At 39.4% G+C, this 72,089-nt stretch overlaps 2 protein-coding genes and 2 long non-coding RNA genes across 5 annotated transcripts; all 4 read right to left on the bottom strand.

The window, feature by feature from the left end:
• Positions 1–34,222: 34,222 nt before the first annotated feature.
• On the bottom strand, positions 34,223–39,566 carry LOC141631862 (uncharacterized). 2 transcript variants are annotated; one of them, XR_012537714.1, is made up of 4 exons: positions 39,458–39,566; positions 37,429–37,638; positions 35,526–35,658; positions 34,223–34,654 (listed from the first exon to the last, which is right to left on the bottom strand). It is a non-coding gene; the product is annotated as an uncharacterized LOC141631862 (long non-coding RNA). The 2 variants fall into 2 exon arrangements; XR_012537713.1 differs by lacking the exons at positions 37,429–37,638; positions 39,458–39,566 and having other exon boundaries at positions 35,526–37,422.
• A 166-nt stretch (positions 39,567–39,732) lies between these two features.
• Positions 39,733–42,758, bottom strand: LOC141633916 (uncharacterized). The gene is made up of 4 exons (XR_012538666.1): positions 42,340–42,758; positions 41,838–41,898; positions 41,274–41,396; positions 39,733–39,871 (listed from the first exon to the last, which is right to left on the bottom strand). It is a non-coding gene; the product is annotated as an uncharacterized LOC141633916 (long non-coding RNA).
• Positions 42,759–61,745: 18,987 nt separating this feature from the next.
• LOC141630116 (uncharacterized) lies at positions 61,746–62,285 on the bottom strand. Its single transcript, XM_074442990.1, has one exon. The coding sequence runs from the start codon at positions 62,283–62,285 to the stop codon at positions 61,746–61,748; it is 540 nt and encodes a 179-aa protein (XP_074299091.1).
• A 361-nt stretch (positions 62,286–62,646) lies between these two features.
• LOC141630115 (uncharacterized) lies at positions 62,647–64,029 on the bottom strand. The gene is made up of 2 exons (XM_074442989.1): positions 63,289–64,029; positions 62,647–63,174 (listed from the first exon to the last, which is right to left on the bottom strand). Exons 1-2 carry the CDS (start codon positions 64,027–64,029, stop codon positions 62,647–62,649), a joined length of 1,269 nt encoding a protein of 422 aa, XP_074299090.1.
• Positions 64,030–72,089: the final 8,060 nt, after the last annotated feature.

Genomic DNA, 72,089 nt, shown 5'->3' with positions numbered 1-72,089 from the left:
CCACCTCGTCACTCATTGCTTACACAGACGCCGACTGGGGGGGATGCCCTGACTCTCGCCGTTCCACTTCCGGGTATTGTGTCTACCTCGGTAATAATTTGATCTCATGGTCCTCCAAAAGACAACCCACTGTTTCTCGGTCTAGTGCGGAGGCCGAATACCGCGGTGTTGCAAACGTTGTCGCTGAATCATGTTGGCTCCGAAACTTATTACTCGAACTTCACTGCCCTATCCAACGTGCAACTATTGTCTATTGTGATAACGTTTCAGCCATCTACCTCTCGGGCAACCCCGTCAATCATCAACGTACTAAACATATTGAGCTCGATATCCACTTTGTCCGAGAAAAGGTTGCGTTAAATCAAGTCCAAGTCCGTCATGTCCCTTCACGCTATCAGTTTGCCGATCTCTTTACGAAGGGCCTGCCCAAAATTTTATTTGACGACTTCCGTTCCAGTCTCAACGTACGACCGCCTCCCGCTTCGACTGCGGGCGAATATTAGAATATATTAATATCTTTATATTAATTATTCATATTGTGTAAATCATTGTAAATATAGTTAGCTAATATTATGGGATCATATCCTCTAATTTAGGTTAGTCAATATTAGTCCTCCTAGAATCATGGAATGATTGGAGCTAAATTAGGAATTGATGTAACTATATATTGCAATGTCGTGTAACCTTTGTATTCAGGGGAATATACAACTTTCAGTAAAAAAATTTTAAGAGTCTTTGTAAATAAAAAAACGTATTTACTTTATTAAACCTTCAGAATTATTCACCTGTCTTAGACACAACGATAAACCTATTTTGGCCAGTAATTAGTTATCATACTACCTTATGTTTTACAAACAAACCAACTAAAAATTAATTCTAATATAAACCAAGTTATTGACATGATTCGGGAGACTTATTCCCTTTTCTTACCCATCTCTATTTAATAAACTATAGAACCCCGGAAAAATTACTTATTGCCCTAGATTTTGTGCCCGTGCGTTGCACCGTTTCTAAATAATGTTTTATTTTTAACTGAAGTGGTAGAATATGTAAGTTCTTGAATGTGAGAACGGTAAAATTTGCTATCGTAAAGTAATTAATGACTTTGAAAATAAGTAAAGTCGACGTTGTGAATTAATTTCAGTTAGTCTCTCTAATTTCAATTAGTCTTTTGTACGATTGTGTTATATACTGCTCCATATTACAAGGTCTTCATTGGCATATTATGAAATCTTGATTGTCATCTTAAATATGTATGATCGTGTTTGTCAGTATGTGGCTTTAATTTATATAGGTTGTGCCCTAATTATAATCAGCACGTCTCAATTGTGACAATGTTTTGTCTTAACTTAACACATAACCCGTCGCAAGTTTGTGATGGATATACCTGTTATAAATGAGAATATGTGAATTACAATATGATAAGGATTCCTATATGTCAAACTTTACCCGTGTAAAAAAATGCAATTAGTGAAAAACTTATACAATTATCTGGCATTGAGGATAAAAATAAAATAAAACGTAAAGAGAGCATATTATATAAAAAAAAATCGACCAATATAAAATCAAAGATTTGATTATATTGACAGGTATTTGTATGTTTTTGTGTAAATTGGGTAAATTTGTTATTGTAAAGTAATTAATGACTTTGACTTTAAACTCTTCATACAGTATCTATGTAATCTCACATTTTTCATTAGCATGCAATCTCATTTAAATATAAAATTCTAAAATTTTAGCAGTTCAAAAAAGTTACACACTAAATTGAATTTTTTCTCGTAAAAACCAATTTTAAGGACAATATGGTTCTACCTAGCCGACTAAATATATTTTAACAGGAATATCGCTAATATATGGAGTACTATTCCTGTAATCCTACGCCCGCTAAAAGTCTTCCCGTGTGTATACATGTGTTTGAAGTACTCATGAGATTAGTGTCGATTGGGGTCTAAACCTGATACGTGCATTTTATATAGTCTTATTAGCCTACTTTATGCACGTATTTCTATGCTTTTATCGTGGTTTTATGCTACGAAATGCCCCGAATATGCTACTTTGGTTTGTTTTGTCTTATTTGCAGGAATGAACCCAAAAGTAGTGAAATCAAGCCTTTTACCATCCTTTTAGCATGCATTTGGAGGAAGAGTGAATTTGGAGCGGGAATGAAGCTATTTTGAGATGCGCATTGGAGTAAGGAAGTTAGGCGAGCTAAGAGAGTGCTTCAATTTGCTAGTTCCTGCTTGTAAGAGCCATATCTCGAGTTCTACAACTGATATTCAGGTGATTCCAATTGGAGATGAAAGTTTGTCCTTTTAGCTTTCCAATGCCACCGGAATCACCCTGTTTGACCAAGTAACGAAGAAATGGCAGCCGTTTGAAGTTCAGTGCGCGAAGCAGGAATTACGCGCTGAGAAGTGCTCGATCGAGAACTACTTCTATTCGATCGAGAGCTACCTATTCTTGATCGAGTGATTTAAGGAAAAGAAGTCCTCGATCGAGAGGAATTGTGCTCGATCGAGAGGAATGCTAAGGAATATCACTCGATCGAGAGCCTTAAGTGCTCGATCGAGTGGATTTTGCTACTGGGCCGGGCTTTTTAGGTTTAATTCCGTCATTAGGTTTAATAAACCTTATTTTCTTATAAATAAGGAGTCAGTTTGTCATTGTAAACTCTCTTCTCTTCTCTTCTTCTTTTTCTCTCACACTTTTGCTACATTGCTGATTACTGTTACTCTGTTCTTATTTCCGGATCCTTAATTTCAGTAATTTCTTCTCTCTTTTCTCCCTTTTTATTTAATGGTTATTATTCCCTCTCCCTCTTTATTTATTGTTCTTATTAATTCCATGTCTAGCTAAATTCCCGTAGTATGTTAGGATTAGGGAAGCCGTGGTAGCGATGCTTTAATTGTATTAAATAGATTAGTCTTGCGATAAGAATTGTATTAGGCAATTTAACTGTTATCCGGTCGAATGAATGCATGCAGGAGACCATAAATTTAGTTAACCCCGACCTAGATCGAAAGATTGGAAGGGAAGGCTTGCTTAATTACAATAGGGTATTGCAGTGAGGGCGAAAGTTAAGCTGTTTACGCTCTAGGGCGGTTTAAGGACCGAAAGGTGACGACCATAACTCTTCTTATCAATAGTTTAATCGCCTTAATATTATCGATAGTATAAGATCTGATAGCTGCCACGGTAGACCGACTCCTAGCATACTACCCTTTTCCTTTTGTTAATTTCTTCATTCATTTCTCTCGCTTTAATCTCTAGTTTAGTTAAAATCAATTCAACCCCCATCGTGACATTAGACAGATAAATAGACAAATAGATAGTACACCGCCTCCCTGTGGAGATCGACCCTACTTGCCGCTGACTTCTGTTAGCAGTAATCTAGGTATTTTATTTTTGGTACGAAACGACAGTATCAAATTTTGGCGCCGTTGCCGGGGAGGCAATCTAGTTATTTATTTGTTTAAATTTTATTCTTTTTTTAGCCTCGGGGATTTTTCCTTGAGGCCGTTTTTAATCTTTTGTTTAGTGTCTTTGTTTTGATAGGCCTTACAGGTACTACCTAGACAGTTCTAGGTGAAAGACAGTCAAAGGGAAGGCTTGAGTACCTTTGACCCATCACCGATGTCCCATTATATGGAACAGCCGGTGATCTGCTACGGGAGATGTGGTTCTGCTGAGCACAATGCAGCTGTAGTTGTGCCGCCACATCCGCCCTATCAATGGCCACCGCAACAAGATTCCCCTGATATACAAGGAGAAGACATTGCGGAGCTGAAATCCTTGATGGAGGCACTTGCATTCCAAGTGCAAGAATATGTCTCGCGATTTGATGAGCTCGAGTCTGCAGCTTGCTCAATTAGCGGTGAGATGGAAGAGAAGAGATCGCAGAGTCGACATATTTAATGAGAATGCTTGTATCACAAATGCAAGAGAGTGATAGATATATGGACGCTCGAATCCCCGAACTGAGTCACAAATAGCTCGGTTAGCAGTGAGATGCAAGAAGAAGAGGTTTACCTTGCTGAGAGCGGTTTTTCTCCTGAGGAAACCATGTTGCCCAATGATGAGGATGACTTCTATGACTCGGACGACGAGTTCCTTTCATATTTCACTGCCCCACGTGAAAATTTCAGCTCTATGCAGGAAGAATCACTCGATCGAGTGACTTATAATGGTCGATCGAGTGAATTTCCGAAGACGATCCTCGATCGAGTAATATCCCTTCTCGATCGAGTGACATGCAGGAGGTTAGTTCTCGATCGAGTGATGTTGTTACTCGATCGAGTGAGATGCGGGAGGAAGTTGGCCGATCGAGTGATTATTCTGCTCGATCGACTGAAATGGCCATTGGGAGCTTTGGTTCGTCATTTTGGTTTGATTTGGATGACGAGTTTGACGATGATGAAGGTTACGGTAAACCTCCCCTATTCACAGCCGAGTCGGATACACTTGAAGCTGCGATTTACGGGATGGATTCCACTGAGGAGGTTGATGAAGAAGCAGTTGAGACGGTAATTGCTCCTAGCACGGAAGAGGTAATAAACTCTTTTACCTATGATTCCGTGGTCAAGAGCAACCAATCTGAGGTAGTAAACGATAATTTTATTATTGTTTGTCCTAATAGTATTTTGCCTCGTTTGACTCACTTTGTTTCTTTCGAGCTATACCCCCTCATATGTGGACGCACAAATTAACGATTTTTCACCGTCCTTATCATTATAAAATTGTTAATCTGAATTGGAGCCCTATATTATCGTCAATTGCTCCCGCGCTCCTATATTTTGTGGATAAATTTAGGAGCGCCCATAGGAAATTTGTTAGACTTAAATGTTTACATATCTTTATTTCCTACTTTGCTATTCCACTATGGTGCTACTTATCTTTGTTGTGTAGCACATGCGCGACTATTTGACAAAGTCTTTGCGCGCTTTGAAATGTTTTGATTGTGATTAATTAGAGGAGCTTGAAGAAAAGAAGGTCGAGCTGGGACCTGACTGAAGCTAGCGCTATCCGGGAGGCAACCCGGCGATTTTATTTTGCTTTTTTATTTATTTACTTTCAGTTGTAATAAATGGTTTTTATACCATAGACTATCTCGGTATGCTTGTTTACACGATTCATGGGTCTGTTTTTCATTGCATTTTGCAGAATACGCGAGGATCACTCGATCGAGTACTTGTTGTACTCGATCGAGCACTTTTGCTGCCAAATCCATTCGATCGAGCATTTCCTCTACTCGATCGACCACCTGCGAAAGGAGAACCACTCGATCGACCTAGTTACCTTTCGATCGAGCAGTTTTTGAATGCCCAGTTCACTCGATCAGCTACTATTCCTCTTGGTCGAGTGCTATTGACTTGGATTAGCTTCCTGAGACGGTTTTCCGGACCTTAGCAACCTCCCATTTCATGGTCGGTTTGGGGAGGTCCCCTTATTCGCGCATTTTGTGAGTTTTTCCGCTTTTACTCTCTTCCTCCTTTAGTTTGCATTTTCCTTTCCATGTTTTGGTACAATGGGGGCATTGTACGGTTTGGTTTGGGGAGGTTATGCATCCATATTTGTGTCTGCATGTTGTTTATTGCATTTCAGTAATCACGTTTAATTTTATGCTTGCATTGTTGTTTATCTTCATAAAAATTCAAAAATTCAATAAAAATCAGAAAATTGTTAAAAATTCAAAAAAATTTCACGTTTACTTTTGCATATAGGTTGAGTCGGAACGGTAGATTTCCGTGATGAAATTGCACTGCATTTGTCTTTTTGCTTAAGCCTTGCATTGAACTATTATTCTTTTAGCATTGTCTTATCGCATAATCTACGAGTTTATGTTTAAATTTAGCTGAACATATAGACTTGACCTGAAATTTTGGCAACCTACTTATAATTTCTAAGGAATTAGAGCCTTATAAACTGGTGTCATTTATGACCAGTTTCATGTAGGATTGTGAGTAGTTACTCCTTGCATAACATGTATCATCAATTTGCATGTATATGAAATTCAATTGCTTTTTGCCTACATACATTCGGGTTAGTGGTTGGTGTCACATGCAGGGAGGTGCTTACAAATTTCCCTTTCTTTCATTTTTACCCATTTAACTCCACATTAGCCAAATTTGCCTGTTGACCCTTAGCTACATTCCAAATTTAGCCTGCCCTGTCAAGCTAGTTTAGATTGTTCTGCGGTATATTGTCTATTGTATCGAGTTTGGCTTGCATCTATTGATTCGGAGTTGGTAATTTATGAAGAAAGGGAGGATGATGAAAAATGACGTGAAAAAGAAAAAAAAAAGTGAAAAAAAAAGAAGTTGAAAAAAAAAGGGAATTCGAAAATGAAAAAGAAAAAATTCGAAAAAGAAGAAAAAAGAAACCGAAGAAATGAAAAAAAATAGAAAAAGAAAAAGATGTTGTTTGTTAGTCGGTTTCTGCTCCTATGTTCTATCTTACATTATTTGAGGAGTATGTTGGTTTGGTTTGGTGAGATTTTATGCCAAATGAAGGGCATTGTGTTTATTTCATAATTGAGTTGGAATCGGATGTTGATATATGGTTTTGTTTAGGTACTAGCTTGATCACCTATACCTCCACATTCCCATAAATGTTTTGCCTTTTCTTACCCATTGCCTCACTTTACCATATTTTTGTAAGCCCTCGGGATGACAGACCTTGTTGGTTGGAATGTGTGTACGGTAGCTAGAATTGGCTATCATATTAGTTGCATGCATGTTTATGTGGGTTGTAGTCTAGGTGAGCGACTATTTTTCTTTCTCTCTTACATATATTTGTTCACCCTTTGCTTCATGAGAGAAGAGTGACCCGTGAGAGTCCATTGTTAAAGGTCTTGCAAGGTCGACGATTCGGCTTTATTACAAACATCTTATAACTCGTTTGCATTTGACTGTCTGCTATAAGTGTTAGTTTGCTTGCATTAAATTGGCTTAAGTGGGCATTTATAGCTAGCTCTGAGTTATCTTTTCCGTTCCTTTAGTTGCATTTTAGTTTACTCGGGGACGAGTAAAGGTTTGGTTTGGGGAGATTTTGATACGTGCATTTTATATAGTCTTATTAGCCTACTTTATGCACGTATTTCTATGCTTTTATCGTGGTTTTATGCTACGAAATGCCCCGAATATGCTACTTTGGTTTGTTTTGTCTTATTTGCAGGAATGAACCCAAAAGTAGTGAAATCAAGCCTTTTACCATCCTTTTAGCATGCATTTGGAGGAAGAGTGAATTTGGAGCGGGAATGAAGCTATTTTGAGATGCGCATTGGAGTAAGGAAGTTAGGCGAGCTAAGAGAGTGCTTCAATTTGGTAGTTCCTGCTTGTAAGAGCCATATCTCGAGTTCTACAACTGATATTCAGGTGATTCAAATTGGAGATGAAAGTTTGTCCTTTTAGCTTTCCAATGCCACCGGAATCACCCTGTTTGACCAAGTAACGAAGAAATGGCAGCCGTTTGAAGTTCAGTGCGCGAAGCAGGAATTACGCGCTGAGAAGTGCTCGATCGAGAACTACTTCTATTCGATCGAGAGCTACCTATTCTTGATCGAGTGATTTAAGGAAAAGAAGTCCTCGATCGAGAGGAATTGTGCTCGATCGAGAGGAATGCTAAGGAATATCACTCGATCGAGAGCCTTAAGTGCTCGATCGAGTGGATTTTGCTACGGGCTGGGCTTTTTAGGTTTAATTCCGTCATTAGGTTTAATAAACCTTATTTTCTTATAAATAAGGAGTCAGTTTGTCATTGTAAACTCTCTTCTCTTCTCTTCTTCTTTTTCTCTCACACTTTAGCTACATTGCTGATTACTGTTACTCTGTTCTTATTTCCGGATCCTTAATTTCAGTAATTTCTTCTCTCTTTTCTCCCTTTTTATTTAATGGTTATTATTCCCTCTCCCTCTTTATTTATTGTTCTTATTAATTCTATGTCTAGCTAAATTCCCCGTAGTATGTTAGGATTAAGGAAGCCGTGGTAGCGATGCTTTAATTGTATTAAATAGATTAGTCTTGCGATAAGAATTGTATTAGGCAATTTAACATATCCTGGCCGAATGAATGCATGCAGGAGACCATAAATTTAGTTAACCCCGACCTAGATCGAAAGATTGGAAGGGAAGGCTTGCTTAATTACAATAGGGTATTGCGGTGAGGGCGAAAGTTAAGTCATTTTACGCTCTAGGGCGGTTTAAGGACCGAAAGGTGACGACCATAGCTCTTCTTATCAATAGTTTAATCGCCTTAATATTCTCGATAGTATAAGATCTGATAGCTGCCACGGTAGACCGACTCCTAGCATACTACCCTTTTCCTTTTGTTAATTTCTTCATTCATTTCTCTCGCTTTAATCTCTAGTTTAGTTAAAATCAATTCAACCCCCATCGTGACATTAGACAGATAAATAGACAAATAGATAGTACACCGCCTCCCTGTGGAGATCGACCCTACTTGCCGCTGACTTCTGTTAGCAGTAATCTAGGTATTTTATTTTTGGTACGAAACGACAGTATCAAATTTTCAAAATTAGACACGTCTGTCGCGTACCTGTCAAAAATAACCAACTGGCCAACTAACTAATATAGCTAGGGAAGTCGGGTCGAATCCACAGAGAGGTAGGAATTTGTCGGCTGAACTCAAGTTCGTCTAAGTAACCAAATTGGGGTTTATAATTTGTGATTTCTAAACTAAAGAGAGCAAAGCAAAGAGAAATAAAGGAAAAAGGGATTTAACAAATAAAAGGGAATAGCTAAGACAAGCGGTTCACCACAATCGTCCGGTCGAGTAATCTAGGTCCCAGGTTAATGCAATACAGTCCAAGGGGTAGCGAACGTCACCTTTCGGTCCTTAATTCACCCTAAAGTGTAAACAGTTTAACTTTCGTCCTCGCTGCAATACTCTATTGCTCGCTACTAGTCTCCCCCTTCCAACCTTTCGGTCCAGGTCAAGGTCCACTAAGAATAAGGGTCTAATTGCGTCGACTCAATTAGGCAATTACAATTATATGTAGCATTTTAACAACATGGACGATACTAGCATTAACCCGGTAATTCGATTACTCTCCCTTCAAATCATGGGTCCCCTATAGTCTTAGCATGGGAAATTAGCTACTCATAATTATGGGGGTAACAATCATAATAACCAAACAATCAAAACTAAACATGATGACAAATATGGAAAGATGATTGAACGACTATAAATCAAGAGAAGAAAAGGAATTGAGAACAAATAAAAATGATTAAGAATTAAATGGATTGATAATACCGAAATTCGAGTAGCAAAGTAGTGAACAAAGATCCCAAGAACTGTCAAAAGTAACAAAAGGAAATCAAGCGTAGTGAAGGAGATAGGAGTAACGTAGTGTTCTCCTCGATCTTATACTTGTAAAAACATCTTAAACCTAACCCATGGACTGATTTTGAAAGGCCCATAAAAGATTAGGCGAAATTAAACTAGAAACACACGAGAAACCCCTCGATCGAGTAGAGAGACTACTCGATCGAACACCAAGTCACTCGATCGAGCTAGTGCATCCACTCGATCGAGCACTGCTGTGTGAACTTCCTCGATCGACTCCTCCAACCAGTCGATCGACCAGCATGGGTGCATGAAGCATTCGATCGAGCAGAGAGGCCACTCGATCGAGCTATATAAGTGCGTCAGGACTTGTGTTTCTCCCTTGCTCCGCTCATGCGCACTCTAGGTGTGAAATTCCTAAGCTCCGGCTCCCTATTTCCCATGAATGCATACAAATGGGACAATTAAGGCTCGTTTTAGCTTCTCTTCGGTCAATTCCTGCAAAATACAATAAACGGACCAAAGTAGAATATTCGGGGTATTTGTAGCCGATGCTGCTACATAAAAAGCACAAAAATGCGTGTAAAAATGAGGTAAAAACCTTATATAAAAGACACGCATCAAATCTCCCCAAACCAAACCTTTGCTTGTCCCCAAGCAAATATGAATGCGACTAAGGGTGAACAATAGAACGGGACCAACGCATCAGCTACAAATCATCCATCAGAACCAATTTAATGCAACAAAATGACAAAGTAGCAGCCGAAAAGTGCAACCGAGTTAAATTAATATTTCAAGCTTACTGAACCGTCGACCTCGCGAGATTCAAAGATGTCGGACTCTCACGGGTCACTCGTCACTCAAAATCAGGTACAGGGTGAGTATAAATGTGAAAGATAGGAAGAAGCAAGACACTCACCTAACTCGACCTATAAGAACATGCATGCAATTAACATGAATAGAGCCTCTACAACCGTACATAAGCATTCCAACCATACTAATGACCAAGACACGTGCCGAGGACTTACATTTGGGTTAGTGAGGTAATGGGTAGGAAAGGGCAAAAAGGAATTTGGATATGTGGGGTTAATAGCTAGGCTAGCAACAACGGATCCAAATATAGACTGCATCCCAACTTCGTACCCATTACAACAAGATGAAACGGTGCAAAACTATGCACTAAACTTCACAAATACCAAAAATCGTCAACTCCCCATAGGATATAAATAAGTCATGGGAGTGTGAAACAATGCACAATTCTCATTTTTTTTCTTTCAATTGAATTTTTCTTCTTTTCTTTCGAATTTTCTGTTTCTTTTTCCGCTTTCTTTTCTTTCTTTTCCGTTTCATTTTTTTTCACAATTCAACACATTTTTCTTTCTTTCCCCTTGATTCTTCCGCCAACTTCAAATCGATGAAATAACCATATTGCAATAACACATTCCAAGAACTACTCGTTACTAGCTTAGCTAGGGTAGGAAATATTATAGAAAGTAGTTGATAGGACAAAAAGGCAATTTGGCTATGTGAGGCTCATGGGCAAAATGAAATAAGGGGAACCGCCTCTCCTAACACGTGTCACCATCCACAGACCGAATGCATACAGGTATTAAGAAGACTAGACTCATGCTTATGCAAATTGATGTTACATGTCTTAAAGAGAGTACTACTCACATCCTAAATGAAACCGGTCATGAAAGTCACCAGTTTAATAAGCTCTAACCTCAGAATGTAGTGTAGCTTGCCGACATCAAGAATCAAGTCTATTCGTTCAGATAAGAGAGAAACAAAAACTCGTAGATTATGCACATAAACACGCCAGCTAAATGTCAAGAAAATGCAAGGCTCAAAATAAGGATTCAATATAGCGTCAATGTTCAAACGTTCCGACTTAATTTAAACATGAAAATTTTGAAAATTTTTTTTTAAAATTTTATGATTTTTGGAATTAATTAAACAACAATGCATGCGGAAATAAATAAACGTGCAAGCAAAAATGCAAGAAACATGCAGACACAGATATGGATGCATACCTCCCCAAACCAAACCGTACAATGCCCTCATTGTACCAAAAATAGGGAAAGAAATGCAAACTAGAAGGGAAAGGAGAAGTGGAGTCGGGAAACTTACAAGACGTCATATAGCGGGACCTCCCCAAACCGACCATGAACATGGGAGGTCAAAGAAAGTCAACGGCGGCCTTGCAGACGTAAAAACAGCGGCTGGAAGTCATAACTGCTCGATCGACCTCCTGGAACAGCTCGATCGAGTGAACCGTGTATGGGAAGGGTTCGATCGAATGACAAGCCACTCGATCGAGTAAGCCTTGTTATGGATCTGGTCGATCGAGGACAACATCCCTCGATCGAGTGGCAGGCACGTCGAAGCGCTCGATCGAGCTCAAAACCCTTCGATCGACCACTTTTAGCTTCGCAAAGGACGCATGGAAGCAAGGAAAATACAGAAATTGTTCCAAGCAGCGTCTAAATGTTAACTTAAAGTTTAAAGGGAAGCAATTAACGGAAAAACAAATAGTTCAGCAAAAACACAAATAAAACTGTCCGGGCTGCCTCCCGGAGAGCGCTGGTTTAAGAGGTCCCGCACGACCTTTCTGGTATCAAGTTACTGGCGCGTCGAGCTCGTCGAAGTGCAAAACTTCAACAGGCTTGTCCGCTTCACTCGCCTCATAGTAATGCTTCACATATTGGCCATTCACCTTGAATCTATGGCCCTCTGAATCTTCAAGCTCTACGGATCCAAATTTGGTAACACCCGTCACCGTGTATGGACCAGTCCACCTGGACTTCAGCTTGCCAGGAAATAGTCTCAACCGGGCATTGAACAGCAACACCTTTTGCCCCACATGGAACTCCCGAGGTAAGATTCTCTTGTCGTGCCATCTCTTCGTCTTTTCCTTGTAGATGCGCGAACTGTCATAGGCATTGAGCCTAAATTCTTCTAATTCATCTAGCTGCAAAAGACGATTCTGACCACACAGTTTAGGATCATAATTAAGCTCACGAATTGCCCACCAGGCCTTACATTCCAGCTCAACAGGTAAGTGACACGATTTTCCATAAACTAACCTATAAGGTGATGCACCAATTGGTGTCTTAAAGGCAGTTCTATAGGCCCATAACGTGTCATCTAGCTTAAGACTCCGATCTTTCCGTGACTTAGAAACTACTTTAGACAAGATCTCTTTCAGTTCACGATTAGAGACCTCTACCTGACCACTAGTTTGGGGATGATACCCCAAACCACGCCGGTGTTGGACACCAACTCTAGACAGTATGGAAGTGAGTTTCTTTTCTTTAAAATGCATTCCTCCGTCACTAATGACGACCCTAGGGACACCAAAACGGGGAAATATGATCTTTTTGAACATTTTAATCACGGTCTTACTGTCATGAATGAGGTGAAGCAATCGCTTCAACCCACTTTGACACATAGTCTACAGCTACTAAGATGTACCTGTTACCTTTACTGGATGGGAACGGTCCTTGGAAATCAATGCCCCAGACATCGAAAACCTCAACCTCTAGGATGCCGTTTTGTGGCATCTCATGTCTCTTCGAAATGTTCCCTGATCGTTGGCAAGCATCACAAGCTGAAACAAAAGACTTGGCGTCGGAAACAAAGAAGGCCAAAAAGCCGACCGAAGTACCTTAGCCACGGTGCGCGATGGACCGTGGTGACCACCATATGAAGAGGAGTGACAGCCTTCCAGGACTATTTTGGTCTCCCACTGCGGAATACACCGTCTGTAGAGACCGTCTGCACATTCCTTAAACAAGTAAGGGTCGTCCCGTATATCGCTTAGCGTTATAAAGAAAACGCTTCTTTTCTTGATGAGAAAGGTCAGGCGGCAGCTTGCCACTGACAACGAAGTTAGCTATATCTGCATACCAAGGTTCCTGGTCAACAATAGACGACACAAAAGCAATTAGACTATCGTCAGGAAAAGAATCATCAATGGGTAAAGAGTCTTCCCCTTCTTGTCGCATCAGCCGCGACAAGTGATCAGCTACAACGTTCTCAGCTCCTTTCTTATCTTTGATCTGCAAATCAAACTCCTGGAGGAGGAGTATCCACCTCAGTAGCCGTGGTTTTGCCTCCTTCTTAGCTAGGAGGTGCCTCGGAGCCGCATGGTCAAGAAAAAAAGAACTTCCGACCCAACTAAATAAGTACGAAACTTTTCTAAGGCATAAACTACAACCTAACAGCTCTCCTTCTCAGTGGTAGTGTACTTCACTTGAGCCTCATCCAGAGTTCGGCTCGCATAGTAAATAGCACTCAAGGCCTTGTCTTTCCTCTGGCCAAGCACCGCTCCTAGTGCGTAGTCACTCGCGTCACACATGATCTCGAACGGCAAGTCCCGGTTGGGGGCAGATGATCGGCGCGGAGACTAAGGCCTCGCTTTAACTTTGTTAAAAGCGAAAGACAAGCATCGATGAACACAAAAGGGGCATCTTTAAGCAACAGCTGTGTAAGTGGTTTAGCAATTTTGGAGAAATCCTTGATGAACCGGCGATAAAAACCGGCGTGACCAAGGAAGCTCCTCACCCCCTTAACATTAACAGGAGGCGGTAATTGCTGAATCACTTCCACCTTTGCTTTGTCAACTTCTATTCCCCTATCAGAAACCAAGTGCCCTAGGACAACTCCCTCGTTGACCATGAAGTGGCACTTCTCCCAGTTCAGCACAAGGTTAACCTCAATACAGCGCTGCAACACTTTCTCAAGGTTAGACAGACAATCAGAAAAATCACTTCCATATACACTGAAGTCATCCATAAAAACTTCCATGATAGACTCAATATACTCTGAAAATATCCCCATCATACACCTTTGGAAGGTGGCAGGGGCATTACACAAACCAAAAGGCATTCGGCGATACGCAAAAACGCCCTTAGGACAAGTAAATGTAGTCTTGGCCTGATCATCTGGGTGGATAGGGATCTGAAAGAACCCTGAATACCCGTCTAAATAGCAGAAAAATTTGTGGGAAGCTAACCTTTCTACCATTTGATCAATAAAAGGAAGGGGAAAGTGATCTTTCTTGGTGGCGGCATTTAGTCGTTCGTAATCTATGCACATCCGCCAACCGTTACTATTCGAGTAGGTATTAATTCATTCTTCTCATTCTTAACTACATTGTCCCTCCTTTTTTCGGGACCACCATCTGGACTTACCCATTTAGAATTACCGACGAATAAATAATACCCGCATCCAACAGCTTCATTACCTCACCGTCACGACATCCTCCATCTTCCGGGTTCACCAGCGCGACCCCGTCTGCAAGGTTTGTGATCCTCCTCCAACTCTATCCTGTGCATACAAATATCGGGACTAATACCCGTGATATCATCCAAGAATAGCCCATTGCTTTCCTGTTTTTCCTAAGTACAACTAACAAAGAAGTCACTGCTCATCACTAAGCTTAGCACTAACAATGACAGATACTCGCTTCTGTGTCATCTAGAAAAGCATATTTAAGATGAGAAGGAAGAGGCTTACGTTCCGGTACCTTTACCTCAATGGAGCAAAGAGTGCTGATCATTTGTTCCACTTGCTCTCCCTCACGCTCATCTAAATCATCAACAAGCAAATCCAATGCAGCGTCATCGTCCTCTGGGCTATCGTACTGTTGCTCGATCCTCGCGTCCTTTAGACGACTCGGAAAAGGTACCCTGGTAGCGATGAGTGGTCCTGCGACCTTTCCTTTACCCTTATCAATTCGTGACGTCTCCACAGCAGGGGAAGATGACACGGTGGCGGTATTAATAAATAAATTAGGATTCCCGCCACTTACAGTACTGGATCGAACGTCTTCACTGGTCGATCGACCAGCTTCTTCCTCAATTTCATTCGATCGACCCATCCTGGCACTCGATCGAGTACTTCCTTCAGCCTCTTTACTCGATCGACCAACCTGGGCTCTGTACTTCTCGATCGATCGTCAATGTCACTCGATCGAGTGATCTGGTGATTAGAACCACTCGATCGAGTGGATATGCTTTGCTCGATCGAGTTGTTATTGCACACGCAGAAGCATTTCCCGAAACTCCTCTAAATCGTCCTCTTCATCACCGTCAACACCTCATTTTCTTCGTGAGTAAAGTCACTTTGGAAATTCATCGCTACGACGGAATCGCAAATTGGAGGAGTTTTGGCTTGGTCCGCCGCGAGTGTTAATCGCGCGACTTGCTCTCTCAACTCTGATATAACGGAATCCGATTGCAACATGATGGATTTCAGTTCGGCAATTGCTTCTCTTGAAGAAGGAGAACCCGGCTGTGATATCGGCGTAGAAGGGGTTGAAACGCTCTTTATCTCCTCATACAACTGGGAGAAAGGAACTCCCTGCTTGAACTTCTTGTATGCAATGGCACGCTCTACACCTGCCGTGCACTCATAAAGGTCATGCCCTTCCTCGCCGCATCTACCACATGGCTCGTATGTTCTGTAATCGTAGGCATCTTGACAAATAGACTCATATCCCGCAAAACTAATCAAAGCTTCGCGAAAATGAGATCAGTCTCAAGGAATGAATCCCTTGAGACGAAAGACAAACTTAATTAAAGCAACAAATATGAGCCACCTCCCCGAGAACGGCGCCAAAATTTGACACGTCTGTCGCGACTGTCAAAAATAACCAACTCGGCCAACTAACTAATATAGCTAGGGAAGTCGGGTCGAATCCACGAGAGGTAGGAATTTGTCACCGAACTCAAGTTCGTCTAAGTAACCAAATTGGGGTTTATAATTTGTGATTTCTAAACTAAAGAGAGCAAAGCAAAGAGAAATAAAGGAAAAAGGGATTTAACAAATAAAAGGGAATAGCTAAGACAAGCGGTTCACCACAATCGTCCGGTCGAGTAATCTAGGTCTCAGGTCAATGCAAATACGGTCTAAGGGGTAGCGAACGTCACCTTTCGGTCCTTAATTCACCCTAAAGTGTAAACAGTTTAACTTTCGTCCTCGCTGCAATACTCTATTGCTCGCTACTAGTCTCCCCCTTCCAACCTTTCGGTCCAGGTCAAGGTCCACTAAGAATAAGGGTCTAATTGCGTCGACTCAATTAGGCAATTACAATTATATGTAGCATTTTAACAACATGGACGATACTAGCATTAACCCGGTAATTCGATTACTCTCCCTTCAAATCATGGGTCCCCTATAGTCTTAGCATGGGAAATTAGCTACTCATAATTATGGGGGTAACAATCATAATAACCAAACAATCAAAACTAAACATGATGACAAATATGGAAAGATGATTGAACGACTATAAATCAAGAGAAGAAAAGGAATTGAGAACAAATAAAAATGATTAAGAATTAAATGGATTGATAATACCGAAATTCGAGTAGCAAAGTAGTGAACAAAGATCCCAAGAACTGTCAAAAGTAACAGTGGAAATCTGCGTAGTGAAGGAGATAGGAGTAACGTAGTGTTCTCCTCAGTCTTATACTGTAAAAACATCTTAAACCTAACCCATGGACTGATTTTGAAAGGCCCATAAAAGATTAGGCGACTTAAACTAGAAACACACGAGAAACCCCTCGATCGAGTAGAGAGACTACTCGATCGAACACCAAGTCACTCGATCGAGCTAGTGCATCCACTCGATCGAGCACTGCCAGTGAACTTCCTCGATCGACTCCTCCAACCAGTCGATCGACCAGCATGGGTGCATGAAGCATTCGATCGAGCAGAGAGGCCACTCGATCGAGCTATATAAGTGCGTCAGGACTTGTGTTTCTCCCTTGCTCCGCTCATGCGCACTCTAGGTGTGAAATTCCTAAGCTCCGGCTCCCTATTTCCCATGAATGCATACAAATGGGACAATTAAAGCTCGTTTTAGCTTCTCTTCGGTCAATTCCTGCAAAATACAATAAACGGACCAAAGTAGAATATTCGGGGGTATTTGTAGCCAGATGCTACATAAAAAGCACAGAAATGCGTGTAAAAATGAGGTAAAAACCTTATATAAAAGACACGCATCAAAACCCCTCATTCATACCAAAAAAAAAAAAAAATAAAAGATTAGTGTTGATTAGTGTATTTTTGCCTCCCAGTTATTGCCTTGATATAAATTGTATTCCCTTCTATTTTCAATAACTCTCCCTATTTATAAAGGACACAATAATTAAGGGAGGGAGTATTATATGGTAAAGTATTGTAGGTGGCGATAGGAGACTGGAGAGAGGGAAAGTATTGTGTGATATTATTGTGGGGTGAGGTGATTAAAATAAGTATTATTGTGGGGTAAGGTGGTTAAAATAAGATAAAGTATGAGTATTGTAGGGTATTATTGCACAAATATTATCCTACAACCAGTTGTATAATAGCATTATACAACCGCCTCAAAGTTGTTGAGCTCTTACACAAAGTTGTTGAGCTATTTTACAAGTTATTGAGCTATTTTGCGAAGTTATTGAGCTTAATAATTATTTTGTTAAGCTCAATAACTTTGTACCATAGCTCGATAATTTTGTTAATAGAGCTCGACAACTTTGTAACAACGCTCAATTACATTGACTAAGTTGTATATACAACCAGTTGTATAATACATTAACTGGTATTATTGTGGGGTGAGGTGATTAAAATAAGTATAAAAGTTTGTCAAATAAGGAATTAGGGAGAATATTATGATCGAATAGATAAAAAAGGAAATAGGGAGAGTTATTGAGAATAGGAGGGAGTATTCATTAAGAATTTTTCTACTACCTATTCCTCTTAGGGTGTCTCATTAATTTATTTACCTTTTCATATTAGATAAATTTTTATATGTTACTCCATATTACGTTAGGAAGAGTATATGAGGACGGCTACGTTGTTCTTAAATTATGCATAAAATGCTAGCTTTAAGCGCATAATATGCATCCGAGCTAATTATAAGTAGTAGTTTAGTCAAATACAAATGTTGGTTATATGATTTCTATTCAACTCAAGCATAGCCATTAGCCGTTGATGAATTTGTGGGTATAGAATTCTAGCATCAAGCAACAATTAGCTTTGATAATAAGATAATTATTTTAAAATAAAACTAATTATAAAATAAATAAATGTAATGTTGTACGAAACCGCTCAAGTTTCAAGTCTCACTGGTGAAAACTCGTTTCAAACAATCAATTAAGATAACAAATAGATTACGACTTATTAACAATCATTTGCACGCTACACTTTTGCTTTTAATCTGATTCCGGCGTGACGCTTTGCTTCCGCTTTTTGGGATGGAGCTTTTACACATTCAAAGTAATAAAAGGGTACATATAACAAAGGTATATAAAAAATGATCTCTTAATAAATTAATTATATACTAAAAAGATCGTCTTTCCTATTTTGTTGGTTTCTAATAAAAAATATATGCCTGTTAGATACTCCCTCTGGCTTTTAATTTTCTTCCCGTTTCTCTAATATATGTGAGGAGTATTATAATGAAATGGGAAGAAAACAGCAAGCCGGAGGGAGTATGTTGTTACTAACCTTGTATTTTACACCAATGAAATTTGCAACCAAGCAATAATTCATAGGAAGCATATGATTAGGTTTGCTCACATACAGAAAATATTCTCATATTTATAATGCATATAAAAATAATAAAGGTGAAAAACAGGAAATATTGCAAGTTGTACATATAAAAGAAGTCACTATTTTAAATTTTGTATTCTAGCTCTCCATGACTATGAATATAGGGTTCTTCATGATAATAAATCCCAAAAGAATTGCAATGAAATTATGCTCCCGTGAAACAAAAATATAAAAGGAGTCAATCAACCTTAACCAAAGTTGCAAAGTTGCAATAATGAAAAATAATTAAACGATAGATCCTCCAACATATTAATTAGTAAACACACATCAACAACAACAACAACAACAACAACAACAACAGAGCCTTAATCTCAAAATGATTTGGGGTCGGCTGACATGAATCATCCTTTCGAACCGTCCATGGGTGAACGCACGCCTCAAAATGCGAATAAAAAAGGGGAAGATAAAAAACAAAAGGGAGAACGAAAATGTAATGGAAAGTCAAGGTGAACTTAGGGGTTTTAAAATCGAATTCCGTCTTTCTTTTATAAAAACTTAAAATTTAAATCGAGAGAAAAGATTAAAACGATTTTTAAAAACCGAAATAGAGTTAAGGATCCGGAATGAACCAGGTAAAATCTATAAGAAAGTGGTTGTTGAAAAAGTGTGTAATAAAGGAGAGAAAAATAAATAAATTAATTTCTTTAAATTAAATAAATAAATAAAAACACTAAATCTATCAAAAAAACATCAAATACTAAAAATCCACATGTATCCTTTCCCTCCATTGTGCCCTCTCCGTCACCATACTCTCCTCAAGTCCCCGAACTCTCATATCGTGCTCTATCACTCTCAACCATGTCCTGTCTCGGTCTTCCTCTGCCTCTAGGGACCTTTTCTGTTCTCCAAGTCTCCAGCCTCCTAACTGGTGCGTCCATAGGTCTCCTTCTCACATGGCCAAACCATCTTAGTCGGTTTTCCATCATCTTGTCCTCTATTGGCGCCACTTTAACCTTTTCCCTAATCACCTCATTCCTTAACCGATCTTTCCTTGTATGTCCGCACATCCACCTCAACATGCGCATCTCCGCCACACTCATCTTTTGAATGTGACAATGTTTCACGCCCAACACTCGAGCGTAAAGTAGGGCAAGCCTAATTGCCGTGCGATAAAATTTTCCCTTTAATCTTTGGGGCATATCTTTATCGCATAGAAACCCTGAAGCACTCTTCCATTTCAACCATCCCGCTTTAATTCTGTGAGCCACATCTCCGTCTAACTCCCCATCTTTTTGAATAATAGATCATAGATATCTGAAGAAATCCGAACCCTCAACAACATTCCCATCGAAAATAACACTCCCCGCCTCTGTCGATCTCAACCCCGCCACCTTAGTGAATCGACACCTCAAATACTCGGTCTTACTCCCGCTCACCAACCCACGAGTCTCTAAAGTCCGCCTCCACAATTCCAACTTTCTCTCCACCCCCTCTTTTGTCTCATCAATCAACACAATATCATCAGCAAACATCATACACCAAGGGATGTCGTCCTGAATATCCCTTGTCAACTCATCCATAACTATAGCAAAGAGAAAAGGACTAAGTGCGGAACCTTGATGCACCCCGATGGTAATAGGAAATTCTTCCGTTCTCCCAACATTAGTGCGAACACTTGCACTAGCCCCCTCATACATGTCCTTTATGAGGTCAATATATTTTCGCGACACACCCTTTCTCGCCAAAGCCCACCAAAGTACTTCTCTTGGTACCCTATCATATGCCTTTTCCAAGTCAATAAAAACCATATGCAAATCCTTCTTCTTGTCCCGATGGTATTCCATCAACTGTCTCATGATAAAAATCGCATCCATAGTCGATCTCCCGGGCATAAATCCAAATTGGTTTTCCGAGATGTCTACATATCTCCTAAGCCTTTGCTCGATTACCCACTCCCATAACTTCATTGTATGACCCATAATTAGTAAACACACATGCAAATAGAAAATTAATCAATGTTGAGATATGAATGAATCAAAATAATTATAACGATAAGGATATGAAAAGTAAAATTTAGAGCTATTGAGTTAATAGGTTTCTTAAAACTGAACTGATCCACTTTATATAGGTGGTAAAAAGATGCATGTATTTATCTTTATTTTATCTTTTAAGGTTAAGATTTATTTTTGGTATTTATTAATATGGTACTTATCTTTTTAGATTACGATTAATATTTACAAATTCTGTTTTTTTTTTCTAAGACTAATATTATTATTTTAATTATAGTGTTTCAAAAACCTTGGAGTCTCTAGAATTGCCTGAAAAAGGCCTCTTTTATATATATACTAGATTTAATGCACGTGCGATGCACGGGTGACGAATTGTGTGAGTGAAAGCTTGTGTCTTTTTGTCTTAATAACTTAATTCCTCCTTTGAATGAAAATTTGTTGGTGGTCTTGTTGCTTGTTTTGAAATAGTTCTTGCTCAACGAAAGTTGGTAACCGCCTCTAGGACGAACCCTCACCCAAGACTCAAAACTTATCAACTAATCATGCCCACTAATCCTATTAGGCTCCCCTTAAACCCTAGAAGGGTAACTACTCACTCATGTTGGAGTTAATCATGCTAATAAGAGGAGAAGAACAAATAACAACGGGCCTACTTGTAATGTTCTATCGTGTATAGTATTGTAATTATAAAAAGTTAAAATGTATTACAAAATTTATGTAAACAATTACTTCACCTATATTAAGTGAAATTGCTACCTTTTTTCAAATTTCTTATTATATTCTGAGAGTGTAAACATTTGACAGTTTTTAATACCCTTGAAAAAGTTTCAAATGATCACTAACCTATTAGTTCCTCCGTCTCGTCAGTCATTTGTTTGCCTATTCCATTTTTAAGTGTCTTAGTTAATTGTTTAATTTTCTATTTTAAGAGTGCTTTTGATTGGCTATTGGATCATCCCCACTCAATTCTAGTATGAAAATAGAGCTTGGATTACTATTGTATCATTTGTATGAAGTTGTTACCCTTTTGTTTACCACTTGAATTCTGGTGGTTCGAAAAATGATCTTATTATGAGATTTTTTTGTCTTTTCTTTAGTCTTTTCATTATCTTCTTATAACTAGTCGTTGCGCCGCGCCCGTTAGGTGCCCCAATTTGATTTCTCATGTAGACAATCCCATAGTAGGTACCGTAGTTAAACTTGTTATTGCGAGTAACATTTGGTACGATTTTTTTAAGTAAACGGAATGGAAACTTCGAAACTAATAGCATTGTAGAAGGTGAACAATGCCACGTAGATTAGTAAAAACACGTCATGAGTATTGTAGTACAAACATCCTTCCCTTTCCCGTTCCTCCTCCCATATATCTTCTATGTCTCATCCTTTTCTTCTATACCCATCATTCCTCCTCTATCACTTTCTCTAATATTACTCCTCCCTTACGTTTCCTCGTACTACTCTAATCCTCTTATGAGCCAGACCTTTAATAAGAGAAACATAATTTGTACTCCAAACAATTGCTAGAATATGACCTCCGTCAAACCACATTAGTATATCCCCTAATTTTCAGAAATTATTTGCTGTTAATATTTGTTAAATTACTGTTGAATTTCATATGATTTAAATTGCCTGCAAACAATTATTATACAATATTCAGGCTAATTTAATCAAAATGAAATATCGTTAAATTTTGATAAACTATACAAATAATAATAAAGTTTAGATCCCGTGCATATATAGAGTTTTACCATTTTAGTGTATTATTTTTGAAATTTAAATTAACTATTCTTTTTTATTTTTACGTTTCTCATCGTTATATTTTGATTTGAAAATTAAAAATCAAAATCGTATCAAGCATGAAATGATTATTTCAATGAACGTTTTTCTTTTACCAAGAGATTAATAGTGTAATTTTATAAAATTTTACCGATAATATATTTTCAGCCGCAACTTTTTATCATAAGAAATCAATGAATTTTATCGTATGATTCTTTAAAAAAAAAATGAATTCGTTAATGACTGCAGATAAATTTGTATAAAATGTTAAATACTAAATGACATAAATATATAAATCAAAGATTATATGTATTATATCTCACCATACTTATAGAATATGCTAAAAAAAACGAAACCTTATTTTAGGAAATATTTTTAGGCGGAAAAATTTAAAGTTTCACCTATTCATTTAGTAAATAGGGGATGATAATGGTTCTGGATATAATATAGAAAGAAAGATTTGATAGAATATGACCATAGTCAAACCACGTTAGACACATTCTTAAGATATTAGCTTACATAGCAGTAGGTTTTATGTCGCAACTTGTCTATTGCGTCCAACCTACCCCACCCCCGTACTATTTGTCTAGTAGTCGTACATCCCTTTACTTCATTGCTCGTCTCCCTCATTTGCAATGACAGTGATACCCGTCGTTGTGAGTACCAAAGATAAAATTTATAATCTCCTATTAAGACTAACCTAGGCTAGTGGTAACAGGGTCGAACCACAAGGAGGCAGTTGTAAAGTTTAGTTGATTTATGTTCAGTCTGAGGTAACTATTGTGGGGGTTGAATTGAATTGGTCTACAGCTAAGAGTGAACAAAGATAATAAACTAAATAAACGAATTAAACAGATAAAAGAAGGGTACTAGGATGGTCGGTTCTTTATAGCTTCGGCGGCAGCAAACTAAGTCGGTCTGAATCAAACACAGGTAAGGCGGGAAATAAAGAGGTCCTCTCGGTCCACTCTTAACAAATAGCATCTTTCGATCTCGCTATAGGTCCCTAATATCACTAATACTGACTTTCGTCCTGAAAAGTGACTAACGGTCTAAACTATACCTATCTTTCGATCTTAGCACAGTTTAGTCGATTTAATTGATGGTCAAATAACTTTCCCTATCTTTCGATCTAACGGGTCGGTCACAAAATAGGTATCTAACTGGTCGCATGCATTCGATTCGTTAAACACAAGATTAAATTCAATTAAAACGAGGGAAAACCCAACGAGGTCGGTCGATCGACCGACAATGTCGGTCGATCGACCAACACGCGAGATACCGTATAAAATCTATTGCCGCCTATGCCATAAATCGCCTACATCCTAGCACTATAGAATTAGCTACTCATGATGAAAGTGATAACAACAATAAAACTAATAACGATTATCAATTCATGCTTAAAGTAAATAACAAACAAATGATAATACGATAATTGGCTTTCGGGATACTAACTATCAAATCTATACTAATGATGAAAGTAAAACAATAAACTGAATTAGGCGGAAGGAATACCGAGATTTCGGAGGAAAGATTAAGAACAAGAACAGAATTCCAATGCTAAAACGATGTTCCAAACCCTAATTACTCGAATGAATAAAGCTGAAAGTTCTTGTATGAAACTTAGATAAAAACTTCGATCCAAACTTCGATGATAAATCGAATGTTTTATGTTACGTTATATAGCAAATAACGTAACATCTTATTTCCTAAACCTAGCATCATGGGCTTGCGCTTTCTCGGTCTTCAAATTCTCGTCTGGAATAGCAATCTGGTCGATCGACTGATAAGGCTGGTCGATCGATCGCTCCTCAAGAAACAGTAGCTTCGAACCAACATTGGTCGATCGATTGAGGGTGATGGTCGATCGACTAATGGAGCTGCTACTTGACTTCTCAAAACATGTGGACTTGTCTTTTGGGCCTTGAATTGCGCACCAAGCTCGTTCCTTAAGTAATTCCTTTACGTCATTTGCAATGCAAATTACTCGGGGACGGATTTGGCTTGATTTCCTGTTGAATTCTCCATATTTCTGCAATAATGTACAAAATACGGAAGTAGACGGAAATAGGGAGAAATGTAGCAGAAACTACAAGAATGAGCTACAAATGCGTGTAAAATGGGATGTAAAACATCATATAAATAACACGCATCAAACTTCCCCAAACCAAACCCTTACTTGTCCCCAAGCAAGAACTAGACTCGATCTAATGACCTAATGGAACGAGTTCAATCTCGTGAGCGAAATGCAAACCGTTAAGCCTAAACCAATTTCTTCGCACAACCAACAATCAATTAGTAATGTGAATCATGCAAAAACGAGTTATGAGGTCGTTAAAGATCGCCGAGCCATCAACCGTAGAGACTTATCAAATTGGACTCTCACGGGTCGCTCAAATCACTCAATAAGCACAGGTGATATATATGTAAGATAGAAAGAATTAATTTTTGTAAAGACTCTCACCTAACTACGACCTATGAAAACATGCCAGCAATAAAATATGAAAATGACCTCTACGACCGTGCATACGCATTCCAACCAAACAGATGACCAATGACACATGCCGAGGTATATATGGGATATGTGAGGTATGGGTAAGAAGAGGCAAAACATTTTATGGTAAAGTGGAGGTACAGGTGATCAAGCTAGTACCAAAACGGAACCAAGTGGCAACATCCAGCTTCTTGCTCATAATCAAGCGAAACGGTGCTATAGCAAGCACAAAACTCACAATCTCCAAACTATCAAATCAATAAACTCCCCATAGGATATCAATGAAACATGGGAGCAAAAATCGCCAAAAGATAAGGATTACATTATGCGAATTGACTTCTTCCTCGAATCTCAGTCGATCGACCATATTTGGCAGTCGATCGACTGCATAAACAGTACAGAACCTCTTTTTTCATTTCTTTTTCGAATCCCTTTTTTTTCATTTTTTCTTTCTTTTCTTTTGTTTCTTTCTTTCCTTTTTTCATTTTCCAATCATCATCTCAACAGAGCAAAAGCCACCAAAACGAGTAACAATCCCAAGAACACAGACTACTAGCTTGACGAGGACAAAGCTAAATGTAGGATGTAGTAATGGGACAAAAAGGCTATTTTTGGCAGTGTGGAGCTTATGGGTAAAATGAGAAAAGGCAACCTCTACCACATGTGTCAACAAACCACAAACCGAATGCATACAGGTATTAAGTAGATCAAATTCATATTCATGCAAATTAAGGAAACATGTCTCATAAGGAGTACTACTCACATTCCTAAATAAACCGGTCATGAATGACACCAGTTATGGGCTCTAAATATTAGAAAGTATAAGTAGTTTGCCAATTATTAAAGTCAAGTCTCAAGTTCAGCAAATAATTTTAACGAAAACTCGTAGATATGCATTTACGATTCTACTAATAACATGTTAATCTAGCAAGGCTCAGGCAAAACTGGTGCAAATGCAAAATCATCATAGAAATACTACCGTTCCGACTCGACCTATATGCTAAAATAAACGTGCATTTTATGGAATTTTTTTTTTTTGAAATTTTTGAAATTTTTTTTTTTTTTTTGAATTTTTGTATATGACATGAAAAAGCAATGCAAAACAGAATGTAAATGTGAATGCAAGCAAATATGCGACGCAAAACCCTTCCCCAAACCAAATCGCACAATGTCCCCATTGTGCAAAATCATATAGTGAAGAAAAGAGAAATGGGAATTTGCGAGAAAATAAAAAAGCAAGACACAAAGGAAAGATATGGAACTCACAAGACTTTAAGCGCGCAGAGAGAAACCTCCCCAAACCAGCGTGAGCTAGAGGTTTCAAAGAGCTAGCATGCTACCAATAAGTACCGTAAGATGAAAATACCACGCATAAGGCTGAGAAAACAATTTGGAAGCGGTAAAATTGTGCGTAAATGAGAGAACAGAAGAAATAAGTAATATGACGGAAAGTAAAGAGGAGTAGAAAACTCCCTTAAGTCCGCATATCGACCAAACATAGCAGGAGAGAGGTCATGAACAAATACAAAGAAGAAGAATGGTCGATCGACCACCGAGATCGCCGATCGACCAAGTGAGTGTGAACCGTAGCTCCTGTAAACATGCGGATCGCCCGATCGACCATAAAGACCGGTCGATCGATCGAAAACACCGCCGCAACGTCTTATTTCTTCGTATTTGCTCAATGATTTGAGCTAACAAGCTCTAAATACCCGCAAGTACACAATAATACGCGCCAAAATTGCGCAAAATCCAGAAAAAGTCTAAAGTACTTGAAAATCCTAAGCAAACAAAATAAAAGCGAAGTTTTCGCGCACACAAAAAAAAAATAATAAAAGTGTCTTAACAAAGCAAATAAAATGAAGTTTATAACGAGATCGATCAACTAATAGTTGATCAAGAAGGACCACGGTATGGCCCACTTCGTCGGCTTCTCGCCTCTGGAGGTGGCCTCAATGGTGCTCATCTCATCACCGCACCCTTCTTAGCTTCGACAATGGAGGGCTCAACGGATCAACTTTGTCGCCTCCCAATCAAGGATTTCCTTGGGTTCAACGGAATCCAAGTCAGACCGTCTCACCTTGGTTGGCTCATCTGCCGCTTCCTCATCGGTCCCATAGCTTAGGCATCCAAGGCCTCCTCTTTGAATGATAGGCTTCTTTACTACTGCACAACTTGTAGCGCCTCCTTCCCCAAACCAGCTCTCCCGCATTATTTAAAACAACAGATTCTTCCTCCTTCTTGCTCCCAACTGGGGGCGGAGGGGTTAACACAAGAGAGTGATAGGGACAGCAATTCAGAAGCACAAAGTACGATTTCTTTTCAGAAACCGTGTTACAAGTAACAGGCCACATGGGATCCTTCTTTTTAGCAGGTTGGGCAAAGATGATAGAATGTTTCCCAACTTTGAAGGTCAAAGTTCCAGAGCCTACGTCAATAACGCACCAAAGAGGTGTACGTAAACGACCTTCCTAGGATGATCGGTATATGGGCATCCTCAGGCATGTCAAGGACAACAAAGTCAACAGGGAAGAAAAACTTCCCTATTTGGACGGGTATGTCCTCTAGGACTCCTATAGGCTCGACCGCAGATCGGTCAGCCATTTGAACTGTCATGTCTGTGATAGCAAACCGGGTCAACTTAAGCCTCCTAGCTAAACTCAAGGGCATGACGCTTATACTAGCCCCTAGGTCACACAATGCCTTCTCAATTGAGAAGGTACCTATTTTGCAAGGAACAGAAAAGCTACCCGGATCCTCTAACTTATGGGGCGCAGTTTGAGACAGATAGGAGCAAGACTCCTTGGTGAGTGCGACAAAGTGTGCACTCGTTTCAAGTGATCGCTTTTTGGACAACAACTGTTTCATAAATTTAGTATAAGCGGGCACTTGGTTAACTAACTCAAGGAAGGGGACTTGTACATTCAGACTACGGATAACTTTCTCAAACTTAGTGAAAGATACCTGTTCCTTCGTCGGCACGAGTCTCTCCTGATATGGGGCCGTGAGGAGTGCCTTAGCCCTCTCCTCCAATTCACGCGCACCAGCATCCTTGGACTTAGGCCGAAAGTCCGTCACCTTCTCTTTGTTGAAGCTAGACCCCTCCTCAGACCGTCTCAAATGAGAACCATTAACCGTCATTGGGTCGAACTTCGGACCGGATCGACCCATCAAAGACTCGGGTCTTGTCCTAAAATCTTCGGGACCGTGGTACCCCAAAACAAGTGGTCTCGTAGGTTATTTGGCATTAAAGGACGAAATTCTTCAAGATCGTGATCTCGCCGATCGACCACTCTCCTCGCCGATCGACCGAGATGTACATTCCGAAGCTCCTGTAACCCGTGCTTCGGGCCGATCGACTAGGTATATCGATCGATCGACCAAATACCCGCGACGTCTTTTCCTTTGATTTGTTCGTTGAAGCTTTCTCTTGACTTGTTTCCGGCTCATCTTTTTCAACAGCGTCCTCGACCATGGCAAGACCATCAAGGGTGGACCCGCTCCTCAAAGTGATGGCATTTAGGGTCTCCTTTTGTTCCGGTTGAGTAGGTATGTGTCCGGGAGCTCGAGTGTTACTTTTGCTAGCCGCTTGAGCAATTTGGCTCTCTAGTAACTTCATCCCGGCCTCTCTTGCTTGGGACTCCTTTAGCAACAGTTCTTAAGCTCGTAAAATTCATAATTCTGCGATTGTTGCTGCTGTGGCACATAAGGAGGTTTCTGATATTGTTGTTGCTTTTGATGAGGGGGTATATAGGGTTGTTGCTGCGGCGGAGCTTGAGTTGGGTTAAGGACATTTTGGCTCCTCCAACTCAAGTTTGGATGGGTGTTCGGCTCATAGTAGGTGTTGGTCCGCCTATAGTGTTGAAAGGCAAGACAAGATTCAAAGGGACTAGGGCGCTTTTTCGAGACATGGCCCTCACCTCCACACCTTTCACAGACGAAGGGACCGTCTGACACAGCATTGACTTGGTACATCCCACCTTTGGAAGCTCCTCCTAGCTCATACTTGTCAAATCTCGCGGTAAGAGCCTCAAGCGCAGCGACAGAGGAGGATTCAGCAGCTCTCTCCTCTCGTTCCCTCTAGAATTCCCATACTCGGCCTTGTGGGTAGCTAGATCGTCAATGTTCTTCCACCCCTTGGTTGCTCCCAAATTTTCAAAGAAATCTCCCGTTGGTCGCAAAGATCCAAAATGGCCCTCTGATCGTCGTACAACCCATTGTAGAAATGATTGCACAGACTCTATTTTTCGAACCCATGGTGCGGTATGGTTCGCACCAACTTCTTGAATCGGACCCATGCCTCGTGGAAATTCTCATCTGGCCCTTGTTTAAAGCCCGTGATTTGAGCTCTAATAGCGATCGTCCTTGAAGCAGAGAAGTACTTCTTGTAGAATGCCAATGCCAATGTATTCCAATCGATCCCTTGAACGGCTCGGTCCGATCTCTATACCACTCCTTGCAAAGATCACGAAGGGAGAAGATGAACATAGTCTCCTTGATCTGGTCTTGGGTCACGCCAGCTGGTGGGGGTATGGAACAGCAGTAGTCAATAAAGGTCTCCATATGCTTAGCTGCATCTTCATTTGCAGCTCCCCCAAACTGGTTTCTCTCAACCATAGTGATGTAGGCAGGCTTTGGTTCGAACTTCCTGGCATCACCTGGTAGCTCGAACCCCTTATATAAGTTATCGGCTGTCGGCTCGAATAACTAGCTATACTTGCTTCCTCGGCCATGACCGGAATTTCCGGAGAAGTAACTCGTCTCGAGTGAAGAAATGGAACCGGGCGAAGATGGTGGATTATCTTCAACAGCTTAGTTCTCGTGATAGCTTGACAGAGTACTCGCTCTTCCTCTCGGTAGTATCCTTTGTGTTCGTCTCAACTCGCGCAAGGATCTTTCAAGCTCAGGGTTCAACGGTACTAATTCTCCACCCTGTGACCTGCGCATAAGAAGAAACTACAAAAAGAAAATAATAAAAGTTTAAGGAACGGATGTCCCTTAAACTAAGAAAGACTAAAAATAAAAACAACTAAAATTAGGACTATTGCCTCCCCGGCAACGGCGCCAAAATTTGATACCCGTCGTTGTGAGTACCAAAGATAAAATTTATAATCTCCTATTAAGACTAACCTAGGCTAGTGGTAACAGGTCGAACCACAAGGAGGCGTTGTAAAGTTTAGTTGATTTATGTTCATCGAGGTAACTATTGTGGGGGTTGAATTGAATTGGTCTACAAATAAGAGTGAACAAAGATAATAAACTAAATAAACGAATTAAACAGATAAAAGAAGGGTACTAGGATGGTCGGTTCTTTATAGCTTCGGCGGCAAAGAAACTAAGTCGGTCTAATCAAACACGGTAAGGCGGGAAATAAAGAGGTCCTCTCGGTCCACTCTTAACAAATAGCATCTTTCGATCTCGCTATAGGTCCCTAATATCACTAATACTGACTTTCGTCCTGAAAAGTGACTAACGGTCTAAACTATACCTATCTTTCGATCTTAGCACAGTTTAGTCGATTTAATTGATGGTCAAATAACTTTCCCTATCTTTCGATCTAACGGGTCGGTCACAAAATAGGTATCTAACTGGTCGCATGCATTCGATTCGTTAAACACAAGATTAAATTCAATTAAAACGAAGGAAAACCCAACGAGGTCAGTCGATCGACCGACAATGTCGGTCGATCGACCAACACGCGAGACAAACCGTATAAAATCTATTGCCGCCTATGCCATAAATCGCCTACATCCTAGCACTATAGAATTAGCTACTCATGATGAAAGTGATAACAACAATAAAACTAATAACGATTATCGAATTTATGCTTAAAGTAAATAACAAACAAATATAATACGATAATTGGCTTTCGGGATACTAACTATCAAATCTATACTAATGATGAAAGTAAAACAATAAACTGGAATTAGGGCGTATGAATACCGAGATTTCAGAGGAAAGATTAAGAACAAGAACAGAATTCCAATGCTAAAACGATGTTCCAAACCCTAATTACTCGAATGAATAAAGCTGAAAGTTACTGTATGAAACTTAGATAAAAACTTCGATCCAAACTTCGATGATAAACTGAATGTTTTATGTTATGTTATATAGCAAATAACGTAACATCTTATTTCCTAAACCTAGCATCATGGGCTTGCGCTTTCTCGGTCTTCAAATTCTCGTCTGGAATAGCAATCTGGTCGATCGACTGATAAGGCTGGTCGATCGATCGCTCCTCAAAGAAACAAGAGCTTCGAACTCGAACATTGGTCGATCGACTGAGGGTGATGGTCGATCGACTAATGGAGCTGCTACTTGACTTCTCAAAACATGTGGACTTGTCTTTTGGGCCTTGAATTGCGCACCAAGCTCGTTCCTTAAGTAATTCCTTTACGTCATTTGCAATGCAAATTACTCAGGGACGGATTTGGCTTGATTTCCCGTTGAATTCTCCATATTTATGCAATAATGTACAAAATACGGAAGTAGACGGAAATAGGGAGAAATGTAGCACAAACTACAAGAATGAGCTCTGAAATGCGTGTAAAATGGGATGTAAAACATCATATAAATAACACGCATCAGACAGTCCTTCTAATAATCATGGATTAGCCCTCTACGTTCTTCCTACCATCCATGAAAATCGTCTTATTTCTCTTTTTTAAAGTAGCCTAACAACTCACCATGAACTTCAACACTCCTTACCCTATCTCCCTTGTGACTTATACCACTAACTCACAAACTTTGTCGCCCACTCAAAACCATATATCCCCAAAATGCACCTCTAATTTCCATTAATGAATGTACCTCTTTCTCCCGCCTTTTCCCCTCTCCCTCATCCCTTTTACCTCTTCACCATCTTCCTTCGACTCCTACACGTTCTCCTATCCATCGCTTCCTCTTCGTCCACCTAATTACCCTTTTTTTTTCTAATCTCTCTCTTTTCCCTCACTCGCATCCTTATTACTCCTCCTACTACTTGTCGTCCTCCTCTTTCCCCCTTTCACCCTGATCACCTTCTCTCTTCTCGTTCGCATCCTTTCATTACCTTCTACCTACCCGCTCTCACGCTTTTCATTCTTTTTCTCGACCTTTATTCATTTCCTCTTCACCTTTACTGCCTCCTTCTCTCCCTCTTCCCCCCTCTTTCGCCCCCTTCTACTAAATCTTAATATATTTTTCTTAAACAAACAAGTCACTTATCTGACAAAAGAGGAATACAGATAACTTTTCAAGGCCTTCTATGCATCGCTTCACTATCTCAGTAGTGGTAAATCCAATGCCGGTGATGAAGCCAAATCAATCGAATACATAATGATATTAAGACACTATCCATTGATTATATGAACCTAATATACCTAAATCGTTCATACGTAACCAAATCTGTATGGAAATACCCCATTTCCCATTTCACATTGCAGCCACCTTCACCACTTTTTCTCAGCGTAATGTAGCAGCTATTTGATGTTCTCTTGAAGGATGGTGAATTCAAATTGCAATACACAATTCATGCTACGCTTCTCTACAATAAAGTTTTGGTCCCTATGTATCTTCTTGAGAAGGTTCTCTTGCTCATGTAACTAATGATTTTAGAGACTCTTCTACAATTAATTATCCGATACTATGTTAATGGCAATATGTTTACTCGCCTTTGTCCTAATATATTACGGAGTAATAGCTTTTTTTTTCTTTTGGTTTTATGGTGTTTCTCTATTCTGATGGTCAAGGTACTCCAGAGAGACGGTCTCTCAATAGCGTTCTTGAGAGACCTCTTACATGATGGGGGTGAGAGACCCACTGAATTTCTTTTTTCCTTATTATGTCTCCCACTAAATTAGTGGGAGACGGTCTCTCATGAGACCTACTGTTATTTTAAAATGGTCATTTTCCTCCGTCCCACTTGTTTCTTTACGTTTGTTTTTTGGGACTATTCATTAATAAGAAGAATCTTCAATACAACTTCTAATATATAAGATAAAAAGATGGTCATATGATATCTTGTTTTAAATTGTCTCACTGAATAGATTATGAAAATCAAGCTTTTATAATTTTTAGTAACACGTAGCTAAAGATATGAACAAAAAAAAAACGTACATTGGCATATGTGCATAAAGCAAACATAAAGAATTAAATGGAATGTAAAAAGTAACACTTAAATGACACTAAATTACCATCCATCTTGTTGTCTTAAAAACAAAAATAAATAGGTGTATAATTGACTCAATCCCGCGCATTTTTACCCTTTTTCCGAGTATGCTCCTCTCATTTCTCCACCCCAGCCTAAAAAACAAGAGAGAAAAAGAAAAAGAAAAAGAAAAAATGGAGAACATACTTTAAACAACGGTTTCCTTCAACACCCACCACCACCAACCTACTCCCTACCCAATCCCACCGCTAGTCACCCTTACCCGCCCCTATCCCCGCGCCTATCACGCCTCCCTGCCCACATACCGGCGCCGACCACCTCAACCCCTCCTTGCGTCTGCATACTACAGAAACGACCACCGCACCCTCTGAGCACCCTACTCCGGCCGATTCGACAACCCCACAACCACCCCTTCAACAACCTAACTTTAGTTGTAATCGTCAATCAAAACCCTAATTTTAAAAAATAAACCATTTGTGAATTAAAAAATATTATTTAAATCGATTAAAACACAGTATTTAAAAAATTGTTGATAAAACGGAAAAATTATGTGATACGCGCGAATTACGATCTATTATTGTTGAAATATTAATGATTAATAAATAAATTGGTTAAGTTTTGAAAAAAGAGAAGGGTAGGAAGATCTATTAAAACGAAGGGCAATTATGGAATATTTGGGGCAAAATGCGCGGGATTTAGCAAGTCCCTTTTTTTTATCATGAAATATCAAATCCAAATTAAATACAAGGATGGGGTATATGTTGACAACCTATCGCCTGATTGAGCCCTACTCATTACCAACTAATTAATGACTGGACCTTACTAACTTAAACGACCAATACTCGTTCTGAACCAATATAACTTTATCCCCTTTAAGTTGACCCGGTTATCACCATTAACAATGTTCAAACTTCTCGTTTAAATAAATGGAAAATATTCTACAGTTTTAGAGTGATTGTTCATTGTATTTTTATAAACAACCAGATGATTATGAATCTCCAATACAAAAAGTAAGCATCAAGTAGGAGTACAGTTTACAATTTATAAATCTAGATGATCTATGACCAATCATTGAACTACTGCTAAAGATAGAAAGTCCAGTTACATGCTAGGTAGATATATATGGATGGCTAGACTCAACTACATCAAGCCTATTATGCAACCGATGTTTGTGCAGGGGCAATGCTTCAAGGGTCATCATATTATGCAATCTATCTGCCAATTTAATATGAACTGCCCTAACATGGTATGTAGTCGATCTGCTTCAGCGGTTTTGTGGCCTGTATTATTATCACGTGTTAGCTTGCTGAAGTGGCTAAGTTTTGATAGCTGAAATAATGATGGACGACACCAAAAACAATCAATATTGTTGCTGAAGTATAACCTGGAGCATATTCAAAGGAATAAGCAATCAAAAAACCCAATTCAGACTGAACCATGTTGGTTTGTTGGGAAATAAATACGAATATACCATTTCACAAGCAGGTGCCACTTAGCATTGCAAATGCAGTCAAGCAGTCATATAATGGTATTCCTAATACTTATGACCCGAGTTTGAAATCCCATCAGCACAAGGAAAAACAGTTCCACAACCACAATCAAATTTGTTCAAAGCTGTATATATATTCCCCAAGTCCTGAACTCCTTATCAATTTTATAAACTGAACGTAAAGAAATGACCGAGACACTCAACAACGAATACGTAAAGAATTAACAGAGACAGAGGGGAGTGAATTAAATATGTACAGATGCAAAATTAAGTAAGTTGCATAAATGAAAATTAACAAAGCTAAAATATTTACTCAAATAAGAAAAATGAAACATAAAGAATTCTTCAGGACAAAGGGAGTAATTTAAGGACAAAAAATGCCAAAAGGGGCACAATAGTACCCAACCCAAAACCAAACTAAGTTGACCATTTAAAGAAAGTTAAGTTAATCCCACAGCTAAAAAGAATTTTGACAGCAAAATACATGTTCTGTCTTGTCAGAGAACCTCTATCTCTAACAATCCCTTTAATAAAAGGCAAATAATAATATACTAAAATATAAGAATTTCAAAAGAAACATACACAATGCTAACTATATATACACGTTGACATTCGCCATAGTCCATTGTTGTCTGCCAAAGGAGCAACAGGCATGAACAAGTTAACCTATGCAGAATTCATTCCTTAATCTGTCTGCTTATACTAACTTATACCAAAATATAATAGAGAGGAGCGTTGCTAGAAATATATGTTACATAATCCATACCTTTTCAAGATCATCCTGTTGCTCCTTGAAATATCCATTGGCAGCAAGTTCCTTCTCCAACAAAATAGCATATTCTTGATAGAAGATAAGTGTAGCCTGCTACTATCATCTGCTACTTGATTGTCAACTCCATCTAATTGCAGTTTAGAAGTTAACTTTAATCAAGAGGGAAAAAGATGAACCTTTGTAGTAAAATGCTAGAACATTTTTAGAACTGAGGAGTACTAAAATAAGGTAAACAAAAGGAAGCTTATGTAGTTTAGGGGAATCTTTGGCCAGAAATTAAGAATAAGACAAGACAATGTCTACATTCAAAACATCATAGAAAGGTTTATAGATTGAAAGTAACAAGTAAAAGACCGTTTGAAACTGAAAACACTTTTTTGGGAAGAATTTGAAAATGTGCTCAATATCACAATCAAAATACCTACAATTACAACTGAGTAAAAATAGTGTGAACAAAGGCCCTGACTAATAGACCCTTAATACAGCGTTTGAGTAGCCATAAGCATTTGTCACGGGGAAAAAGAAAGACTAATAGATGAAAGAGCAAAGCTTATTTGCATTCTGATGATTGACGGACACCGTTGGTGTGGGAAATCTATCATTTCCACATTCTCGTCATCATCAATCTACATATCAAAATGAATAAAACAGGAAAGGCTGGCAGAGAACTGCACATTGCACCATCAAAATTGACAAAGGCTACTCGAATAAAAATGGAAGTATAAAAATGGAATACAAGACCCAAGCACCTAGGCATCAAGTAATCAATCAAAGTTACTAACACGGAATGCACCTAAAGAATTCCAGCCTAATGGCCTTCATCAATGGCACCCCTGGCCCCGTGACGCGTGGTAAAACACAAAGTCACCGGAAGAAAAGCCGAAAGACGCCCAAACATATGAAAGTCAAATAACCTGAAACGGCTGAAAGGAAACTAAAAGTTGTAAGAAATAAGCAAAGAGAAGTTGTCGGATAGGCACTGAATGGTATCCATGGAGGTAAAAAATGCTAGAAGATGCAGCACCTACATTCCAGCCCCAGGGTAGAAAAAGTAGTGTCCAATGCAATACTCATGAACTACACTAAAGATTCACATGATCGAAACACTCATAAAGTGATCGAAGCACTCACAAGGTACCCGCAAATATGCATAAATGCAATCACACAAAGAAAAAGTTATGATCTTTAACCTTTAAGAGCGTAATCACAAATACTCCTAATCCCAACAATAGCGTAACATTTGTGTATGAAAGGCTTCACTGTTATCTTATGAACCACTTAAAAGATGCTCATTTCTCAATCATAAACACATATAAGAATGAAATCATGAACTCCCTCAATCCCACTTTTAACGTCCCCTCTTATCCCAAAATTTATTCCAAATTAATTTTCCCCTTTTTAAATTATGGTAAATGAGTGAACTACCTATTTTGTCCCAAGGCCATTAGCTACCGCTCCCTCCATCAAATTGACTTTGTCCTTATTCTCTTTAACTAAAGGGTAAAGGTTGTTATTTTACCACTATTCCTCTAATCTTTCCCAAACTAGAAAATAAAACAATAAACTTGGAACGAAGGGAGTAATTTATATAACTGTAATCAAACCACTGAGGTCAACAATATATTGGCCAACAACGAAGAAATGTTGATAAAACAAAGAGAGTATTTACAGTTCTATTTTGGAGTTAGTGAGTCTAATCATCCGCAAGCTATTTCGATTTGCTCATTTCTCTCTCTAATGCTATAACCGAATTAGGAAAACTAAATTTTCATCTAAAATATAAAGATATAAACTATACCTAAACAGTGAATTTTATATTTATATCCTTGACCGTGAAACATGGTAGAATCCAAAACTAACAGCTCTACCAATAGTAATGAAAAGACTTAAAGAGTACCTCAATATTCTTGACTGAAATTCTTCAACCATTTACATGGCCTCTCCTCATCCACTTCGAGCTAAATTAGCAGCTACAACAGCCCATACAAAATATCCTAGTGCGAAATAATTTGCAGCAACAAGACCAGAGACATGCCTCACACTTGTACCAGGGAAATCTAAACCAGTTTCCAGGTCCAAGGGTATGTGCTCAACCCAACAAAGGGGCCTGCTTGAACAAACTATTATAAAAATTAGCCTGGAGACCGAATTATAAGCAGCATGAACCACAATCCAACTCAATAAGAACCCAACAAATAACTAAGAGAGACAGAATCCGATTATAGGTAACCCAAAAAAACACAGAATCTTATTTACAATGAAAATTCATAATTACAATTCTTGAGTTTTGGTTTCTCTATAGCCACAAGGCCTAATCGTAGTTTGAAGAGGCGCAAGGCGAACCGAGGCGATAAGTGGCTGAAGCAATGAGGCGCAAGGCGAAGGCGCGCACCTTATTTTTTTAGCTTTATTTTATTTTCGAAATAAAATTTTGGGCAACAATACTCCTTTTATGAGTTTTCAAGTTGACTTAACATCTAAAGGAGTAAAGTTTAGGAATGATGGTGCAAAGAAAAGGCATATCTAGAGATTTAAACGTGCTAATGAACCTCGCTTGGTGAGCCTTGTCGAAAAGGCGCACCTAAAGTGCACCAAGGCGTTTCGGATAGTGCATCATCCAAGGCACACCTTTTCAAACTAAGGGCCCAATATAGGAGAAACAATCTTCACACATAGTTCCAAGTCAGAATAAAAACCCGAGGAAAAACATATAACAGATGAGGGAGTTTGTATTAGCCAATTCAGAAACATTAATAAAGAGAAATCTCACATCCGTGCTTTCGTATATGAAAGATGAAAAACGACAAACAAAATATAAAACACTAAAAAATTGTTTCATCATACATAAACTTACTTTAGGGTAAAGATTCAGGTGAATAATTATGGATTTGAGACAATTTTAGACCATTAGCAGTAGCAAGTCGCTGACTAACCGCATATTCCTATCCCTAATTTAAAAAATTAATATTACCGTATATGATTAATGAGCTTAACACATAAGAAAACATATTAAGACATCTAATTATGCTTTATACGTACAATTCTATAATTAGTGTGTTAATTAGCCAATTAGGGGCGACCATTTTAATCAATTGGAGATTGTTATTGGGAGACCACTCCAATAATGACATATCCATTGTTTGAAACTGAAAACTCCTTTTTTTCGGAAAAAATTGAAAATGTGCTCAATATCACAATCAAAATACCCACAATTACAACGGAGAAAAAATAGTGTGAACAAAGGCCCCGACTAATAGACCCTGAATACAGCATTTGAGTAGCCATAAGCATTTGTCACGGGGAAAAAGAAAGACAAATAGATGAAAGAGCAGAGCTTATTTGCATTCTGATGATTGACGGATACCGTCTGTGGGAAATCTATCATTTCCACATTCTCGTCATCATCAATCTACATATCAAAATAAATAAAACGGGAAAGACTGCCAGAGAACTGCACATTGCCCCATCAAAATTGACAAAGGCTACTCGAATAAAAATGATAGTATAAAGTTGGAATACAAGACCCAAGCACCTAGTAATCAATCAAAGTTACTAACACGGAATGCACCTAAAAAATTCCAGCCAAATGGCCTTCATCAATAGCACCCCCTGCCCCATGATGCGTGGTAAAATACAAAGTCACCGGAAGAAAAGCAGAAAGACGCACGAACATATAAAAGTCAAATAACCCGAAACGGTTGAAAGGAAACTAAAAGTCGTAAGAAATAAGCAAAGAGAAGTTGTCGGTTAGGCACTGGATTGTATCTATGGAGGTTAAAAATGCTAGAAGAAGCAGCACCTACATTCCAGCCCCAGGGCCTTCACCAATGACACGTGAATAAGGGTAGCCATAACAGATTGAAAGTACCACAAGTAAGCAAAAATGCGTAAACAAATTACCACAAGCAACGAAATGTAGAAAAGACCTCTATGATTGCGCCCGAATCTGCAACATTCTGCATCACAAAGTTCGCCACCAGAAGGTGCTTGGACATGCATGAAGTCGGGTGGACCACAACCCATTAACCTGAAAGGAAACTAAAAGTTGTAAGAACTAAGCAAAGAGGAGCTGACGGAATACGGATAGCCATTGAATGCTAGGCCGGGGGATAAATATTAAATAAATGCTAAAAGATGCAGCATTCGAATTCCACCCCCAGGGCCTTCACCAATGGCACCCCTTAAGCGAAAATCGCGATCTTGCAGATGCAATATACCTCGTTGCCACCGCCACCGTCATCGCCATCACACGCAGCAATATGCCAGTATTATCGCTAGCACATCAACTCCTTATCGTCATCGACAAGACATCAACTCCATATCGTTTAACTCCTCAACAACTACACGCAATATAAACATCACAAACAAATTATAAACAGGAAAAGCAAAAACAAATTACTCAGGCATTGCACTATTTCCGGGCAGGTTACCTAGCGGACGGCTTTTCAAACGACTATTTCGGAACGGAGCCAACAATAAATAAGACACAAGTTCTACGAATATCTTCGAAGTAGGAATGAATGCAGGCTTCCAAAAAATAACACAGGATAAGGACATGATCAAAAGACAGAGACCACATGGTGATGCAGTCACCCTGCCGACTAAGAAACAAAAAAAAAATATCATATAAATTAGCGACCTCTTTCTGAAAAATCAACTTTAAAACGATGTTGGTCCTTAGTTTAAAAATGCGCAAGGCGCATTGAGGCCAAAGGGGCTGAGGTGACGAGGCACAAAGCGCAAGGCAAAGGCGCACGCCTTTTTTACACGAGGCGCCCTATTTTTTATAACAAATTTATAATTTCCAACTAAAATTTTGGCAACAATAGACTTTTTAGGAGTTTTCAAATTGCCTCACATGTCAAGGAGTGAAATTAGGAATGATGGGGAAAAGAAATGCCGAGCATTGTCTAAAAGATATGGAAAGTGCGTAGTAGTAAGCCTTGTTAGGCGAGCTGTGTGTAAAAGGCGCACCTAAAATGGACCGAGGCGTTTTGGCTATTGCCTCATCCAAGGCGTGCCTTAGGCGCACTCAAGGCGCGCTTTTTTAAACTAAGTTAGTCAGTTATGAAAGTTAGTTTTTCAACTAACTAATGACAGTCAGTCAGTTACCTATGCTACAACTAACTAATTAAAACCTCAAAAAATTGAGAATTTCAGTGTTAACGGGATCAAAACAACGAATGAGCAATCGAAAAACTGAATTCAGACTTAACCATGTTGGTCTGTTGGGGCATAAAAAAGAATAAACCATTTAACAAGCAGGTGTCACTTAGCTTTGCAAATGCAGTCAACCAGTCATATAATGGTATACCTAATACTAAAATATAAGAATTTCAATAGAGACATACACAATGCTAACTATATACACGTTGACATTCACCATAGTACATTGTTGTCTCCAAAAAAGAGCAAAGTGAGACGTAAACAAGTTAACCTAAAGAATTCCAAGCCTGGGGCCTTCATCAATGGGACCCCCCTGACCCGGTGACACATGCTCACATACAAAGTCACCGGAAGAAGAGAGAAAGACGGCAGCAGAAATCATAAACCCTAACATAAGAAAGTCAAACCCCATGAAACGCACTCGGAGTGCAAATTCTACAATCACCCTTCGAATTCCAGCCCCAGGGCCTTCATCAATGGAACATATTAAACTGGTCGTGCTATTGTCCATAACAGATTGAAAGTACTACATGTAACACCAATAGACACAGTAAAGGTAGCAGGAGCAGTACTTACAGACACGTCAACCACTGCCATCAGATGCGCCGTAAAAGATGCTGCCGCGGGTTTGGGGGGGCTAATGGAGGGCCGATAGTAATTAGGAGAATCACTCCTGGAAAGATATTGGGTAACAGTGACCTGTGCACATCAAGGAAAGTAACTGCATACATATTCTAACCAGACAATAACTAAAGCAAATACATAAGTCCAACATCGCCGTAATCTAACTAAAGGCAGTACTTCTGTCCGAACAAGTGCCAGGACATCATTGAAACCGCTTTGAAGAAAGACCGGTACCTGAAAGAAAACGTAAAGGCATTAAAACTATGCGTAGCGGAACAGACAGATAGTCGCGGTGCGCTCGGTGAAGGGAAAACCAATATTGCAAAATTCAGTACACACGTAAGCAACTAAAGACAAACAACCAGGGATCCAAAGATACTAAAAGTAAGAAAGTTTTGAGATTGAAGATACTACAAGTAATAAAGCGTATGTAAATGAAGATAAAACATAAAAAGGAGAAAAGAAACACCGGGATATAATAGCACGGCCAGTATAAGAAAATACAGAGCAGCTCACCACTCCAAATGGACTTGAAGGACCGGATCTGTAGCCTGGTTTTCAAAATCCTTGTCAACACCTACAAGCGCATAGAAAAAACCTTGATATTAGAATCATCCGTGAACAGAAACTGAAGATGAAAATAACTATAGCTAGGAAACATTAGAAAGAGAAAAGAGTAATCAGCACAAAGATAAAAGTAGTAATAGTAATAAGCACTGTAACTAAGAAACATTGACTCAATCAAAATCCTCGACACTTATATTACACAATACACTACCATATGAAAACAATGTGATATTCAATCATAATAACAACAATAACAATAATAATTTGTCTCGATAAATATAATGGGCCAAAAGCAATACATAATTTAAAACTCCAAAACCTAAACAAAAGTCGAAAACGATGAAATCGACCAAACAAACAACGAGAACAAAGTACCCCCCAAAACTAATTATCAACAAAGAAATCATTATACTCCGTAATACCCTAACACTAAAGAAATTATTTTGCTTACTTTAAGGTTTGATCTGGGTGGTGGCGGCGGCGGTAGCGGTGAGAAATAAAGTGATTGAAACTTAAAATAAATAGAATAGATGTAAAATGATTAAGAGGAAGGGTAGTAAAATGATGTAAAATGATTACGAGGAAGAGTAGTAAAAAGATGTAAAATTATTACGAGTCAAGATTGATAAGAGTAAATTAGAGTAGTAGCCACAGTAGAAAAATGGGAAATTGATAAAGTCAAAATGAATGCAATGGAAACGATGAAACTGGAAGAGAAAGAGATGGAGGAGAAAATGAGTGAGGGTAGAAGATGAGCAGATAGTGAGAGTTGGATGAAAATGGGTGGATTAGAACATACAAAGAATGACTAAAGGAGTGGCTGTGAGTGAAAGTGAAATGGAGAGATGAGATTTAAAGGGAGGAGAATCAACGGTAGGAGGGAGACTTACTTGTGTACTGTTCATAGCTACAGTATGCACAAGTTCTCCCTTTTTTAAAGGTTAGGGATTATAATTTTTAATAGTATTAAAAATAATATTGCAGCATGCTATGTAGTTTTTGCAATCATGGTAAACCATAAACTCTAAATAATCATTAATTTCATTATTATAGGAAATAGTAATTTAAAATCACACATCAAAGTTCAACTATAGTAGTAATATTGCGAACAAACACCAAGTTTGTGTAACACATGCATGTATACATTGGAAGTCCTTACTTGCAGGCTTGCAGACACGTCCATCCATCTAGGTTGTGTACTTATGTTAGTAATATTTGAATTAATCTATTACCAGTGTTAGGACTTAGGAGTATTTTATGTATTTTATTTTTTACATACTAATTCTCAATACCTCACAAACACTACATGGAGAGTCATCATCTTATTAACCAACCCTTATTATTTCACAAATTCTAGACTCTTAATATTGTTCGGAATCATTCAAAAAGTTGGACTCTATATTGTAATATCTGATAATTTATAAGTAACTCTTTAATCTATCAAATAAAAAATTCAGATAACTTTACATTATCATACTAATAACCTAGTATTGTTATTCTATCACACACTAATTTTTGGTCTCTACCTCTAGCTATAGGTCCACAAAATTCCATTTGTGAATATAAAAAAATTATTTATCATGCTTACAATTTTTAATCTAATACTTGATGGGAACTACTACATATAAAATAAGTATACACATAAGTAGTTCGTATTTGCTAAATCCCGCGCACAGTTTTGCTAAATCCTACACACTTTGTCCCTATTATTCCAATTCTACCCTTCTTCATAAAAAAACAAATAATTTTTTTCTCTTCTCGCCCCTTCAAAACTTAATCAATTATTAATCATTCGACAACTATGAATCGTAATTCGCACATATCACAAATAATTTAACCGTTTTATCAATAATTTTGTTAATACACGTTTTTAATTAATTGAATAATGAATATGAAAAAAGGGATTTTTACAATTAGGGTGTTGATTTTTTTTATTGGAGAGATTGGTTGTCGACCAATTATCCGTGAGCAATTGACCAGATTTACTAAAACATTTGAAACGACCAATTTATCAATGAGAACATGCGGCTTTGTTCATCAATTGTTGTTTATGTGTAAAGATTGATGATGAGAAGAGCGATGTCATGTTTTATGTACAGAAGGGATGCGAATAACTTGCTTTCTCAACCCAACTTGTTCATAAATCATTGACAAACAACATAACACCATCCGACATCCGTGACAACCAGTCCGTGACCGCCAATCCCCCATCTCCGACCACCCTGCGTTGTCGACCAACACCCCTTCTCCCCAGCCACCCAAGCACCGAATCTCGAAATTGAGTAAAATTTTGCGCGGGATTTAGCAACTCCCGTAGTAGTTATATAAATTGAGCTTTCTAATATGCTCAAAATTAGTTAAAGAAAATAATAATCCCACTAATAACTTTAAATTTTTAATAATCATCCTCTAAGCTGTCATAAGAAATGTGGTCTATGTATTATGCAAATACATACGGAGTACTAAACATCAAATATCACCGATTATTATATACGGAGTACAAACATGACCAAGTGTATGATTGGATTATCTTATTGACAATATCAGCAATAAACAATTTTATAACACTCGTAAACTCAAATTTTAATGAAAAACAATGCATGAGTAAAATAAGATCGTCCTGAATAGTGAATACCAATGTATACAATCCGTTTCAGAAAAAATAAATATAAAAGAGCCTTAATTGATATTTGTATCATACCGGAAATTAAGTTCAAGTCCGTAAGAGCTCTTTATATTACTAAACGTTGTGAAGAAGAAGCTGTGATGCACATATATTTGCTTATCTTTTGAGTAATACAACCCCTTATCTTTTCGTAAGCAAAGAGCAAGACAATTCCGTCCACAAATCGTTTACCTTGAACGAAGATGTGGTATGCAGTTTGAGGCTTGACTCTTGATGTCGTGTTTTTCCTTGCCTGTTGGTTCATCATATATATATATATATATTTTGACGGAAAGAGCAAAAAAATCGTATCTTTTTAAACACTCGTAAATTTCAGACATTATGAGAGACTCCAACTTTATTAAATCACTTATTTAATTTTTCGATATTGTAAGTAATTGGTTTGCTTGCCTTCTCATTAATTATCAACGTGATATATATACAAGAGGTGATTAACTAAACTCCTAGATTCTAGTTTGACTCATTATACAAAGCTTGAGACTAGGAAATACATTGACTATATACTACAAACAAGGAGGTAGGTACAACAATATTTAGCAAAATATCCTATGAAAAAAATTACGGATAATGTAACTATTACACGCCTGCAGTTTTAGCGGGAGGTTCTCGAATGCTAAGACTGGATCGGAAGTCTTCAAAAATAACATGTGGTATGCCTTTAGTAAAGATGTCCGCAATTTGATTTCGAGAGGGCACGTGAAAAACTCGGACTTGGCCACGAGTTACTTGTTCTCGCACAAAATGAATGTCGAGCTCAATATGTTTTGTGCGTTGGTGTTGAACGGGATTACCGGATAGATATATAGCACTCACGTTGTCACAATAAACAATCGTAGCTTTCTTTGGTCGAATGTGGAGCTCAAGAAGCAAATTTCGTAACCAACAAGACTCAGCTACCACGTTGGCAACGCCGCGGTACTCGGCTTCAGCACTAGAGCGAGAAAGGGTCGGTTGCCGCTTGGAGGACCAGGAGACCAGGTTTTCACCAAAGAAAATGCAATACCCAGATGTGGATCGTCTCGTGTCTGGGCAGCCTGCCCAGTCGGCATCGGTATAGGACATTAGAGTCGATCCCGGAGTGTTATATAAGTGGAGGCCGAATGAAATTATGCCTTTAACGTACCTAATAATACGCTTAAGAGCAGCCATATGTGTGTCACACGGTGCATGCATATGCAAGCAAATTTGCTGAACTGCGTAAGAGATATTGGGACGGGTGAAGGTGAGGTATTGTAAAGCACCTGCAAGGCTTCGGTAGAGAGTAGGATCGGAGAACAGGGGACCGGTAGTAGAACCAATTTTAGGATTGGTGTCTACTGGTGTGCTGCAAGGTTTACATGAAGCCATACCTTCTCTCTCAATGATTTCCTCGGCATATTTGCGTTGGCTTAAGAACATACCACCCGAATGTCGTGTCACCGCAATGCTTAAGAAGTAACTCAAGGAGCCCAAATCCTTCATTGCAAATTCAGAGGCTAGATGTTGCATGACGGATTTTCGAAGTGCTTCAGATGAGGTCACCAAGATGATGTCATCAACATATAATAAAATATATGCACTAACATTGTCGTGGTGATAAATAAATAATGAATGGTCACACTGACTATGAGTGAACCCGATACCGGAAATGTAATCGGCAAATCTCTTATACCATGCCCGGGGAGCCTGTTTCAAACCGTATAGAGATTTCTTAAGTAAGCAAACGTAGTCGGGGTGAGTTTTATCTCTGAAGCCAAGGGGCTGATGCATATAGACGGTTTCCTACAAGTGCCCGTCACGTCATGTTGATGGATGGACCTTGACCGAGATAAGGCAATACTAAGGAAAAGCCGGATAGTTGCCGGTTTAACCACTGGACTGAAAGCTTCATCACAATCGACGCCAACCTGCTGAGACCTGCTATCACACACAAGTCGGGCATTATGCCACTCAAAAGAACCGTCAGAATTCTTTTTATGGCGAAAAACCCACATAGCACCAATAATATTTTTATCATGTGGCCTCGGTACTAAATCCCAAGTCTTATTAGTAATAAGAGCATTATACTCATCAAGCATGGGCTCCTTCCAGTTCAAGTCGGACAATGCTACTTTCGGGTGACGAGGTAATGGTGATAGGGCAGTTATTGTGGCTAAGTTGAGTGGATGTTTGGGTTTGTAAATACCGTTCATTCCTTGTAACACCCCCATACTCCAAGTGCCTTACCAGGACCACTCAGGTATGAAGACATTACCATCTCGGTTACCCGAGGCAATGATAATCAAACAACAATAAAGAAACAATGTTTATTATAAATATTTAGTGAATAAATACAATCCTCAAACCAAACCAAAAGCACGATACATTATTTCAAACTGACTGTCTGAACTCCGGGAATTGCTAAGAATGCGATTAGGAAGATGAACTTGTTGCTTTCTCTCTTAAACAAGGTTTTAGGTTTTGTAAAAGTGATTTAAAACAATGACGACGATACATAAATACCTTAATCGCATAATTAACAAAACCCGAGAAAACTCCCCGTAAAACCGGACACTCGGGTACTCGATCGAGTACCCCCTTACTCGATCGAGTACCCCAGCTACTCGATCGAGTACCCAACAGGTCAGAAACTATTCTATTTCGCAACTTACCCTTACTCGACAGAGTAAGGCCTACTCGATAGAGTACCCCAAGACTTATAAATACGGAGTATTACAGTCTTCCCTCCTTAAAAGGAACTTCGTCCCCGAAGTTCAAACCACTACTAAACAAAGGTACTCCCACAACATTCCCGACTCAAAAGCCAAACAAAATTTAACATAAAACATGATACTAACCCAACTTATCCCGACAAACATACCGACACTACATATAAAAGGTGTATAAAACTCTTAAAACTGCTCGCGATCATCTCCTACCCCCCTAAAAGAAACAAGGTTACGTCCCTGTAACCATACATACCTGATCAAAGAGGAAAGGGTAACGCTCTTTCATAGCTTCTTCTGGCTCCCATGTAGCTTCCTCGGTCTCGTGGTTAGACCAAAGGATTTTGAGCAAAACTGTCGCACCACCCCTAGTCTTTCTAACCTTTCGGTCTAGAATCTGTTTAGGCACCTCAAGATATGATAAGGACTCATCTAGCTCTAAGCTCTCTGCCTCTAACACATGTGACGGGTCACTCACATACTTCCGCAGCTGCGATACATGAAACACATTATGCACTCTCTCTAACGCACTGGGTAAAGCCGACGATAAGCAACTTCCCAACTCGCTCTAAGATCTCATAAGGCCCTATAAACTTCTGACTTAGCTTGCCTTTCTTCCCAAATCTCATAACTCCGCGCATAGGAGAAACTTTCAAAAGAACCTTGTCCCCAACCTGAAACTCTATATCCCGGCGGTGTAGATCTGCATAACTCTTTTGCCTGTCCCGAGTTTGCTCTCATCCTTTCCCCGATCATCTTAACTGCTTCCACCATCTCATGCACCATCTCTCGGTCCTAAAACCATCGCCTCAAAGACTTTGTCGTCCCAACAGATTGGACTCCTACATCTCCTCCCATACAAAGCCTCAAACGGTGACATACCAATATTGGTGTGATAGTCATTGTTGTAAGAAAACTCTATCAAGTCCAACCTCTCGCTCCCGCCTACCACCAAAATCCATCACACAAGCTCGCAACATTTCCTCAAGAGTCTTGATTGTTCTCTCGACTGCCCATCTCTGTCGCAGGGATGAAATGTCAGTACTCATCTTCAAAGTTGTTCCCAACGATTCCTGCAACTCTTTCCAAAACCTCGATATAAACCTCGCATCTCTGTCAGACACTATGTCCTTAGGGACTCTATGTAACTTAAGCACGTTCTTTCGATAGGCCATAGCTAATTGTGCCTTAGTCCATGTATCTTTCATTGGAACAAAGTGAGTGACTTGGTCGACGATCCACTATTACCCAAATCATGTTGTTACCTTGTGGACTCTTAGGCAAACCCACAATGAAATCCATGGAAATGGATTCCCACTTCCACTCAGGCACCTCTAAAGACTGAATCTTACCTTGTGGTTGTCTCTGTTCCCCTTTAACTCTCTCGGCATGTCAAACAACGGGACACAAACTCACTGTCTCTCTTTCATCCTGTGCCACCAAAACGTTTTCTTCAAATCCTTGTATAGCTTGTCTCCACCTGGATGAACCGAATATGGTGTGCAATGCGCCTCTGTCATGATCGTCTTTTTCAACTCCTCATCATTAGGAACACACCACCTACCATCAAACCTCAAACTACCATCTCGTATGAATAGAAAAGCGGGACACCTTGTCCCTTTCTCTACTCCAACTCTCCACTCCACTATCTTAGGATCCAAAGCCTGCTTATCCCGAATATCATCATAAAACTCCGGATGTCTTTGTCATATCACCCATGGCATCTCCTTTCTGCATCATATGTATCCCAAAGCTCGCTACCTCATCCCTCGGCCTCATCAAAGATAGAGTCAGACACAAGGAATGTACACTCTTCCTACTTAAAGCATCAGCAACAACATTGGCCTTCCCTTCATGGTAGATGATTTCCATGTCGTAGTCGCCAATCAACTCCATCCACCTCCTCTGTCTCATGTTCAACTCCTTCTGCGTGAAGATGTACTTAAGACTCTTGTGATCAGAAAATACCTTAAAGATTGCTCCATAAAGGTAATGTCTCCAAATCTTGAGAGCAAACACCACTGCACCCAACTCCAGATCATGAGTAGGGTAATTCTCCTCATAAGGCTTCAACTCGCCGGAAGCATAGGCAATCACTTTACCATTCTGCATTAACACACATCCTAGCCCATTCTTCGAGGCATCTGTATAAACCTCAAAATTCTCGCTCCCTTCAGGCAATGCTAGGACAGGAGTTGTGGTCAAACGCTCCTTTAATGTCTGGAACGCCGTCTCACAACTCTCATCCCAACGAAACCCGTTCTCTTTCCTCATCAACGCTGTCATCGGTCTAGCTATCTTGGAGAAATCTTTCACGAACCGTCTGTAGTATCCAGCTAAACCCAAGAAACTCCTAACCTCAAAGAACATTCTTTGGTGCTTCCCACTTTGTCACGCCTTAATCTTCGCGGTCAACAGCTACCCCATCTTTAGAGATCACATGCCCCGGAAAAGCAACTTTCTCTAACCAGAACTCACACTTGGACAGCTTAGCATACAACTCATGATCCCTCAAAGTCTGCAACACGATTCTCAAATGCTCCTCGTGCTCCTCCTTAGTCTTAGAGTAGACTAAGATATCATCGATAAACACCACTACAAACTGGTCCAAGAACTGCCTGAAGATTCTATTCATCAAATCCATAAACACCGCCGGCGCATTAGACAACCCAAACGGCATCACCACATACTCATAATGGCCATACCTCGACGTGAAAGTCGTCTTTGGTATGTCCACCTCTCTAATCTTCACTTGATGGTACCCCGACCTCAAATCAATCTTAGAAAAGACCGTTGCACCACTCAACTGATCAAACAAGTCATCTATCCTTGGCAAAGGATACTTGTTCTTTATCGTCACACGGTTCGGCTCCCCTCGTAATCTATGCATAACCTCAAACTCCCATCTTTCTTCTTCACGAAAAGAACTGGTGCTCCCCACGGCGATACACTTGGTCCGATGTATCCCTTCTCTATCGATCATCCAACGCTTTCTAAGCTCCTCCATCTCCTTAGGACCCATACGGTACGGTGCCTTAGAGATCGGCCCCGTCCCTGGCTTCAACTCGACGGTGAAATCTATCTCCCTCTTCGGTGGCAACCCCTTTAATCTCCTCTGAAAAACATCTGCAAACTCTCCCACCACCGGTATCTCATCAATCGTCGGAATCTCTATCCGGTCATCTCTCACATGGCACAGATCAAAGGACATCCTTCCTCGGATAAGACTTCAAGGTAATAATGAATCAACTTAACTTTGGGTTTGACTAGAAACCCACGATAAGACACACTAACACCCTTTGGACCTCTTAAGGACACTTTCTTTTGATGACAATCTATCTTAGCTTTATACTTTCCTAACCAATCCATCCCAACTATCATCTCAAAACCGTTAAGAGGAAACTCTAGCAAGTCTACAGGGAAATCAACTTGCCCAACTATCAAAGATACATCTCTAAACAATCTCCCACACGATACGACTCACCCGAAGGTATGAAAACTTGCTCACTAATAGATTCATATACTCTCAAACCCAACTGTTTAACATGACTCGAAGACACAAACGACCGAGAAGCCCCGAATCGAACAAAACAAAGGTAGGAATACCATTAACAAGGAATGTACCGGGTGATAACGTGCGCATCTTCCTCACCGCCTTCTTCTCCATCATGAATAACTTGCCACTGGTCTTCCATCCGCCTCCCCAAGATCTTGGCTGATGCGGTCGGCTTAGCACCCGACCCTTGATTGTTGTTGTTGTTCGTCGGTGTTTTCTCGATAAGAATTACCGCTTGTTGCGGTTGCCTCCACTCTGGTAACTCGACTTCCCGGTTTGGCCATGATCCACCGGTCTGTTGCTCGCGAAGCTCATGCGAGTCTCGAAAGGATCCCGGTGCACTCGTGCACTCATGTCTCTTGTGGCCTACACCACCAAAACCATAGCAGTCACTCCCCAACTATTACTCACACTTCCACGGCCACGCCCAAAGGAAGCCCCAAGACTAAACCCGGACCCGAAGAAAATCCTTTAGATCGATTGTGGTTGCCTTTCTTGTGATTTGATTGGCCACCACCCTCGCTCTCGGACTTCCTCTTCTCACCACTTGACCTCTCCTGAGCCATCTCCACCAATCTCTCCGCTCTCCCAGCCCTCTCTCATAAGCTTCCTTAACATCGCAAGGATCCCCACGGGTAACTTATCCATAATCTTGGTGGTCAGCCCCCTCTCAAACCTCAATCCCAAATTCTCCTCACTCAAACCCATGTCCTCAAAGATACCTAGACTTCTCATTGAACAGCTGTAGTATTCAGCCACGACATCTCAAAGAGTCATCTTAAAACCATCAAACTCTTCTCTCAACTTACTCCTCACATGTTCCTAAGACAAACTCCTTCCTCACAAAATTTACGAAACTCCTCCCAAGGTATAGCAGGTAAGCCTTGGTTGGTATATATTTTCTTAGCACTCACCTTCACCGAATCCCACCACTTGCCTCGATGCCTTCCTCGGATAGAACGCACTGTTCCACTCTCATCTCATCCGGACAATGAACCAAGTCTAAGATGTTCTCCATCTCTCTCGGCCAACTATCAAGCGATTAGGTTCCCCAACTCCTTGTACTCTTTCGGGTTAAACCTCGCAATATAGAGGCTGATTTTAGAATGATCAACCTCCTTCTCCTTAGTCTTATCCTTGTCCTCATTCACTCTCTTCGTGGTCTCGGAAGAGCATCCTGGTGCTCTAACATCTTAACGATGTCATCCACGGTCATAAGCTCGGCTCTCGCATACAAAGCGTTTCTCTTGGGCGGCATCTTGAAGCTATATAAGAAAGGGTAAACATAAACACACGTACTAAACCTCAAAACACGAAAACACGCTGCCCATAACCCACTCGATCGAGTTCCCAAACACACTCGATCGAGTAACGGGATACTCGATCGAGTGCCCCACGTACTCGATCGAGTACCCAAACTCTAGAACCCAAACAGACCTTCTGATCTCTTACCTACTCGATCGAGTATCTAGGCTACTCGATCGAGTGACCCCCTACTCGATCGAGTACCCCTAGTTACTCGATCGAGTGCCCCAAAACTCGATTCAGGACTCAAAATCGCCAAAACCCACCCGATCGAGTCAGTCTCACTCGATCGAGTAACACTAATTCATAGAAGCTACCCGCATGTTACGTCATATGCTAACATGCTAAACTTTATAAACCACATTATATCATAATAAGCATACTACGCATCTTTTCTACTATCTACGAAACCATTTCATCATGTTATTAAATGCCACATTGTAAATCATCCAACATGTTATCATCTCATCAACAAGTTTCCTCATATCACCATTTTCTTTCACATGCTCAACTTTCTACTTTAACATCCAACAATTAACACATTCCATCACATTCGTAAACAAGTTAACCAAACACACATACGACTCGACAAACATTTCCCCCATGTGACCGGTTCAAAGTTGTAGGGCGACCCCTGCGACTTTAGGACGTCTCCCAAGTCTTTGCACTAGCTCCTACAACTTTTACCCCGGGTTCATTTTAATTGACTCCCTATGTTCATTAAGTTCATTGGTTACAGGTTTCAGGATCGTCTCTCTGATACCATTTGTAACACCTCCATACTCCAAGTGCCTTACCAGGACCACTCAGGTATGAAGACATTACCATCTCGGTTACCCGAGGCAATGATAATCAAACAACAATAAAGAAACAATGTTTATTATAAATATTTAGTGAATAAATACAATCCTCAAACCAAACCAAAAGCACGATACATTATTTCAAACTGACTGTCTGAACCTCCGGAATTGCTAAGAATGCGATTAGGAAGATGAACTTGTTGCTTTCTCTCTTAAACAGGGTTTTAGGTTTTGTAAAAGTGATTTAAAACAATGACGACGATACTTAAATACCTTAATCGCATAATTAACAAAACCCGAGAAAACTCCCCAGAAATGGACACTCGATCGAGTACCCAAGGTACTCGATCGAGTACCCCCTTACTCGATCGAGTACCCCAGCTACTCGATCGAGTACCCAACAGGTCAGAAACTATTCTATTTCGCAACTTACCCTTACTCGATAGAGTAAGGCCTACTCGATAGAGTACCCCAAGACTTATAAATACGGAGTATTACATTCCTCGTGTTGTAACAGTCAGGATGAGAGGAGGTTGTGGGCTTGATGGCGAGGGGTTAGGGTGAGGCTGTGGTGGTGTGTGGCGTGGTGTAGAAATGGGCAGAGGCAGGCGATGGGTAGCAGGGCGGGTACGATGAGGGGAGTGCAGGACAGTGGTGAGAGTGCCACGAGAAAGTGTGGAGGAAGGCTGGCTAGTGGTGGAAACAGGCGACCTATGGGAAGGGTCTGCTCGCGGCGTTGGGTTCACCTGGGAGGACTCCAAATGATGACGGAGGTAAGGCGAGAAGCCATCATCAAGGAAATTATAGGAGAAGGATACTGGTGAGTTGATTTTTGCAAATGGAAATTGAGATTCATCAAAAATCACATGGCGCGAGATAATAGTTTTACCACTAGACAAATCAAAACATTTGTAGCCTCGATGGTGTTGCGGGTATCCGAGAAAAACACAAGGGGTAGAACGAGGTTGTAGTTTGGTTATCGATGGGGAAGGAAAAAGGGGATAACATAAACAACCAAAAACCCGAAGATGTGTGTATAACGGATCCCGACGATAAAGAATTTGTGTGGGTGATTTGTTGGAAAGTAGCTTGCTCAGTAGTATATTTAGAAGATAAGTGGCCATTTGAAGGGCATGGTGCCAAAATGATGGTGGAACGTAGGCGTGGTGAAGAAGATTCCGAATGATGTTATTTATGGTGCGTATTTTCCTTTCGGCCTTACCATTTTGAGAGAAAGTGTGGGGACAAGAGAAACAAAAACGCATTCCATTTTGCTGACAAAAATTAGTAAAATGAGCATTATCGTATTCACGACCATTGTCACATTGAAAATATTTAATATCACGCTCAAAATGTGTTTTTATGAATTTACCAAAAGCAGAAAAAATATTGTAGACTTGAGATTTTTTTCCGATTCGAAAAGTCCATAAAAAATTAGTGAAATCGTCAAGAAAAGGATGTAATACTTGTGGCCTGCACTACTTAAAACAGGAGAGGTCCATAAATCACTATGGATAATATCGAAAGGAAATAGCGTTTTGGTACTAGAAGCAACAAATGGCAACTTAATATGTTTTCCAAAAATACAAGACCGACACTTAGAAGAACAATTATTTTGGGTGCCAGAAATGAAATTGTTATTTCTAAGACAAGCTAGGATAGGAGCTCCCGGGTGACCCAAACCACTATGCCACAAATCAGGGGCAAGAGCAGAGAAAGCCGCTGGTGATACATAGGTTGGAGAGGCGGGTGCAAGAGGATAAAGGTCGCATGTACTATTCCATCTCAGAATTGGTATCCCCGTCTGTAATTCCTTCACAGAAAAACCGAAAGGATCAAACTCAACAGAAACATTATTATCAATTGTGAAACGTCAAACGGAAACAAGGTTTTTAATAAGTTTAGGAGCATGTAAAACGTTTTGCAATTTTAGTGGTGGATTAGGCTTGGGTAAAGTAGTATGTCCATAACCTTAAATCGGAATTCCTTGACCACTACCAACGATAATATTTCGGTTCGTGCTCATATTAAAATAAGACGAGAGATTACCTTGGGACTGAGTCATATGAGATGTAGCGCCGGTGTCCATGTACCAGTTGGGATCAGGAGGAGTTAAACCCAGCGTATGCATCGCGGCTTCAATATCAGTGCGAGCATAATTGTATGTAGGAGGAGCGGAAGCGACGTGAGCTTGAGCCGTTGGTGGTTTACCCAGAATGATAGGACCACGATTGAGAGTAGGTCGTGTCCAAGAAGAGGTAGGATACGGGCATGGTGGAGTGCCCCACGCACCCCAAGGGAACCACGGTGGACAGAGTCCCCACGGCTGACCAGTAGGTTGAGAAGAGGGCGTACCAGCGGTGGTCTGAACAGTAGCCTGAGCAGGGGTAGGCGAGGATGAGTCTACTGAACCACTATTATTACCCTTACCACACTTTCGGTAGTTCTTTCCCTTCACATTATTACGGGTATTACCCCGTTTGGACCCACGATTGTTACCAGTAGTACTATCGAGTTTGGGTTCAGAAGTGTGATGGGAAGAGTAAAGGGCTGTACCACCACCAGTAGCCTGGGTAGCAGCATTAGTTTGCTTGGACTTGCGAGTTTCTTCCAAGACAAGGCGAGATCGGGCTTCATAAAACGTCGGCAGTGGAGTGCTTTGTTGTAGGAACGTAGCGACGTTATCATAGCTTTCATTTAGTCCCGCGATCAATTGAAGCACAAGCCTTTGATTTGAGACCGGTGCACCAACGTTCGCGAGTTGATCAGAAAGCTTCTTTAGCTCTTGACAATAGGCAGTGATGAAGTTGAAATCATCAAGAGCAACAGAAGTGAATTGATTCTCGAGATAGACGGCGTGGGTATTTTTATTGTCTTGGAAAATGGCTTCCAAGCTATCCCAAGCGTCTTTTGCTGACTGCTTCGGAGCCAGGATAGTGTGGATGAGATCCACAGATATCGTGCTAAAAATCCACTGTTTTACCAGGGCATCTAGGCGCGGCCAGAGAGCAGCGTCAGCAGCAGCCGTGGAGGAACATTCGGCTGAAGTTAGGTGGTCGTGCGCCAGGTATGCGCGGGAGTGGTTCTCAAAGAGGGCAACCCATGTGGCGTATTCGCCATTCTCCATTTCCAACGTGATTGGGATGAGATTTTTCACATTGGTAATGCTCAAAGCAGGGTGGAATTGGGCCATTTTTAGAGGAAAAGAAAAAAGATGAGGTAGCAGAGAGGAAATTGGGATGAATTTTGAGAAGCACGATGTTAACCTGATACCATGTAAGTAATTGGTTTGCTTGCCTTCTCATTAATTATCAACGTGATATATATACAAGAGGTGATTAACTAAACTCCTAGATTCTAGTTTGACTCCTTATACAAAGCTTGAGACTAGGAAATACATTGCCTATATACTACAAACAAGGAGGCAGGTACAACAATATAGTTAGCAAAATATCCTATGAAAAAGATTACGGATAATGTAACTATTAGATATTAATATCTACAATTATATCTCAACAACTCTATATTTATTTATTTATCAAAACAAAACAATTTTTTATCAAAACAAAACAAATTTTATCTTACAAATTTTATCTTATTGAGATGATAGAGTCCAAAAAGAATTTGGAGACTGAATGGAAATTGCACCAGAAGATTAGTTTGAGACGATGTTTATTGGTATCCTAATGCTACACTAAATTGCCAACTCTCTCTATCCTTACTACTATATAATAACATGGTTCATATAATTATTGTCATCATAAAACCTCTGTTTCCTTTTTTTGTTTATTTATGCTTTGAATTCGTTTTTATTTATTATGCAATTTATTTCTTTTCAATTAATTTTATTTATGATAATTTATATAATGGTGGTTAGTTAAAATGATTTTAATAATGAATTTTTTTTGTTATGTTGACAGGATGAAGATGTTCAGAACTATGAATTGCAAACGTGGAACGTTCCCCTCATCATTGCCCAATTAATCTCAGTGATCCCATCTTCTAGCTAAAGGTTTGATATTTTTCAAAGCTATTCCCTTTCCTTCATTTTTGTGATGAATTTATACTTTTATGATAATTCAAGTTCATTACTTTGTTGGGTTGTTTAATTTACGCATAAAGTTTCGATTCTTCTGTTATTTGTTACTCAAAGTCAACTTTATTGGGTTGTTTGATCGATTTGTGTGCGAAAGTTTCAATCTTTTGTGTTTTCATGTGCAGATTGAATTATGAGTTTCGGGGATTGTTGCATGGCATGCACTCCTGAAAGCTTAAGAACATAACATACTACTCCGTATCATGGCTATATATTTCTCTCTAAGAATCTGGCAGGATTATATGGGTCGTTTTAGCTTCATCGTCATTCATAATTAATTTACGTTCTACAGCAAGACAATAAAAAACACAAATAAATAATGAAACAAAACTAAATTTCGATGCACGGGTGGAACTTATTTCATATTAAAATCAAACCTATCTCCGTATAATCATAATACTCCCCTAATTACTTACGGTGGCTAAAATGAGTGGAGGAATACATTAATCCCAAGGACCCGGGTGGACCTTTGATTAAACCTATCTGTCATGTCCGGTGGAGGAATATGACTTTGGTTTTCTCTGCTTTTTTTAATTATAACTTTCAATCTGAAAGTTATTTGTTCTCCGTAGAGTGTCTTCTATGGGTGGAAAACCTTTCAAAGAGAAGATTAACAGTTACGTACATCGCATTCGTCGCATTGTTAACAAATCCCAAGGCTAGGAGTGTTGGATTGTCGCGTAAGACAATAAGGTGTTTTGACTTTAGTATCACATAACCTGCATAGTTAAAAGCTATATATGTGACAGTATAGAACTTCATCGCGAAACACCCTCAAAGTGATGACAGATTATACAAAGATTGACTAAATAAATTATAAATAAAGGTTTTTCTTTCTCTATAATTGTTGTTTGATACACAATTATGTACCGGTAGTTTTAGGAAAAAGGAAAGAGAAATTAAAATTAATAATAATAGGGTTAGGATATGTCGTATAAATAATTTTAAATAATTAAGAGTATTGGATATGTAAACATGTTATCGTCTTGTGAAACAATTTTACTTTTTTACATAATTTTTGAGTCATTTTAAATTCTCCAACTTTTATGAATTACATAGAAAATATTTTTTTAAAAAAAAAAATTTAACGATAATGGACTAAAATTGATTTTCTATTATCAAAATTGCATTAAAGATTGCATTGTTTTAAAACTTGTATCATATGTTTTTACGTGAAATATGAGCCTATGAGCTTAATTAGTTAATTAACATCCAACAGAATCTCTATGGACTGAGTCCGTCATACGCAAGTAACACAACTATACAAACAAGGCCTATATTTATTGGAATCAGATAGACACATATTTGGTTCCAATAGATAAAGACAAATATGATACGTATATACAAATATTACACGAAGAATAAGATTATATGCTTGCTAGGATCTCTCAAATTTAAATGTATTTAGGTTGAAACTTGGTATTAAGAAACTCAGTAACACTAAAACTCATCAAAATAATTGAAAAATAAGAAGAAAAAAATGCCATAGAATAATACTCCCTTAATTTTTTTATTCTCTTATTTTTTATATTTTAAGACGATTTCCCATCTTTTAATTCATTAATCAACTTCACTATTTTATTTGGATGAATTTGTCTCATCTTCCTAATCTATTAGGGAGTATAAAAGATCAAGTTTTCAATTGGTAAATCTCCAATGTAATATTAAACTTAATTGGACTCATGGATCATTGTACTGTAATCATTGTATGTTTATATATGTACAAACTCTTCCTTAGTTCCTCCTACAAAGATAATAATCTATGGATTTATTTCGCTAGGCATCTATCACATATTCACATGCTCTAATAATTCATCCACCCTATAACTATAAGAATATTAAATATTATGAAAATGACATTAACCCTACACAAATTAGTCGAATCACGCTAAAAGACGATTTACCGATTAAAAAGTAAATCATCCACTTAACTTACATGAAGTATATGGTGTTTGAAATTCAAATTTATCATAACAATTCACTATGCTTATACCCACAAGTTATAATATGGTCTCATAAAAATTGGTACCTATTAAAAATGTCACAAATACCATTAAAAAAGGGAAAGTGTGACTTTAACTTTTTAAAAACACTTAAATAGAATTAAATTTTTCTATTTTTATTTTAAAACTGATATTTTACCATAAACAATTCAAAGAATAATATCTTTGATCTCTTAACATAGGAAATTCAAAAGATAAGAATTTAATTAGAAAACAATATTTATAATAACTTTTCAAATAAGTACATAAATACGGAGTAACAATTCATATCATTTGTTAAATATATTTTCAAATAATTCCACCAAATAGGAGGTAACCCCTAACAAGTAAGAACATACATTTTTATAACCTCACGTAAAGCAAAACAATAAGTAATTTCCGTGCAACGCACGGGCATGAAATCTAGTACATTTAATATATCAAGGGTAAGTCTTCTGAAAGACGGAACACTTCGAAATAAAAAAATTGGTACGCTAAACTTTGAGTTAGTATCAACAATAAATAAAGGGATAACGAAAAACGTATAAAATGGTTCGGAAGAGCGATCTCTCAATAACTTGGTAAGACACCGTCTCTACCAAGTTTAATATCAAAATAAATTGCTTAGTATCCTAAAACAGTGTATACCTTTTCTATTTATATGTTACTCTATCCATCACCCACTGCATTCGGTATAGCAATCTGTTCACAATAAGGAAAAATTAATTAGTATGATAGACATACCCAAATGCACAATAAAGAGACATATAGACGCCTAATATGATCATATAGCTGAGAAAATTTACATACATACAGAACAATATAGTTAAATTAATAGTATAAACAACTATAATACAAAAAAAAAAAACAAACTAATCTAGCTAAAAGATCAAAACAAAAAAGTGAATTCAATAGTTATGGCGTGAAGGAGGAAGGAGTCTAAAAGGATTTAAAGGACTATATTTTTTTTTTTTTTGAGGAAAACCCACAAGGGCCTAATTCATATTATCACGATCGTACGCAGCCAACAAAACAATGTTCTGAGGTAAATCCTCGACCCAATCACGCGTACCAACAAACCACGCCACCACATGAGCAAAAGTGTGTGCCACCTTATTACAATTACGCTTAACAAAGGAAAACTCTACTAGCTGAAAAGAAGAACATAAAGTAAAAATGTCATCGTAAATAAGAAATAAGTCACTTCGACCCCGAGCTCGATTCTTCAAATCTTGGACGACCCCGAGACAATCGCTTTCCACCTCCACCCTCGTCAAACCCCTCCGTCTAGCCTCACTCAAACCCATCAAAATAGCTTCTGCCTCGGACAATTGCGGTCCTCGATCAACCAGCTCTTTCCTCGTAGCAGCCCACATAACACCCCCCTCCTCGTCCTGCACACCACTCCTAACCCCATCCCCAGCCCTTCCATTCGTCCCGTATCAACATTCACTTTGCTCCACCCTTGCCTAGGCTTCCTCCATCCTCCTCCTGTCACCACCTCCTCATCAACCTCCCTTCGACCAGTCCCTTCCTCCCTCATCTCTGCCACCAACTCACGCACCCGTCTTAGAACCGCATCCACGCTCCACTGCTTCCCCCTCAAACACCACCTACCTCCCAAATAGCCCATAGACCGGTTATGAATGTCACACTCTCACTAACACCCAGCTCCCTCACACTCTCAAATCCGACTTCCTTCAACACCTCAATCCCCAGCCCGTCCCAAATCCCCCCAACCCAGTTACAACCCCACACAACATGAAGGCTAGTCTCCTTGTTACACAAGCAAATCGGACATCCATCATCGAATTCACGTATCCGTTTAGCAATGTTACCTTTTGTAGCGATAGCGTCATTACAAAGTTGCCACACACAGACCTTTATGCGAGGTAGCACCGGTGCTTTCCAAATCTTGCCCCATAACCACTTCTCACGAAAATAGTCGGACTGCTCCACCATCTCACTTCCATCATCCACAAGAGCCCAATAAGCCGTTCTCACCGAGTACTCCCCATTCTTCGTCAAGTTCCAGCACCATTCGTCTTGTCCACCTGCATTACTTAAGCGGATATTCAAAATGCGCTCGGCCTCGAAAGAAAGAAACAGCTCCTCGACCAACCCATTATTTCATCTCCCCTCCCCCTCCACCATCAGCTCTTTCACCCTCATATCCACACTACAATTCTCTCTCGGAGAAAGGGCCCTCCTGTTCTTCGTGTTTGATATCCACGGGTCTCCCAATACTCGTGTATCTTTGCCATCACCAATTCTTTTTCGAGCTCCCAACTTCAACACGTCGCGTGCCTCCCAAATGCTTCTCCATGTATAACTCGGGTTTGTGCCAAGAGCTGACTCCATATAAGTGGTATCTGGGAAATATTTCGCCTTTAAAACTCGCACCATCAATGACTCCCTCTCCGTCATGAGCCTCCATGCTTGCTTGCCCAATAATGCCATATTGAACTTTTTAAAATCCCGAAATCCTAATCCCCCTCTTGACTTCGGCAGACATTGTTTGTGCCAAGCCATCCACGCCATTTTCCTTTTCCCTCCCTCGGTTCCCCACCAAAAACTCGAAACAAGCGATCGTAATTCATCACAAAAATTAGCCGGTAATTTAAAAACACTCATTGCGTATGTCGAGATTGATTGGGCAACAGCCATTATCAATATTTCCCGTCCCGCCATGATGAGTAACATTCCCCGCCATCCTTGTAGTTTCTTACTGATCTTGTCCCGTATTTTTTACACGACCTGCCTGGAGTGCCCCACTACAGTCGGGAGTCCCAAATACTTCTCCTGTACTCCCACCGCCCGTACTCCAAGAACTTCAGCCACCCGGTTTCTTCTCACTTCTCTTGTTCCCTTGCTAAAAGATACAATGGTCTTATCATAGTTAACAACCTGACCCGACGCCTTCTCATATGCATATAGTAGAGCTTTCACCCTACCTGCCTCCATTTCATTAGCCTTGACAAAGAAAATTCTATCGTCTGCAAAGAGCAAGTGAAATATCACAGGAGCGGTTGGGGCAATTCGAATACCGTGAATAGTATTATTTTCCACTTCTCGACGTAAAAGACTCGACAGCACCTCCGCACATAGGATAAAAAGATATGGTGAAATCGAGTCCTCTTGTCGAAGCCCCCTTTCCGGAGTAAATGTAGTAGAGACCGTGCCATTCACCAACACCTCATAATTGACCGTCGTCACACATTCCATTACCCTCTCAACCCACGACCCGTCGAAGCCCATCTTCATCAAAACAGCTTCCAAAATTTCCATTCTACCCGGTTATAAGCCTTCGATATATCAAGCTTAAGCGCCATGTGTCCTCCACCTCCCCTCGAATTTTTCATATAATGAAACAATTCAAAAGCCAATAATATATTATCGGTGATAAGACGGCCGGGGGTAAAGGCACTTTGATTTTCCGACACTATATCACCTAGGAACTGCTTCAGCCTATTCGCCAACACTTTTGAAACAATTTTATAGACCACCTTACACAAGCTTATGGGTCGAAAATCCACCATTTTGTTCGGCGCCTTCTTCTTCGGGATCAAAACAATTTGGGCTTTATTCAATTCAGCTGGGAGACGTGCGCCATTGGGGATATTCAAGACCTGTCTAGTAACGGAAGGTCCTACGATATGCCAGTTTGAAAAAATAGTCCATCGTCTGGTCCAGGCGCCTTGAGCGGGTTCATTTGATTCAATGCCATAATAACCTCCTTTCCTGTATATACGGCCCTCAGAATTTCGTTCATCTGACCTGTGACGCTACCTTCTACGCCCTGCAAGACATCATCAAATCCAATAGGGGATGTAGACGAGAACAACCCTTGAAAGTATCTAGTAGCAGCTTCCGCAATGTCACTCGTTTTCTCATAAACATGACCATCCTCTTCAACCAGCCTTTGAATTCGGTTCTTCTCCTTTCGCTGACTAGCTGTGCGGCGGAAAAATTTCGTTTTACAGTCTCCGTCTTTAAACCAAATTGCCCTAGAACGTTGACGCCAGAATTGCTCTTCTTGTCTCAACAATTTATTTATATCAGACACCAATTTCCTCCTCTCCTCTACTGCTCGTTTCGAACATTGCCCCTCATTCAAAATTTTAAGACGCCTCCTTTTTTTCGCCAGGTCCCTTGTTATCCCTCCAATATTAATTCCCTTCCATTTCAGCAGGTCTCTTGCACACCCAGAAATAGTCTCAATAATGTCCCCATCATCTCACTCCCAAGCCCTTCGAATAATATCTTCGCATCCTTCCTCCCCCACCCATACATGCTCAAATCTAAACTTTCTATTCGCTCCCATCCCCTCTCGTACACGTTTATCAATCACTACCCTCAACGGGGAATGGTCTGACCATTCTCTGTCAAGGTGAAGAAGCTTAGCATATGGAAAAAGATCAAACCAGTCCGTCGTACCCATTGCTCTATCAAGGCGGCACTGTCGATTATCAATACCTGCTTGCCCATTATCAAAAGTAAACTCATACCCTTCAAACGGAATATCTCGTAACCCACAATCGTCCACAACGTCCCGAAAATTATTCATCTGCCGCTGAGCACGATTTCCACCCCTCATCTCCGTAGAATACAAAATCTCATTAAAGTCCCCTACACATAGCCATGGATCATTCGACTGTGTAGCAAGTAACCGAAGTTGTTGCCAAGATAAGTGTCGGTCTTGTATAGCCGGCCAACCATAGAAACTAGTGATCCTACACTTCATCTCCCCGAACTCCACATCAAAGTCCATAACATGTACAGACGCGAGCCTCAGCTGACACCTTACTTCTTTACGCCAAAAGAACGCTAACACACCAGAACGCCCCCTACTATCTACAGCCACCCCTTCATATCCCCCTATCTTTCTAATAACAGCTTGCATATCTCTACTACACAACTTAGTTTCACAAAAAAGCACAATACTAGGATCCTCCCTCCTGAGCAAATGTTTAAGTCCGCCTACTGCATCGGGGTTGCCCAGCCCCCTGCAGTTAAGGCTCAAAAGATTCATGAGGCCCGGCGGGGTTGAGCGACCTCAACCTCCGCCTCAGGTGAACTTACACCCATGATAACAATACTTCTCCTTTTCAAAGCCACATCATCGTCTACAACTCCCTCCCGTTCTCTCTTACCCAACTGCCTCTCCTCCCCACTCCCACCTTCTCCTGTTGCACCCACCTCCCTAGCCAGCCTTTTCCACCAACTCACACTCCCATGCTTAACCCCATGCTCCAAAGACTCTCCCATTCCCTTATCGCAATCCCTCTTTCCCTCTCCAGACATCTCCCATCTCCCCTCAGTTCTAGAGATTACCCCTTCATCCACCATGTTAACCTCCTCAACTGAATGCACCTCGCTACTCCTTCTCCCTACCTCCTCCTCTCTCCTATCCCCATTGGTTTTTTCAACGACAACATCTACTTTGTGCGCCTTGTTTTTGTATGTTACTGCTATTTGTTGCAACTTTTCGATCATCTTCTCGATATCTTCCTTCTCCTTCCTCTCAACGTCCTCAAACTTATCAGCAGGAGACCTTGCTACCTTCGACTTTGACTCCACAACCGTAGTCTTGGTAACTTTCCATGGTGAAGCTCGCATCCATTCCCCAAACTTCAATTCCCCCTCATCGTATGGTCCCTCCTCGCAATCTTTCTCCCCATGCCCGAAGAGTCCACACCCGTAACAGAAATTAGGTAACCTTTCATACTTAACCGCAAACTTACTGGAATTCCCATTTGGCAACTTCACAACAACATCCTCCTTTAGGGGTTTTCTAGCATCCATTAAAACCCTAATTCTCACAGCTCTCTCCACCTCCGGATTTGGTAAATTGTCCATACATACATACGTCCCAATCTGTGACCCCAAGTAACGAAGGTTCCCTTCATTTGACCTCCCCCTTATCGGTAAATCATACACACGTATCCACATTGGAACACGAAACAGTGGCGTCTCAGAAATCTTTCCCATGTCACACGGTTCATTAAGGCACCATATATGTTGGTCGAAGTGCCACGGTTTCCCCTCTAAAACCCTACTCTTATCCTTAAAAATGGAAAAACGGAAAACAAAAATTTTCTCTTTAGGGTTTAGAACGTTACCAATTATAGTGCCCTTCGGATTCCACAGTTTCACCATCGTATCGATAGCTGCTTTTACGTTAATGGCCTTTGTAGTCCATAATTTCCCAAAAAGCATAAGATCCGACCATTGCTTCTCGTCGTCATCATCTCCAACATCCCAGACAAACTCCTCACTTCCATCATCTGACCCTCCAATCATGATCTACTTTCCAGCCCGTTGACGAACACGCTCGTCCATGTATCTCTCAGTGTAACAGTAAAATTAAGAAGAAATTAAACCCTAACAAACACCAAAGACGAAAGGAAAAGTACAGTCCAATGTCAAAGACACATGACGGAACCTTAAGCAAAAAGGATTAACAAAGACGACTCCGACGGACTCTCCGCTGGAAACCCTAGGAGCACTAATACGATGTGTTTTAAAGGACTATATTTATATATAGGAATAGTTAACAAATTGGTTTAGGATTTGTTAACAAATTGTAGTCCAACTGAAACACTTTTCGTTCAAAGACTAAAAAAATGGTACATGATCTAAACTGATTAAATAGTTTTTTGATTATTAAGTTTATGATTAATTAATGTTTAGTATTTGACAAAAGTTAGAGACTTTATAATCGCTCGAAAAAAGCTTCCTTTATTACCCTTATTAATATAGATAGATAGATATTGATTTCTCCATAGCTACTACTCGGATTTCTTCCTTAACTGAATTCCCCCACTTCACCCCTATTTCTATTTTTCTCTTCAATGAATATTCATTAGTTGTAAATCCAATTTTTGATATATATATATTACTCACATTTAATCAAAAAAAAAAGAATATTCATTAGTGGCATGATAATATTTGAATAAATAATTATCTGACACACTATTATCAATAGGAAAATTGGTTTATAAGCCAATTAAGGATTTGTAACCGAAAAATTCATGTATCCGTATTGTAGCAAGAAGAAACTAAATTTTACTACGCCGTACTCTTTCATGACTTGTGTAAGGAGATAAATGAATCCTATATTTATAGGTGCATGCCCTGAAGAAACGTGTGTTAAATAGTTAATGTATACATTGTACTTGGATTAAGTGTCTTTGACTGCTCTATATATGTTGAAAAACATGCATGGTGTTAATTTAGTTTGAATACATATATATCTAGAAAATACGGAGTATAAATTTTATGTATAGGGATGATGCATGAATGCATGATAGCTTCCATTTATAATACAGGAGTACCATGAACGGATGTACCTTCATTCATGCATATTCAATCTATTATCTTCGAAAATGGTTAAAATCACTTATTAATGTAAAATATTCTTGTAATTTTTTTTTAAATAAATAAATAAATTAAATATGACATGTCAAATCTTCAATTTCTCAATCCAACTTTATATATAGATATATGACTGTAAGAGTATTTATGTTTTGACTACTTCCTAGAACGTGACAGGAATACGCCGACCATACTCAATAACTCTTCAACGAAAGCTCGTTGATTTACATTAGTTTGTCGTCAATGCATGTTTTCATCATTCATTCACGTTGTTTTAATTAGGATAAAAAGTTGATGTTCAGTTCGTATTTTAGGTGAAACATGTTTACCATGAATAGTTAATATATTAGTTTAAGCTTGAATATCTTATGTGTGAAACTCATAATGGTTAATATATATATATAGAGGCAAGATCCGGTGAGTCTACCTATATTTTTGAGTCCCATGAGTCCACTTATGTATCACACGTTATACACAAGAATATCACGAATTGAATAAATAAGATAGAGTTGTGAAAATGTATGTCTATCGTTGTCTTATATTGTACCAGTTACGGAAACAGAGAATACAAGTCAATGACACATTTTAAGGGAATGCAAACAATTCAAATCATGTGTGGGAATGACACATTTTAAAGGAATGCAAAAAAATACGATACTGCCAATTAAGCCATTGATCGACACTGTACAATTCTGAAAGTATATTTTTGGGAAACTAAGCAGGTGAATGGATACAACGGGAAGACGAGACAATCGACAGCCTCATACAGAAATCTGAACATTGGAATCTTATTGACTGAAATGAAGGGAATATGTACCGTATGATCTTTCCAATCTGCTTTTTCCTCTTTATGTTAATGACTATGTGACTTTATTTTGATTGATGCGGTATAAACAATTTGAATTTAGGACTTGCATTTAGATTATTTGGCATATTAGTTGGTAGAAGCATATGCATTAGGATGTGTATATGTTAGTTGCATCATCGCATATATTTGCATTTAGGAAAATTTTTGTGAAACCGTCTATTTGGGAAACTTGACAAGTGTACATAGGCCCTAGTAGATGCTTTTTTTTCTTAAGACTTTGCTTGTTAGAATACTTGTAAAACACCCTAGGATGTGTCATGCTAGTATCCTTTGACCCATGGAATAAGGCCTAGTCAAGAGTACCTTGTGGTGTGATAACTCCTTGGCTACCGTTTATTCCAAGGTGACCCTTGAACCAATGCAACCATCATTCATCCATGTTCTACCATATATTTTGTCATCAAAGGGAATGGGCACAAAAATTGTTCAAATTTTAGAAATGAAATGAAAAGCCAAAAAGTTTGCAAATGCATCAAAAGAAAAGAGGAGTAAAAATAGACTCCTATGCTTCAAATATAAGGCACCCTCGTTACTAATTAGGGTAGTTTTGAAAATGTTCAAAAGAAAATGCAAAAAGTTAAAAGTTGTCAAGTATTGAAATGCCAAAAATCAAAAGAAATGGCAAAAACAAAGTGTTCTCAAATGTCAAATGCCACAAGAAATTGGAGAGAAAAACAACAACAAAAGCAAACTCCCAAATGAAACTCAATTACTATTAATCCCTTTATCCGTCATATTCATTTTTGTGCATGGTAGAGAGGGGACGACCCTTCTTCTTGTCTAGGCAAGAAGGGGAATTCCACGATCCTCCAGTGTTTCTAACACCATAGGGAGCCTATTCTTGACAAAAGCATTTAACGATTGAGGAAAACGGTACCCTAGCTTGACACAACTTGGAGGTGATTTATTGGTATCCTTCTAGGCTTAGTAGTTTGAAGAAACCATATCTATGAAGGAGTGTGTACCCTTGAATTGCTTTCCCTTTATATAATTTCCGCCGCTTAGATGAGGAAAGTGGCTATTCTTTTTGTAGATGCATACATTACTTGATTTTGTGTGCTTTAATGATTGGATGTGTCGCCATTTTGGCTAGACCCACCTTGCCTTGCAAGAAGGCATCCTACCTCATGGTTGTCTTGTTGTGAGTTGAAGGGGCGGAGTGAGACCCGCTAAATGTCTCATATCGGCTATATTAGTAGGATCGTTTAAATACGGGTCCTAATTTTGTCACCTCTTTACTCGGGACGAGCAAAGGTTCGGTTTGGGGATATTTGATGTGACCAATAATTGAGCATATTTAGTCCCCAAATTAGCCTCGTTCCTATGCTTTTTAGTGCATATTTGGGTCATTTACTATCTTTAGTCCTTTGTTTTGCATATTCTTTGAGGTTTTCTTTCCTTGGTAGGAGAGGAGTGCAAACCTTGAATTTTCATGGCAAAATAGAGCTAAATTGATCGAATCTAATGACCAAGCATCAAAGAGAAGACAAGACTAGAAGGCCTTTGCACATAATTTAGTAGATGGGCAATGATGAAGAAGATCCTTGCATCCCCGACACAATCCCGGAGGATTGTTAGAAGAAGAAAAGAAGAAAAGAAGATATGGCAAAGATCCGAGCGTCTCACCTATCGGGACGCTCGTCCAGAAGCTCCACAGGCCGCTCATCCAAGCTGCCAGGCCGCTCGTCCAGAAGCTATTCAATCCGCCCGTCCCGACCTTTTGGACGCTCGGATTGTCCTCCAGAGCAACATGTCCTCTTCCTTCTCCATTCGAGATGCGCATATTATTGAAAGACTAGCTAAAAGGAGACCCGCATCTTTTATTGAGAGGAGCGATTCCTCAAGGACTTAATCGTCATTTAATCCCTTAGTAACCCTAATTTGTGCACCTAATCCCCACTATAAATACCCCATTAGTCTAATTATATTATCATGTTCTTATTATCAATCTTTAGTGTAGTTTATATTATTCTAATCTCTCTTTAATCTTGTAATCAACTTTTAATTAAGTCTTAATACAAATCTCATTTCCTTAATTTCTCTATTGTTCATATTTTATTTTGGGTAATTAAAGATTATTTGGGTTTATTGGGAGATGACAACCTTCCATCAATCATCAAGTACTTCTATTATTCTTTGCATTATTATTTTGGAATCATCATTAGGTATAATTCTCTTAATCCCTTTTTAATTATTGTTAATCATCTTCATTTATTCATCATGTTTTGCTTTGTAAATATGATTGACAACCTTGTTAACATGTCAAACTTGATAATGAGTGAGTAGTTTCCTTAACTAGGGTTAATGGGGAAATAGGGGAAACCAACATGGGGATGATTCATGCTTAATTTAATATGTTCACATAATTTATTTGCTTGCTTGTTGTGATCTCAACTTATGCACATGTTATGTTTGATGAAATGCGAGCCTATGAATCCTTGCATTTTTTACCCATCACTTACCTTTTCAATGAGACTTGTAAGATATAAATCAACTCGAGTCTCATTAGACCATGCATATAGTTGAGTAGGGAGGATTAAGTCGACTTGTAGTTGTTGTACAATCTAATCGATTCCGCTCCGGGACCCATACCTTCCTAGGATTGTAAGATATAAACCAACTTGATTTTATCACAACAATAATTGCTTGCTTATAATTTGAGAATATGTTTGTATGATCAATTCTCATGAATCCCCTATGAACCCATGACACCCTAGTGCATTTAATCAATTGTTTACATGTCATTTTGGTCATCTTGCTTGTTTACTTTTATTGTCATTTAGTTTAGTGATCTTCTTATCTCAATCCAAATTGTGACACCCCTAGACACCACTATTTGCAATCGAAAATCCTACATCAATACCCGTCCCTTGGGATCCGACCTTTACTTGCCTTTTTACTAGTAGTAGAGTTGTTTGTGAAGTTATAAATATTGTTTTGGTCTAGGTGCTCTTAACGAGAAGTAACCGAAATCTAAGCTCAAAGAGGACCGACCAGAAGCCACTCCCGAAAGTGACTCCACTCAGCCGAGGGCACACCTCGCAAACCACATACAAACAAACACAATCAATTATAATATCAACAATACCAAATTAATTATGATATAATCAAATACCAACAACCAACAACAATCTCATAACCATATATATAATAACTGAGTAGGAAACCATACATGAAATGCAATCACTACAAATCGACACAACAGAAGATCAAAAGCAGTCCTCTACGAAATAACCTCCTATCAACATATAATCATATAATCACAATCCACAATAAATAATACTCTCAAAAATCCCCAAATTACCCAATTAGGGTTTAACCAAAACTAACGAATTAATATAAAAACTGTACTAAGATCTTACCCACAATACGACGATCTCAAAGGTGTAAAGAACTCTGTAATCCGACGACTCAAGCCCTTGGATTTGATAGCAATGTGAGAGAAGAATGAAACGTAGTTTTTGTTTTTCTCTTTGTAAAATGTTTAGAATAAAATAAAGGTAAAAGAAACTGATGAAAGTCCTTTATATATCATTCTCGTATTGCAATCAAAACCCGGCCAAAAAACACATAAGAACCAACGTAATCGATCGATTAATTGAGGTACTCGGTCGAGTTGCCCCTACTCGATCGAGTACCCATCAGGCAGAACACTGTCCAGAACGGAAAACTAACTTACTCGAAGAGTAAGCCTTACTCGATAGAGTACCCAACAACACATAAAACCAAAGTTCAAATCCATACTCAAAAACAAACATACTAACTCGACTACGACACAACAACGCAACAAAAACTCAAAAACAAAACCCAACCACAACTCATAAACTCAAAAACAAAACCTAACCGCAACTCAAAAACTTAAAAACAAAATGCAACCACAACTCATACCGACTCAAAACAACCACTAACTGTACCAAAACAAGCATAAAACCATACAAAAACCTTATGCAATCATCTCCTACCCCCCTAAAAAAAACGTGGTTACATCCCCGTAACCACACATACCTGATCAAAAAGAGACGGATACCGCTCCTTCATAACCTCTTCCGCCTACCAAGTCGCTTCCTTGACATCGTGATTAAACCATAAAACCTTAAGCAACACTGTTTCCCCGGACCTAGATTTGCGAACCTTGCGATCAAGAATCTGTTTTGCCACCTCTAGATAAGACAAGGATTCATCCAACTCGATGTTCTCCACCTCTAACACATGAAAAGGATAACTCACATTCTTCCGTAACTAAGACACATGGTAAACATTATGTACACGATCCAAAGCTGGTGGCAAAGCTAACCGGTAATCAACCTCTCCCACATGATCCAGAATCTCATATGCTCCAATGAACTTTTGGCTTAACTTCCCTTTCTTACCAAACTGCATAACTCGATGCATAGCTGACACTTTCAAAAGAACCTTATCCCAAACCTGAAACTCGATGTCCCGACGATGTAAGTCCGCATAGCTGTTTTGTCGATCCTGGGCCACTTTCATGTTTTGTCTAATCAACTTCACTTGTTCTATCATCTCCTGTATAATCTGTGGTCCTAAAACCACTGCCTCAGCTCTATCATCCCAGTAGATCGGACTCCTATACCTCCTCCCATACAAAGCCTCAAACGGAGCCATCCCAATACTCGATGGTAGCTGTTATTGTAAGAAAACTCGATCAAATCCAACCTATCTTCCCATCTACCACCAAACTCCATCACACAAGTCCTCAACATATCTTCCAAAGTCTTGATAGTTCTCTCTGTCTGTCCATCTGTTTCAGGATGAAACGCAGTACTCATCTTCAAGGTAGTTCCCATCATTTTTTACAACACTTGCCAAAACCGAGAAATGAACCT

The sequence above is a fragment of the Silene latifolia genome, chromosome Y (assembly GCF_048544455.1).
Source record: "Silene latifolia isolate original U9 population chromosome Y, ASM4854445v1, whole genome shotgun sequence".
Taxonomy (NCBI): Eukaryota; Viridiplantae; Streptophyta; class Magnoliopsida; order Caryophyllales; family Caryophyllaceae; genus Silene; species Silene latifolia.
The sequence above is the reverse complement of the archived record's forward strand: the minus strand, read 5'-3'. Positions and strand labels throughout refer to the sequence as shown.

Excerpts from the sequence above, each read along its gene's own strand:
- LOC141630116 (XM_074442990.1), bottom strand. The coding sequence starts at position 62,285 with ATGGAAATTTTGGAAGCTGTTTTGATGAAGATGGGCTTCGACGGGTCG.
- LOC141630115 (XM_074442989.1), bottom strand. The coding sequence starts at position 64,029 with ATGAATCTTTTGAGCCTTAACTGCAGGGGGCTGGGCAACCCCGATGCA. Across the intron at positions 63,175-63,288 it reads GAAAGTTTAGATTTGAGCAT|GGAATTAATATTGGAGGGAT; the intron begins GTATGGGTGGGG and ends CTGAAATGGAAG.